This window comes from Nannobrachium achirus, assembly GCF_963921795.1.
Source record: "Nannobrachium achirus genome assembly, chromosome: 11".
Lineage (NCBI taxonomy): Eukaryota > Metazoa > Chordata > Actinopteri > Myctophiformes > Myctophidae > Nannobrachium > Nannobrachium achirus.
In genome coordinates, this window is record NC_137820.1 from 8,204,781 (window position 1) to 8,276,869 (window position 72,089).

The window sequence follows — 72,089 nt, forward strand, 5'->3', positions numbered from 1 at the left end:
CCTCTTAGGGAAATAGCACAGTACCCTAGAATCATACATGGGCCACTGGCGACCCGGGGGCCACATGCTGCACCCAGCCAGGCCCGCTCTCTCCCCACACTGTATTGCCTATTGAAATGTTAAACTATTTGTTCAATTACAGAGGTGGTTCTCAAATATTTTGTGCCAGGGACCCCCAGACCTCAAACCTTTCCAAACCTTTTCGTTATTTCCTTTTTACAAGCTTGCAGCTTGTAGAGCTGCTATTTTTAAATAGCCCAACATATACCGGTACATGGGTAAAGTGGATGTGATGCTCTGTTAAATACTTTTGCTGGGGAACCCTTTGGTGAATGTCCCCCCAGAATAGGGATAATGCAATCTTTTTGCCACTAGTGGGGCAAGAAGAACCTCTGGGCCAAAACTATGATATCCCGTGCCAGGAAGTGGTCCCAGGCTCAGAATCTGAGCTGGGACAATAACGGATGTAGAGCCCTGTGCAAAGCTTCAAAACAGTCAGAATAGAAACCAAACAACAACACTACAACAATCTGCAGCCCATGTTTCGAGGTGAATCCTACCAGACTAGGGATAATGGGGTTTAAGTGGTTAACGTATAAAAGTTATTTTCGATCTGTGCTATGAAATGGAAATAATATTTTTAGTTTTTTTGTCGCATTCCTAAAAAAAAGAAACCTAACGGCTTCCCCATCCAGTGCCATGCATTTGGGTCCCCATCCAGGGCCATCATCCGGGTTACCATGCGGAATCAATGGGGGTAAATTTACTATAATCGCATTTTTGTCTTAGGAATGCGACAACTACAAAAAAAATATTATTGAACTCAAGTCTCTATGGAATGAGTGATCAATAGAAAAAAAGTCATTTTGGGGGTGAACTACTCCTTTAAGGGGAAATATTTACATATTTGAGATACATGTAAGGTACTGTAAAGTAACAGTGTAAATCAGGGGTGCCGTGGATAAAAAAGTTATTTACAGGGGTGCCCTGAGTCAAAAATGTTTGAGAACCACTGGAGTATATTGTACTAACCTAGTCTATACACATTTGATCAATTAAAACATGTGCCACAAACCTTGATATGACGCCCTTTGGGTAGAGGTATCTTTTGATGGCCACAGGGTATTTCCTGTATTCTCCCTTGTAGACCTCTGAGATGTCGGTCGTTATGATGGGCGTTTTGGGATAATCGAAGAGCAGGTCCCCAAGGATGATCTTCCGGATGTCTTTGGGGATGTTCTCAGACTTCTGAACTGGTCACGGCCAAACCATCAATGAGAAGAAAACAGAAATATCAGACATCAGAACATAAAATCCCTTTCTGGAGTAAAAAACATTGAATAAACACAAATAGCACAGTCTAAAAGGGTATTTCTCAATCAGGTGCCGCAGGATACTTTGATAATATTTGGAATTCATCAATATCACTTCAGATTCACCAATTAAATGCCCTATAGGCCTACTTAGTGAAACAGACATGAGTTCTTTTTCCATCTACACCAACTCTCTTCACCAAATATGTTTAACCACTTGGGGTTCAAGTGTCAAACATAAAGTATAAATCTATTTAGAAAAACCTGTCTAAAGTTCTATAGTTTATTCGTTTGCAAACCATGCACTGTATTGGATGGGACTTTAAAGTTGTTTACTTACGCAATTCAATATTTCGTTCCACTTTCTTCGTACCCATGTTCAACACAGCATCCAGTTTCGTACCCATGTTCACTGTCAGAGCATCCATTTTCTCCATCATAGTATCCTGGTTGCTCTTCGTACCCATGTTCACTGTCAGAGCATCCATTTTCTCCATCATAGTATCCTGGTTGCTCACGATATGTTGTAGCACTGTGAAATACATCTGATATTAAAGCCTCAATAAAGCTTTCCTCTGTACAGCTTTTATCATGAGACAAATGTGATGCACTTTTCCACTTAATTATATAATTAGACTTATTTAAAATAGAAAATCTAATAATAAAACTAGACCTATTTCAAACTGAAATCCAGTTTCCACTGACTGGAGTCTAGGTGGGGATTAGGCGTTAAGTGCCTTGTCATGGACAAGAAGTAGTGAAAATGGCAGATCTACAAGCTCACAACTGTGTCTTGTAGATCTATCATTTTCATTAGTTTGGGTCCTGGTCAAATGTCTAATTTATTGAGCTAAAAGGTTTGGGAACCATATGAAGTCTATAGGCCTACAGTATATTTGGTAAATCAGCAATGTTATATAAAAATGCTGGATTTCAGGTTGAGGAGTTTGACATGATACGATCTCCTGTGCAAATTTTAAAAGAAAGTCCTGACTCCTGTACACTTCTGGCTCAAAGAACAATGATAAACTTCTTGCACAAACGTCTCAAACTCACTTTTCTGGATCTCTGCGCAATCCTCCTTCCTGTCCGCCTCGTCCTCCTCCCGTTGAGAAGACGCCTGGAACAGCTTGCGCAGGTTACGATCCATCTCCACCTGCAGGTTCAGCGACAGCGTCTGGAAGACGTCGTTGAGGCGGTTGTTCAAGCTCTCGAACTCTTCCGTGTGGTTGTTGGTTTTCAAGAAGCGCTTGATGAGGTCCTCCCTGTCGGAGGTGTACTTCTCGATGACATCCGTGGCGGACTCAAGTGTGAGCTTGAGCTCCTCGAGGGCCGCGTTGACTTCGGGGGAGACCTGGGGGTCCCCCTTCTGCTGGGTGGCCCTCAGCAGCTGCTCCAGGCCCTGCACACGGTGCTCCACACGCTGCCATCGTTTCTTGTTGGCCTTCACCTCTTTGCAGAGAGCGTAGAGCTTTTTCGCTATGCTCAGGATGGGGCCTATTAAATTCATGACTGGGAGGGAGAAAGAGGGAAAGATGGCAATAGACTGAATGAGAACTTTGCAGGCACAAACAACATTTTTGCCATGTTTAAACATTGTCTTCGTGTAGCCTATGTAGAATATTATCATGTCATTGTTATAGCTTATACCAAGGATCTCAAATAGCTGAACCTGGGGGCCACATTACAAAAATGGCAAGGGTACAGTTGATAAAATGACAACATTAATGATACTTCATAACTTCTGTCTTTCATTGGCACCATGTTATTTCATTGTCGATCTTAAAACTGACACTGTTTTCTGGCAAATTAAACATAGTGGTATTGAATTTGGATGAGATGGTAAAATGAAAGCATTCGTCCATTCTGGGTTAAAGTGCAGGTTCTCTGCATCAGCTTTTCGGCGCTTATGCTGAGGCTCATCTTTGCTGCTGCTCTGAATGAGTGCATGCAGTTTTCCCTTCCTGAAAGATTATTCATGTAATAATAATGTAATTAAGCTAAAGATAAGATAATAACTTCATTCTGCCTAAAAGTTTCATTGATTGGTAGGCCAGTTGAAAGGCCGGAGGTGGCCCGCGGGCCTGAGTTTGATAGATAGATACCTTTATTATCCCAAGGGGGGAAATCAGTCGCCCAGAGACAGCACAGCAGTATAAGGATATTTACAAAGAGAAGTATGGAAAAGAATAAAAAAAGAACAGAGTACAGTAAAGAGCAAGGTACATCAAAGAAAGGGAAATATATATATATATATATATATATATATATATATATATATATATATATATATACATATATATATATACTGTACATAAAGTGTCAAAACTGTCAGAGTATCACTGGCCTACACTATTAAGGATACACATGCCATCTAACTTTTCTAACTCAGCCGTGACAAAGATTGCCACAGAATTGGAGGCACACCAGGTCCAAGGAGCCTCAGGCCACAGGTAACTATGCATGGAACAATATCCTATTAACCCTGTAAAGCATTGTGCTCATGACACATACTTTACTTTATCGCACCACTGTCACACATAACATATTGTGCAGATTTCATCAGTTGTTGTAGCCTACTTAACAAATATTAAGCATGCATACATTACAACTATGTGCACTTCTGCTGTGACTGAAGACAGTCAACAGGGGAAGAGGAGGAAACTACTCATGTATTTCCCATGTAATTAATGCCTTCTATCCCCTACAATACCATGAATACAACTATGCCATTATCAAATGCACATTGTTGCATGTGTACAGTCTGTAAGTAATTACAATAACAAATACCTTCACTTCACTGCACAGAGAGGACTGAGAATGAGCCAACAGTCAGATGCAAACATTGGAAACAGCCACAGGTCACTTCCCCCCATAACCATGTTCTGCATTGTAGCCACTACACTTACATCATTGTCATTCAACATGTACACAACAGGGGTGCCCGCTGGCCTAGTGGTCAAGGCGCATACCACACTATGATGCCTGCTGGCGTCGCCGGTTCGATTCCTGATCTGGATGACCATTGCCCATCTCTCTCCCCATTTCCTGTCAGTCTACTATCCTATCAAATAAAAGCCCAAAAACAAATCTTAAAACAAAAAAAAAAAAAATGTACACAACAACATAACTGTCACAAACATTATCATCGACAGCAGTGGTTCTCAATCTTTTCGGGCCATAACCCCCAAATAATTTTAAAATAGCCAATTTACAAGATCACAACATCTCACGGTTGCGAGGCGTAGTGTGCGGCTATTTTCACAATATATATCAGACTCAAACTAAACGGAAGGCCTCAACTCCTTTCCAACTACAGAATCTACTACATAGAGAGGGCAATTATTTCAACTTAGGAGTTTGGAAATGGTCATCTTCTTGAATGCTTCAGGTATGGCATGGAAAGGGGGCATTTGCATTTCTTTCATCATAGTAAAAACTGCATTCATGGTCTGGAGAGGGTACTTTTTACATACGGATAAAAGGGCAGGGGCTCAAGCCCCCTTTGATGTCTATGTATGCAATGAAATGGTGTATAGAACAATGAAATGGTGAAACCGTTGGTTTAATGCGACAGCTCCTGACACGGGCGGGTCCCCTTTTTTTTGACAAACATACTTTCAAAGGACTCTATTCTGTTGTGCATTACTTTAGCCATTTCACATTCAAGCACTGAAGGCTGGTTTACTTGTGCACCAGTGACGACAAGCTCACAACACATTGCACGCTGCAACGTGTTGTGAGCTATTTTCTTTTTTTTTGTCACATTCCTAGGCCCAAAAATGTGATGACCAGCAGTGGTTCCCTATGGAGACACTAAAATGCCTGCTTTGTTCCCTATGGAAACACAAAGATTTTTGGCTTAGGAACGTGACAAAAACAAAAATATATATCCATGAATTCAAGTCTCCATGGGATGAGTAATCGATGGGAAAAAAAAGTCCTTTTGTGGTTGATCTGTTAAGGGTTATAGGTTTATAGGTCATACTCAGCACAACAAGTCTGTGTTGTCCTACAATGTGTTTTGTTTTTGTTTTCTTCTCTTTCTCTCCTTCTTGGGACTGCACCCCGGGGCCATGCAGTGTAACAACATAAATGAACCTTAGACATCTAGACAAGAAAAACTGGTCCAGTTGTCAGCTGTCTCCCTGCTGCATGTCAAACTATTTCAAAATTCACTTCTTTAAAAAAAAACACACACAAAGGAACTGAAAGCTTATGGTGAAATCAGTGTCATATTTTTCCTCAAGTCACTGTCACTATTAAAGGGCCAAGATCCATGCTCAACCTTATCAGCCTTTCCAGTGCAACCTTAGACGAAATCATCATGTCAAAGTGCCTCTACAGTTGAAGTGAAAGTGAAAAAAAGAAAACTGGATCATAAGTCCATGTGCCTCTAGTAGTAAAGCAGGTCATTTGAACAGTCTACTGTATACAGTAAGTACTACACTTTTCATCCATATGACTATACCAGAAATACTCTGGATATCTATAGTTGAATGCCACACAGACACAGATGTATGACCCACCCCTGACTGAACCATAGTGTTAACGTAACTCTGACAATCACACAAAACTAAATCCTCTCCTCTCTCACTGTTAAATGAACACTGAGAATGGATCATCTGAGTTCATTTGTATTGATACAAACACAGTTTAATACTTACTGCAGTCAGACTCAGCTCTGTAGCAGGCCTACAGTCTGCTCTGTCCTGGTCTGGAGAGAGAACTGTGGACACAATAAACTGGTAGTAAGTAGGAAAGGAAATTATACAGTAGCATTACACGTTAACTTTAGCAACTACGGTTCAGCAACTAAAAGTGATATCAATAAAACACAATAAAGAACATATGAGGAGCTCATTTACCTAGAGTGAGTGTCGATGCAGAACTCCAGCCTGTTGACACACGCAGGACACTGAAGTGAAAGCAAACTACAGCTGGTTTTCTGTGCAATCTCTGCTCCTCCTATTTTCTCTGCTTCCTCTCTCTGTCTGACAAGACTGACATGACATGCCTTTGCTGTTCAGTGGTGGTAAGTAACTGATAACAGTAAGTACATTTACTCAAGTAGGCTACTACTGTACTTAAGTACAATTTTGAGGTAATTTTTACCTTACTAGAGTAGGCAACTTCCAGTTTCAGTACTTTTAATGCTACTCCATTACATCTCTAATACAATTACAAAGGCAAATGTTGTGCTTTACTACGTTTACTTCACTACATTTATTTTAACATTTTAGTAGTTAATTTTACATTTTGATTATTATTACAAAACGTACATTAACCAGGCCTTATATGACTCAGAGGCTTTTGGCTTTCAGCAACAATGCACAGGGAAGGCACATTTGCTCATTCTAACCCCACCCTGTGGTCTTTAATTCAATTCAATTCAATTTTATTAAAGTGTCAAATCATAGCAAGTTATCTCAAGACACTTTACAAAGGCTAAAGAGCCATGAGAGAGAGAGAGGAGAGAGGGAGAAACAAGGGAGAGACAAGGGAAAGACAACAAGGGGCACACGCACACACATACACAGGTCCCGCATGCGTATGTACAAGAACGAACGAACGAACGCACACACACACACACACACAGGCGCTGCATGCGCACGCGTGTGTAGGGGTAGGGGAAGGGGAGGGGAGGGGGAGGTAAGGGTAGGGGGGGTGGGGGGAGGAGAGAGAGAACCCGAGCAGAACCTGTACCTGTGAGGTACCCCCCCCGAGAGAACTCGAGTGGATACCTCACAGGCCCGGGGCCCCCACCCTGAGCAAGCAATTTGCTACAATGGTAACGAAAAACCCCCTCTTAAGGAGGAGGAAACGTCAGGCAGATCCTGACTCTGGGGTGAACAGCCGTGCTGCCTCGACCGAGTCGGGGGGACAGTAAGGAACAAAGAGAGAACAAGAGATAGACACAGAGAGATCCAGGCAGGTCCACAGGTGTGCTTCATGGAGGCCTGGTCCGGGGTCACACTCTTGGTCTGCAGCTGAGTAGTCGGGTTTTAGTAGCAATCCCAGCAGCTGAGTTGTCGGGAACTGGAACTGTGGAGTGGGAGACAGAAAAGAAACTCCGGGGATGATCCCCGGAGTTCGAATTAGTGGCAGGCCTTGTGAGATATGAGTTTGGAGCTGAAGTTATTCTGCCTGGAAAAAGACTGTTGGGGAGCGTTATATAGCCTATTCTGTCAATAGATCAACAGCCGCCTGTATGACCACGTGTCAGTTGTTTACATATTTGGTTATTTTAACAAATGTCCCGTGTGAACGCTTAGGGCACGTTCTCACCCAAAGTCCGCTTAGAAGGTCCGGATCAGGGACCAAATGTTTACATTGTTGCATTTTGAATTTGGTCCGGTTAGCGTTCACACGGGACATTTGTTAAAATAACCAAATATGTAAACAACTGACACGTGGTCATACAGGCGGCTGTTGATCTATTGACAGAATAGGCTATATAACGCTCCCCAACAGTCTTTTTCCAGGCAGAATAACTTCAGCTCCAAACTCATATCTCACAATGGCTTTTTATTTGCACCAATTTGTGGACAAGGTGAAAAACTGTGAAAACATACAAATACATATTTTTAGCCATAAAGAATGTACAAACAATACTCAAACAAACAATGCAATGACCAATTAAACAATAAAAGGCAATGCAAATAAGATGAAAACAAATAACAACTTTACAAAAACAGTGAACCAACAATAAGATACAAAACAATAAACAATAAAAGTGACATACCGTGTGGCCTTCTGCACTGAATACATTTAGGAGTGTTAAGTTATGACGTTCTTCATATTATAATTTTGTAGAGACCCCTTTGGCTCTGTCTTCTGTTAGCAGAGACTCTCACACAGAGAGCTCCTTCTGTTCTGATCAGCTTCTCATTACCTGCACCTTACCAGGTGCACCATATGCCCTGATTGGCATCATGTGACCATTGTCAATGCCATACCATGGCACCAACCAGACACCAGAGGGCCTCAATAACTGTCACCCACACAATACACCAACTTCAGCAAAGAATACAAATCCCAGCAAAAACAATAAAATAATCATCTAGCCCCCCCCCCCCCCCCTTGCTGGGACAGCTACACTGCCCCCAAATTACTAAAAATATTACTGCCTTTTAGGCTGTATAATTTTGTAATTTTCTCATTTTAAATTGAACCAAAGTGTCACATTTAACGAACCAACACAGATACATTTTTTTTTTAAAGTTTTAGATAGCTTTTAATCTGTTTTTTTTCCTATGTTTTGACCCTCTTTTGTGTTCTACCTTGTAATTGAAATGGTTTGTTCGTTTACCCTTTAGCAAAAAGAAAAAGCAAAGTTTTAAACTTTGTTCGTGTCAGACCTTTTGTTCCCAAATTAACTCTGCCCCCATTGACCTTCATCTTAACTTTCCTCTTTCCAATTATCCTTTCCCCTGATGTCACCTTCCTTTTTGCTACCGACAGCCCTCCAGTCCACCGGCTTCGACTGCTCTCTTCGCATTCAATCCGACTTTTTCACCATTTCTCAGACGTTTGAATGCAGAGAATATGCACTGGGTATCCACGGAGGAGTAGGATACTTTGAAGTACGCATGCGCCGATATCTCTCGCCTTGAATATTAGTCCCCTCAGGGGAATCGAACCCAAACCGTGGGTTTGTTGCATCCGTGCTCTACTGACTGAGCTAATGAACGGATGAAGTGACTCCTTTTTTGTGCATTTATCTATGACGTGGATATCTATGACGTGGATAGTGGGGTAGATGTTGATAGTGAGGGACTGAATATTTACTATTCTGTCCATAACGGCACATAACTCGGTAACGCGGCTGAGTGGGATTGGGCGCCGTTCCCACCGTTCGTCGCTAGCGCTCGCCTCGGTGGCGACTCACGGGGGTCATCGGCGCCCAATACCGCGCCGCTCCGTCGGGGTCAGTGGCGTGGAGCATTACACTGGGGAACAGAGCACACTTGGCATCTGGTTCGAGGCTGGGAGTCACCTCAGGTTTTATTTTTGCGCTCCTCTGAGGTTGACCACTAGATGTCGACATTTTACTACTAATATCTCTGCATTGGTGAGTTATTGGATACTGAATATCCAAGTATCCTGGATACTTTCTGCATTGAAGAGTCTGAAAGCACGTGAATATTTCGCATTAAGTGCGTTGATATCATTAGAAGCAGGTGTCCAGTCTCTGTCAGAGCAGGGGAAACATCAGAAATTACCATCACTTTCTTCCTTTGTCCCACTTCAGTGGTGTTCATGGATGCTGAACTCCTTTTCAGCCTTTGGTCATTTTGCTTTCTCCTTGTCATTACTTGACACTCCATCATGGTCTGGCCCATAGGTTTTAGTCTTTCGTTTGTGTTTTTTCTTCTTGGGTTTTTCTCCTTTAGCCTTGGCTTCCATCTGCCCATCCTCCATTGTTTCCTTGTATTTCCTTTGCATGTAAAGTGCATTGAGGACGAATCTTTCTCCCTTTCCTTGCCAGAGATGCTGCTGCCACTCGTTTCTTGCTCCGCTCATCACAGTCTGTTGGGTCAGTCTCTTTCAGGCTGGGTTGATCTTTTGCCTTGTCTTTGCAAAGCACAGGGAAGGAGGAACCAGGGTTGGTGGCTGTGTCCACTTCGAATGAGACCGCTGTCTCCGCTTCCGTCTCTGTGTCTGCCTTACAAGATTTGACAACGGGTAAATCTTGCTCCTGCTCAACCTCTGCTATGGCAGCAGGGGGTTCTGAGGAGGTGGTCTTCCCTTCACGGAGAGACGCGTCCTCTGACTTCATTTTAGATGGCAATGGTGCTGGCTCCAGGGCATGCACGTCCACCACCACAGACTCAGACACACTGGCAATCTCCTGGGAGCAAACGGTTATGGGGGCTCCATATAGAAAAAGCATCACCTTCTCTTTGGCACTGTATTGAGCTTCTGCAGCCTCAAAGTCAAAGTCCCTTTGTGTCTCAAATTTTCCCAACTCCTCTTTTTGGGCTGAAACCTCTCTGGGTACTGCAGGGTTTGCAGCCATTGGATCCAACTCAGTTCCCACCTCAGCTAAACGTTCTCTCAAAAGAGCAACCACCTCATCAGTTGCTGAGACACCGCTTTCAAATTTTCGTATAAATTCCTTACTAGGATTTGTCAGTTCCCATAAGCCAACATATTCCCTTTTAAAGTCAGACTCCCATTTTTTCAGTGCAAGTACACATCCCTCCAGGTCAACTTTTGAGTACCCTTCTTTTAGCTTAGTTCTGGCATAATGAACCTCTGATTTAAAATTATTGTACATTGACAGAAACCCTTTTTCTCTTTTTTGAATTTCCCGCCTTAACAATTTAGTTGGGTGGTTTTCCACTTCTGAATCAACCCCCTTTTCAATTTTAGGTTCAGCTTGTGCCTCTGGTTGCATTACATACTGTGCAAAGTACTCATCAATTTCTGTTGTTACATCTTGAATTGTTTGGATTTCTGGTGCCTCATTGATTTCAATTCCAGGTGGTAATTTTAAGACATCTTGGCTGGCAAGGTATGCATAAATCTCTATTATTCGTTCTTGAATTATTAGTCTTTCTGACTCGTCAGTTTCAGTTTCCAACACTTCCTCTAGAGCCCCGTTTTCACTGAGCAAAACTTCTGGAAGTCTTGTCAAAAATGACGGCAATTTTGAAATTCACGCCATGTGAAAACGGCCACTTATTTTGTATTCCGGGAGTTTTGGAGGCCGAAATTTGACGGGAAAATACCTAGTAATTTTTGGCTAAAGTACCGTTAGAATACAAATTTCCCTTCTGTGAAAACGCATACCGTTATTTTTGACGGTTTTTTGACAAGCAGGTGCGTAAGGAGCCAATGATAACAGTTAAAGCATTGTATTTGGGATTGAAAACGATCAGAATGTGAATGGGATATAGGCCTACAGTCGAAATATAATACAGCTTCACCTTGCATTAGGGATAATTATTTAGGCTATAAAGAGTAGAGTGAGAGTCGCATTGTGACCATGGCTGGCTGCCTGCAAAAGTGCAACGATTTCTTAACGGCAGCTCCTTTTGGAACCTCTTCCTCCGCTATCTGCGGAGGGACTGGAGAGGTTCTGAAAGAAAGAAGCTGTTCTCAACAAAAGGTGCATCATTAGTTTATCGCCGTTGTCATGTGATGATTAGCCTAAAAGTCTTTTGAGCACCGAGCGAGTCCACAGACCACAGCTAATCTAAAGCCCACAGGTGCAACACGTTGCATTAGATGAGATCCTTTCTGAACGGACCTTATGTGTTGTTGTTGCTGAGCATGAAGAATATTTTGTTTTAGTAAATCCATTTGTAGCGTTCAGAGTGAGAGAGAGAAGAGACAGGACAGGCACCGATGCCACCGCAGTGAACGCAACGAACTGGGGAGAGTGTTTCTTTTTTTCTTTTTTTTTTCAGGTCTTTCAGTGCAAGTGTTGCCATGTCTGCTAATTATAAGCGACTCTGGGCTTCATTTCCGTAAAGTTGTTTGTATATGATAGTTGCTGGTTTCGTTTTATTTGTTGTGAGCTTGTAGATCGGTAATTTTCAATTAGCTGATGTGGCGATGCAGGTAGTTTTAAAGTGTTCGTGTGGCGATAATATCACTTTTTGGGGATTATTTTCGTACACCTGGTTGCTTAGTTCTCTCGCAAAGTCTGGCAACACGGACACGGACAACGGACAACACCGCGACAACGGTTTAGTGAAAACGAGGTATTTTATGGCTATGCCAGCATTTTTGCTTATGTGTAAACACCCAAAAAACTAAACTCCCGGCAAGTTGAAAATCATTATGCTAATTATTTTGCAGGAAAAAATCCGGAACTGTAGTGAAAACATGCCTTAAGTAAAGCTTTTCCTCTTGTAGAGCCGCCCCAATTTGCTCAGGGGTAAAACCCTCTTCTAATGCAGCAATTATTTCTGAGGTAAAACCCACATCTTCCATTTTGCTTTAAATTTAAAGTGCCTTGCTCAAAAGAATTACCACAGAATAAAGTGACTTTGCTGTAAAGTGACAGATTTGCTCAGATTATTATTGCACACCAGAATAAAGACTGTGCTCAAGTCAACTTTGTTTAACTCTTAGTAGTCTAGCAGTTAACAAAATACACTGTCAAAAATCTTCTCAAACTCTTAGCCTATTTTAGCAGTTCTTATAAATGAATATTGCAGTGGAATATCTAAATATATTTAAATACATATTCAACCAACAATAAAAACTCAATTTATCTACTCAAATATTCAAACTTCAACAATAAAATGTTCAACTTGTCAAAGTGCCCATTTTTTCTTTTCTACTCACACACCCGTCTGACCTGTGATCACCAAGGATATTCAGACTCTTGTACACTGAACCGTCCACCACCTCTCATGGGAAGCTGAAGACCAAGGAGACGACGCTGCTCTTGTGACTCCACTACTGCAGCGCCAACTTATTGCTCCTCTCTCTAGCTTACAGGCCGTCCTGTTGGTTTGAGTTCAGATGTAGGCCCTACGATGTCACCGGTCACCCTAAACAGGTAGGGCAGGCTGATGTGAGGTATTGGAGACGCTCCTCTCCAATGTTGTGTAGCTTTGGATCGTTGTAGAATTGGATCGAAGTTCCGATGTTCACTGCTGGGTTTGTGAGATGAATGGCCGACGCTCTCCAGGGCAGGCAAGGAGACTACGTCGTGCCGTGACTTCGTTTCGGGGCTCCAAAGCGGTCTTCACCTCAGCAGGGCAGTGAAGGCGGACGTTTTTCACTATAACGCTCCCAAACAGTCTTTTTCCAGGCAGAATAACTTCAGCTCCAAACTCATATCTCACAATGGCTTTTTATTTGCACCAATTTGTGGACAAGGTGAAAAACTGTGAAAACATACAAATACATATTTTTAGCCATAAAGAATGTACAAACAATACTCAAACAAACAATGCAATGACCAATTAAACAATAAAAGGCAATGCAAATAAGATGAAAACAAATAACAATAACTTTACAAAAACAGTGAACCAACAATAAGATACAAAACAATAAACAATAAAAGTGACATACCGTGTGGCCTTCTGCACTGAATACATTTAGGAGTGTTAAGTTATGACGTTCTTCATATTATAATTTTGTAGAGACCCCTTTGGCTCTGTCTTCTGTTAGCAGAGACTCTCACACAGAGAGCTCCTTCTGTTCTGATCAGCTTCTCATTACCTGCACCTTACCAGGTGCACCATATGCCCTGATTGGCATCATGTGACCATTGTCAATGCCATACCATGGCACCAACCAGACACCAGAGGGCCTCAATAACTGTCACCCACACAATACACCAACTTCAGCAAAGAATACAAATCCCAGCAAAAACAATAAAATAATCATCTAGCCCCCCCCCCCCCCCCCCCCTTGCTGGGACAGCTACAGGCTATTACTATGGAAAATTACTTAACTGCCAATTCCAATTAATTTTGTGTTATTAATCACAGCCGCTTCCTATCTTTTTTCACGCATTTCAGGCATTAATTAGCGATGGATGGATGGGTGGAGGAATCTCTCTCTCTCTCTCTTTCTCTCTCTCTCTCTCTCTCTCTCTCTCTCTCTCTCTCTCTCTCAAAACATAGCCTGTATAAAGCCTTCTCCTTGATTCATTTAACAATAAATAGTGCAAGAACGCGTGAACATAATGAGCATCACCGTTTCCACATCAAATCTCTCTCTATCTGTCTGTCTGTCTGTCTCTTTCTTTCTTTCTTTACAAGCAAGTGAAGCAACGGGTCCATAATGATATTTCCTATCCTTATCAGGTTGGAAATGTGAAGCTAAATGAATGAATAACCTAAATAAAAACAATAAAATAATGTATAATCCCAAATGTTGAATCTATATGCGTGTGAGCCATAACTTTATATGCGGTGGCGCATGCTTAAAAAGAACATATTAATGTAGCTTGCAGATCTGTTCTTTTTAACCAGATGATTCATTTAGCCATGAAACATAACAGCCGTACTCGGACAGTGTTGTAAGCTTTTAAATCCGTTATTTTTGTGCACCGCACCCGATGACATGGACATACTGCCGTCCCAGCAACAACGTGAAGAGTTTGACTCGTGCACGCCTGTCCTCAGGGAACAGCGAGAGAGCGAAAATCCTAATGCCTCGAAAGAAAAGCCAAGTTTGACTTTATTCTGTGTTGTGGTCGTTTGGATGGAGGTTGTGCGCGCAGCGCGCCGCCGCGCAGCCTCCTCCTCCTGTGTTATACACAAGATGGTGACCTTACTTTTATTTGTGACTGTATTTGTGTCAAAACAAACAATGATCACCGTGTTCGGAGAGCGACCCCTGGAGTCACCGCACACGATGGGTCACCAGTTTCCATGTAGCTAACAAGACACCGCAGCGCCTGCTCACAGGGAGAGGAGATGATACAATTATTAACGTGTAGCCTACTGCAGGTCATGAAGACATATCAGTGGTCGGGTCATATCAATAATGATTCCCGTAAGAAATTCATGCTTTTAGAACTAATTATTAATCCAGCTTCACAACTGCAATTAACAAAGACCATGGTCCGTTTGGAAGGGGGCCGAGTCCTGCCTTTTCAAGAGGACCATGGTCCGGACCAAACAAAGGGACCATGGTCCCTTTGCACGTTCACACCAGCGGACCAAAGGAGAAAGAGGACCATGGTCCCTTTTAAGCGGACCAAATAACCCTGGTGTGAACACGCCCTTAAGAGTAATGTTAACTTCATAGACACACACAAAACAGAGAAAGTACAAAACTGTGGCACCACCTCTTTAAAGTACAGTACCAAATGCTCATTACTCATTAAGTTTAAAAAAAGAAAAGGAAATGTTGAGTAAATGTACTTACACCACTGCTTTTTAATGTGTTTTTATTATATCATTTCTCTTGTATTTACTTACATTTGATATTGTTTGTTGTGGTTGTAATAGCAGTATTCAAACATTGTCATCAGAGTAGGTTAAGTCAGAGGAGTTTTTATTCTTTGCACAAAGCATTGCTCTATAGCAGACCTGGGCATTGTACGGCCGGGGGCCGTATGTGGCCCTTTGGTTCACTCTGACCGGACCGTGTATGGTTAATGGCAAAGTACAAAATAAAAACATTTCAAATTTTACCTTGTGCATGGACTAAAGCTGCATTGCTTTTATTCTGAAAAATGTATTCACATACATATGAACGCAATGCATACATCAGCATATGTGCGTGATCGTTGTCTCAATAACAAGCAGGTGACAGACTGGTCACAAGTCAAGACGACCTGCCTTACCTTACCCATCAAAAATGGCTAAAGTGTCTAAAAAAAGAAAAGTCGATGTCGAATGCCGGGTTTTCAACAAAAAAATGAAGTATTTATTTACTGAAGTCTGAGGTAAAGTGTGTTTAGTTTGTGTGGAGCACATCTTGCGGGGAGCACTGCCTTTTGGCCCGGCCCCATGGAAAAAATAATTGCCCACCCTTGCTCTACAGCATTATAGCAATTTCAATAATTCTTCCAATTTAATGTAACTTACTTCCATTAAACTCATGTTAACTGATATATTGGTTTGTATCTTATGTATGAGTAACACATTATTGATGGGCAATAAAAAACAATAGATGGGGGCTTAGTCTATTTACAAGTCACTAGTAGCAGCCACCTGAAGGTGACTTTTCAGACTGATTTTGAAGGAGGCTAGGGATTTGCACTCCTTTAAGGCCTGCGGGAGGACGTTCCACATGTTGGTGGTATACTGTAGCTGGAGAACAAATTAGAGCCTTTAGTGTGGTTGAACATGATTAGTGGAGCTGCCTCTGGTGTTGTGATTGTGGACATCCTTGGCATTTTGGAAGTAGTTTGCAGGGGTTTTCAAAGTGGGTGACGGGGCACCCTGGGGTGCCGCGACGGCAGTTCAGGGGTGCCGCGAGATCATTTGATAATATTTTGAATTTATTTGGACGCTTAAAGAAACATTTAGTATCATTTTAAACTTGAAGTACAAAGTTATTTTCAGTCAGTTCTAACTAAAATGGCTATTATCTCAACGTTTTCCTCGCAACATAATCACTAAAATATTGTCACTGTCAGGCAGAAACCTCTGTCGCACAAAACTAGTGAAAACAGCCGATGTGCTTGTAGATCTGCTGTTTTCACTAGTTTAGTACATTTTATAGATACAAAATAAATACAAAACGAACAGTTTTGGACATACAAGGTTTCCACCCGACAACGACGATATGCTATAAATATAAGGTGCTGGGAGTGAAAATTATAATGTAGGGGTGCCTCGGATTAAAAAAATAATTATGGGCTGCCCTGAGACAAAAAAGTTTGGGAACCCCTGGTGTAGTGTATCTTGTACGCCAGGCCCATTGCAAGATCCTGTACTCTGTCAGCTACTGTAAGCCACCCCAAGCTTATGTAGTGATAAGTGGTGATTATATGGGCACATTTCCTAATAATGATGGCTGAATCAGGCAATCTGGTACACTTCCCCTTCTTGAGAACACTCTGAAGAAGGGGAAGTGTACCAGATTGCCTAATTGACTGAGTGTACACATGAATAAATGTACCCATACAGGTCCATTTGGTTCCATTTGTACACTCTTAATCAGAATCATTGGTCACACCTGTGAAGGAAGAGGCCCAATTTCTTCCCAATATGGCTGCTATTTTTAAACTGTTACACTGTATTGTATTGTCGTTGTTGGGACTTGTCTTGTGTGGCCTGCATGGTATGTGGGTCCACACTCACTGGGTCCACAGTCACTGTGACCATGTCTTTGTGTAATAAGGCTGAGAGTGCTCCTGGCACAAGCATTTCATTGTATCTGTGCTTGTATGGATATGTGTGACAATAAACCTGAACCTGAATCTAAACCTGCTGTGTATGGAGACGTCATTTACACATCCTACCTGGTTCGCACCCCCCCCCCCCCCCCCCATTCTGAATTCAAACAAATCAATCAGGAGACCATAAAGGGAGGTCAATGTACTGTAATTTCCCATCTCCTTTGTACATTCAGTATAGTGTTTTGTATTTGTTGATGATATGTATTATTGTGTTAATTTTGTGTTGATGAATTGAATAGGACCGCAATGGAAACAGGTCCCCAGACTTTTTTTCATATCGCGCATAACTGTGTTCCAAACATAAACAAATGATCTCCGCAGTTTGACTCATATGGATGTGAAGAATCAACTGATGGTGAGAAAACGCTAATGTTAGTGTCGCCGAATTAGTTACGTTTTCGCTTGAAACAGACTGTATCAAATACAGTATGAGTGACTGACGATCATAAACCATACATAGCCACCTCCCCTACAATATCACGGAGGAAACCGTTTGTTTATTTTTGGACCACAATGATTATATGAGACGATTTTAAGAGGACTCAATGTTATTCTCCATAGAGAAATGACTTCCGTGAACCGGGGGATGAGCGAGTCACGTCATGACTTCGTTGTTCTATTGCATACATGGGCAACTGGCGGCCCGGGTGCCACATGCGGCCCCCACCGTCACTTAATGCGGCCCGCAGGTTAATATCGTAATACTGATATTTTATTGATTTCAGCTGTTACAATTCCAAACATGAGCTGCTTTAATTCCGTCAGTCTATATTAGAAGCTTAATGACTAGTATAGTACTATTAAAATGTATTGTTTATGTCCAATGTATTTGTATTTAGGTTCATAAACATGAGTATATAACTACTGTAAATGGGTTTGAAATTAAATCAAAAATCAAAATGTTACATTTCAGGATTCCAATTCAAAAATAACAAAAAATTATTCAGAATTCCAATTCAAAAGAAGAAAAAATAGCAGATCTACAAGCTCAAAACGCATCGCAGTGCGATGCGTTTTGAGCTTGTAGATCTTCTATTTTTGCTTCTTTTGTATGAGATATGACAAAGTAGGACGTAGCAATATGCAATGTGGCCCTCTGAAGTGAAGGTGGAAATATAGTGGCCCTCGCCGTCATCAAAGTTGCCCACCTCTGCTCTATTGCCTGTCAAATCATGGGACACTGTCACCCTGGTGGGGATGGTAGAGGTTGGCGTAGAACCATTTTTAACGGCAAAGCTGTCACAGAGCACTCACAACTCACGCAGGCATGATGGCACCATTGTTTAATAACCAGGTTTATTTACACGATGATATCAACAACAGATATACAGAGAACAGTCATATTATCATACAGCATCGCTCCCAAAACAAACTGATACCACTACTTCTCAGCCTAAAAGATATAGTTCAGCCCCAAAAAGACTTTTTCCCCCTATCGATTACTAAAAATTTACAATTTAGGTATTTAGCAAACGCTCTTAATCCAGGTGCGATTTACAATAAGCAAGCACCACATGAATCTCATGGTGATGTTTTTGTTTTTTGTCGCATTCCTAAGACTAATTTTGAGTCTCAGACTCCACCGGTCATCTAATATAATTATTGGCTCTGGAATGCAACAAAAACTAAAACATCTCCATGAATTCAAGGCTTCATCGTGGTGTGTAATTGATGGAAAATATGTTATTTTGGGGGTGGACTATCCCTTTAAGTCCATGACCCACCTAATTCCAACACACTTTGCTAGTTTGCGATGGCTCAGGGTAGAAGACAGTGGATTTGTACAGTGCCCTCGATAAACCTCACGCCTGTCAAACTACATCTCTAAAGTGAGTGACACCCACACAGCCATAACACTGGAGGGAGCGACCATGATCTTGGTACCTCCCACATTTAGAACAGAACAAACACATGGGGACATTTCTCATTCTACTAATCTGCCACCAACATGTGGAATGCCCTGACCCATCCATTAAAAAGGTGGTGCCATAGTTTTGTACTTTTTCTGTTTAGTATTAGGTTATCATTGCCCTAATAAACCCCCTGGTGTGGTTATAATATGCCCTGTCTTCCCTGTGCATTTTTGGTTATTTCCTGAAAGATGAAAGCCTCTGAGTCAAAACGCCCAATTGAAATACACAGATATAATGATATCATAATAGCAGCAATAGAGTGGTATGGCTAACTTCAACTGGGTCACCAGCTCACTACCCACCTGACCATCAGGCATAGGCTACTTAATGAACAGGTGGGTGTGTGCGTCATTTTAACACTTTCTGTGCACTTTTTTGTAAAGAAGTATAATCATAATACCTGATGATTATGTTGTAGGGGGGGAATCACGGCACCCCATCTAGGAGTTGTAACAACTTTCTTGATGTGTCAAAACTGGCAAACAAATACATCAGGAGACCACAAGGGGAGGTCAGTGTAATTTCCCATCTCCTTTGTACGTTCAGTATAATGTTTTGTATTTGTTGATGATATGTATTATTGTGTTAATTTAGTGTTGATGAATTGAATAGGACCGCAATGGAAACAGGTCCCCAGGACTTTGTTTGTGTTATCCTTTTAGCCTTAATGACTTACTGTACCGTGCTGTTTTGACTATTAAAGTATTCGATGAATCAATCAATCAATAATCATGTCCTGAACATAATCAACCCCTGTTCATTGTTCTCCACTAAAAATCATATTATTAAATTGATGGTAAGCCACAACCAAGCATCTATTTTGATGGGCTGCATCCATCGAGAGAAAGGCTTCTTTTTTTTAATAGGAAACGTGTTAATGTCGAAAAAATCTCCCGTTAACAAAAAGGGAATTGTAAACTTACACTAACATTGAGCCTTAATATAGTTTTAAAAATGTAAATCATATGCATGTGAGTTGTGGTCGAACAGTGACAAGACTTTTATGCCCTGAACCGTAACACATGGTACAATATACCGGTATAGATCCATGCATAAACACCGTGCTATTCTTCTGAGAACACCCGTCAGCTTACTCCTCGTTCAAATTCTCCACCAACATGCGCACATTGCGCAGCTTGTCCACCAGCACTGTAGAATAGAGATAAATATCATTTATTTTTGGGGATGTTTAAGGTTATAGGGTTAGAGAGGTAAACAACTGTGTTATTGAGGTGAAGTAATACAGAAGATTTAGATTTAATGCATTTTGCCACTTGCATTTCCGGCCTGGAGTGAGTATAGAGACAGTACAGACTCGTACAGACAATGAGTGCAGACAATGAGTGCAGACAGAGAGTACAGACAGTGAGGATAGACAAGCCGGGATGAGTTCTACCGGGACTGTGTGGTCCAAACATCGTAACCAGACAAGTCTTTTGTTTTCTTCTTCAAAAAACAGAAAAAGAAATAATCATCCAAAATAAAACTATAGGATATTTCTTAATCATTTCAACCAAAATGTTTATAACAATATATGACTAGTGACATAACACTGTCTGTCAGTTATGTGACATTGGAGGATTAAATAGGATTAAATAGGATTAAACCTGATTTAGGCCAAAAATATTTACTGACTTACCCCAGCCACTTTTTTTTGTCTAAGGCACAAAACCATATGACTTAGGCCAAAAATAAAATTGCCAATTGCCTATTTTGGCCAAGTCACACTAGGGCAGAGATGTCAAACTCAAATACCCGGGGGGCCAAAATTTGAAACATTATACAAGTCGAGGGCCGGACTAAATGATTTGACATATTGAACCTGGACCTAACACAGCCAATATTATTTCACTAACATTAACAGGAATGAAGTAAAACATAAAATAATTGTCTTATGGCTCTGTCCGTAATTTCAAGTGAAAACATTTTTCAACAGGCAAACAGCAAAAAGGTAATATTCCTTTAAAAATCAAATATGTCCCTTAATAATTTTAAAAATGAAACTGCATGCATTACAAATGTGCCAATCTCTATGGTGACAATGCACTCGCAGCACATTGTGTGACTTGTAGTATTATGGTGGTGCGTGCAATATAATGAAGGGCCAGTTCTACTTCTAAATATCATCCCGCGGGCCAAATATAATTCATACAAGGGCCTGATTTGGCCCCTGGGCATTGAGTTTGACATATGTGCACTAGGAAGATGGGTCATTATACTTAAAGGAGCAGGAACAGCATTATCCTTTTCAATTAGGAAATAGGCGATATTTAAAAAAAGTTGCGTGCCAGACATTCCGCCACAGACTACTGCTGTTACATATGAGGACCCAGGCAGCAGTCAGTTTTCATGTTGACTAGTGGAATGAAAGTCACCCGCATGAAGAGCGCTACAAGATGGCTATAGGCTAACACTCATCTTAGAAGCCCGATTTGGGGCTTTCGCTTCCATAGGAACACAGTTCAGAGAAATGACCTCTAAAGATGTGAGAATGTATTGGATTCGGCGGCGCGATTCGGCGGCGTTACCCTCTCACGGGCCGTGTAAACAGAGCACGGTCTGGCGGCCTGGATGAATATTTAGACGAAGGCTTCGGCGAGGCCTCCGATTAATTAATTCATTTTATTAAAAAAGTCAGACTAGTTCGGGATCGGCACCCCGGAATACGTCGCGCCGCCGACAGCATAGATGGAGTAAAAATTGGGGGGCTCTAAACTTTGCATCTGGCCATTTTCAATGGAATAAATCGTCGGACCACATAGAATGGCTCGTTGGAAAGCGTAGGACGAGCCAGGACCAACCACGTCTCTACAAGCAGCTCAGGGTAAGTAAAATAGCAAAAAATATATTGTATTGTATTGAAAAAAAGCCCGAACTTGTTTGGGATCGGCACAAGAAGGGTTGTTAACAGGGGTGGCCAGTTTTATGACTCACGATGCGTTACTTATTAGGTAGAAATATAATTTCTCAATATATTACATTAAATTGTGGATGGCAACGGTCTGGCTCTCGACCCCGTTGGAATAGTTTGCCCAGGGAGTGAGTTAGAAGTGTTGAGTTTTCACATTGTACAGGCACACACACCCAGGTCCTCTTTTTTCACATTTTGTCTACTTCAATGTTTCCCAAACAAGTTTGGGGAGTTTGACAATTCTTATGGGCCGTGAGTAAATATAGGCTACCACTTTATTTCTTGATTTTCATTATTATTAATTTCAAAATATTTTCTAAAGAAATCCCCCCAAAATACTCAAATTGTCATTGAAAAATATATTTACATTCAGTATATCGTCATTGTCGGGTGAAAACCTTGTACGTCCAAAACCGTTCGTTTTGCATTTATCATTTTTAAAAGGATTTAAACTAGTGAAAACAGCCGATCTACAAGCACACAACGCCTCGCACCGCAAGGCGTTGTGTGCTTGTAGATCTGCTGTTTTCACTACTTTTGTGTGATGGCCTTGTATGATGAAGCAGGGCTTTAATTTGCGAAAGAACGTACAAATTTGAAACTTGGAGATATGATATATATATATATATATATATATATATATATATATATATATATATATATATATATATATATATATGTATATATATATATATATATATATATATATATATATATATATATATATATATATTATAGATAAACACAGTTACCTCCAGCTGTTGGCCTTTGGAAGGGGTCGAAAGCACGACAGGCGTTGATCAGTTCTCCCAGCATTTTAGGGCAGTCATCAGGAAGTGGTTCCAGCACTCGCTTCTCCTTGCACACTCGCTTAAAGACGTCGAGATCTCTGGTACAATCTGTTATGAGAGAAATTGTTATAATACCGTACATAAAGTGTGCAACAAAAGGCACAGTAAGTGCATTAACCACTGTTTTCAGGACATACACACCAGCGAGAGGTTTCTGGCGGGTTGCGATTTCCCACAGGACCATTCCGAGACTGGGAAAAATAAAATAAAAATACAGTGTGGTTTTGGTTCATTCATTCGTTTCAGTTAATTTATTATCCTCTGAATCTTATTGTTTTTATGCATTTTATTTGTTTGTATATAAAAAAATATATAGACCCTTTTTGTTTACTTCTCTAAAACCTTTTATCTCACGTTTTTGTAACCCTTTTTTTCACCCGGTGTCAATTATTGTCTAATGTAATCCTGGGTGCGATACACTCCCTCTGCAAACCTATTAATGAAGAGGACTGACCTGTAAATCTCACAGATCTTGCAGTATGGATGGTTGATACAACCCAGCTGCTCTGGTGCTCGGTAGCGCAGAGCGCTCTCTGGGGTCTTGCAATTCTTTCTCAAGGACGTCTCAGTTTGGGCCAGCTCCAGACCACCCAGCTAGTCACAAAAAAAGACAGCCAATGAATGATAATACAGTATAACAATTAGCATTAGGAAATACAGAAAAGGGTGTAGGTAGCAGTGAATGATGTCTAGAAAACAAAAGCCATAGGAATATTTAAAGATCACATATTGCATTGAGAACAAAATTAAAAGACCAAATGAATGATTTCATATACGAAATATGCTTTATATTTAAAGCATGCATACCTTAACTCTGTAGCCTTCGTCTACCATGAACTTGTCACTGCTGACGGCCCCATGGACTTTGGATTTTGCTTCTGACTGATGTAGCCTAAGAGGAAACAATACCAGTAGTTAGTTGTCAGTATATTATACTGTATAGACAATCAAAGGAAGAGCATGTTTCTGGTTGAACTTATTCTGAATCTAATTGGTTTGTCTTTCTCTGTCTCTCTCCACTGAGAACTCACCTGTAGATGCCCTGCGCAGCATCCAAGCACATGCGAGCCTTCGTGCTCCAAGACAGTTTTTTGTGGTTGTCCAAAACCTCTCTCAGACTTCCCAACTCGCAGTACTCCATGACGATGAGTCCTGCTGGCAGCGAAAAGGACATCTCATATCATATTGGAGACAGAGTTAATTTTGACAGCAACCTTCGATGTTGTTTCAGTTATAGTCTTTATCACATTTTAGTAATCTGAAATGTTTTAGTTTTATATAGTCTTGTTTTTGTTGACTAAATATCATATGATTTTAGTCGACTAAATCTACAAAATGTATTTTGGCAGGCCTTGAAGGCATCGTAGGCTAATGGCTGAGTTTATACTTGGTTGCATGTTGAGAACAGCAGATCACAACATTGTGAGCTTGTGCTGCAGATCTGCTATTGTCAAAGTGGCACACATGACATAAAATTACTTGTCTTAGATCTACTGGATCCCTATCTAACATTTTAGTCATCATAGCTTAGCTTTTATCAATTTTTTATTTAGTTTTCGACAGTGTAAAAGGTAGTCAGCATTATCATTTTCGTCAAAGTTTTAGTCTACAGAAACATTGATTGGAGACATAGAGAGTAGTAAGATGAAAGCAGACGATGTTGTGGTTTCAATAATGCTTCTAAACAAGCACAATTATACAGAAAAGGACTCACCATCAGCACCCTGGAAACAGACGCCGAACATCCGCAGTATGTATGGTGATTCATAACAAATCATGTCTTTGATCTCCTTTTCGAACACCTTCACCACCTCACTTTTAGGGAAACAAAGCAGTTCATAGATTAACACCCAGCTCTGCTAGGGAAATAACACAGTACCCTAGAGATCATACATGGGCAACATGCTGCACCCAGTCAGGCCCGCTCTCTCCCCAAACTGTACCTGATTGCCTATTGAAATGTTAAACTATTTGTTCAATTACAGAGGTGGTTCTCAAATATTTGTATCAGGGACCCCCAGACCTCAAACCTTTCCAAACCCTTTTCCTTTGTACAAGCTTGCAGCTTGTAGAGCTGCTATTTTTGAATAGCCCAACATATACAGTACATGGGTAAAGTGGTTGTGATGCTCTGTTGACTACTTTTGCTGGGGACCCCCTTGGTGAATGTCCCCCCAGAATAGGGATAATGGGGTTTAAGTGGTTAATGTTAATTAAATGGAAACAGATATAAGTTTTCCTCGTGAAATAAACTGTATCTTAAAGGAGTATTTCACCCCCAAAATTACTTTTTTTTCCTATTGATTACTCATGCCATGGAGATTTCAATAATATTGTTTGGTTTTTGTCGCATTCCTAAGACAAAAAAGAAAAAAAAAACATATACCCTGACGGCTCCCCCATCCAGCGCCATGCATCCGGGTCCCCATATATATATATATATATATATATATATATATATATTTAACTCAAGTCTCTATGGCATGAGTAATAAAAAAAAGAACATTTTGGGGGTGAACTACTCCTTTATTTACATATTTGACATAAATGTAAGGTACTGTAAAGTAACAGTGTAATTCAGGGGTGCCGTGGATGAAAAGGTTATTTACAGGGGTGCCCTGAGACAAAAATGTTTGAGAACCACTGGTCTATATTGTACTAGAGAATAAACATTTGATCAATTAAAACATGTGCCACAAACCTTGACATGGTGGCCTTTTGGCAGAGGTATTTTTTGATGGCCACAGGGTAATTCCTGTATTCTCCCTTGTAGACCTCTGAGATGTCGGTCGTTATGATGGGCGTTTTGGGGAAACCGAAGATCAGGTCCCCAGGGATGATCTGTCGGATGTCTTTGGGGATGTTCTCAGACCTCTGAACTGGTGACGGCCAAACCATCAATGAGAAGAAAACACAAACATCAGACATCAGAACATTAGTTACACTGTCAGTGGAACTAAAACCCTTTCTGTAGTAAAAAACATTGAATAAACACAAATAGCACAGTCTAAAGGGGTGTTTCTCAAAGTGGGTGTCGTTGCACCATAGGATGCCGCAGGATACTTTGATAATATTCATCAATATCACTTCAATATCACCACTTAAATGAAAAAAAAAAAGTTATTTTTTCCATTTACTCCAACTCTCTTCACCAAATAATGTTTAACCACTTGGGGTTCAAGTGTCAAACATAAAGTATAAAGCTATTTTCAAAAACCTGTGTAAAATGGTAAATAGTGCATTTAGATCGTGCTTTTATCCAACATTCACCCATTCTTACACCGGTGGCGGTGGAAACCATGCAAGGCACCAACCTGCTCACCGGGAGCAACTCGGGGTTCAGAGTCTTGACTCTTGTCCAAGGACACTTCGACACGTAGACAGGAGGAGGCGGGATTTGAATAGCCGACCCATGGATCATTGGCCTCCTGAGCTACAGCCTCCCCCTGTCTAAAGAGCTAGTTTATTCGTTTGCAAACTATATTGGATGGGACTTTAAAGTTGTTTACTTACGCAGTTCAATAGTTCGTTCCACTTTCATCGCATCCACGTTCAATGACAGAGCCTCCATTTTCTCCATCATAGTATCCTGGTTGCTCACGATATGTTGTAGCACTGTGAAATACATCTGATATTAAAGCCTCAATAAAGCTCCTCTGTAACAACTTTTATCATGAGACAAATGTGATGCACTTTTCCACTTAATTATATAATTAGACCTATTTGTTTTTAATTATATAATTAGACCTATTTATTTATAGAAATTCTAATAATAAAAACTAGACCTATTTCAAACTGAAATTCATTTTCCACTGACTGGGGTCTAGGTGGGGATTAGGGGTTAAGTGCCTTGTCATGGACAAGAAGTAGTGAAAATGGCAGATCTACAAGCTCACAACTGTGCCCTTGTAGATCTACCATTGTCATTAGTTTGGGTCCTGGGCAAATGTCTAATTTCTTGAGCTAAAAAGTTTGGGAACCATTTGAAGTCTATAGACCTAGGACGTATATTTGGTAAATCAGCAATGTTATATAAAAATGCTGGATTTCAGGTTGAGGAGTTGACATGATACGATCTCCTGTGCAAATTTAAAAAGAAAGTCCTGTAAACTTCTGGCTCAAAGAACAATGATAGACTTCTTGCTTCAAGACTCCTTTCATACAAAAGAAGACAAGATCCCCACCCTCCCCCTCCCCTTCCCATATTCTCACTTTTCTGGATCTCTGCACAATCGTCCTTCCTGTCCGCCTCGTCCTCCTCCCGCTGAGAAGACGCCTGGAACAGCTTGCGCAGGTTACGATCCATCTGCACCTGCAGGTTCAGCGAGAGTATCTGGAAGGCGTCGTTGAGGCGGTCGTTCAAGCTCTCGAACTCGTCCCCGTGGTTGTAGGTGTTCACTAAGCGCTTGATGAGGTCCTCCCTGTCGGAGGTGTACTTCTTGATGACCCCCGTGGCGGACTCGAGCGTGAGCTTGAGCTCCCCAAGGGCCCTGTTGACCTCCTTGGAGACCTGGGGGTCCCCCTTCTGCTTGGTGGCCCTCAGCACCTGCTCCAGGCCCTTCACCCGGTCCATCACTCGCTTGCATCGTTTCTTGTTGGCCTTCACGTCCTGGTAGAGAGCGTAGAGGGTAGTCGCTATGCCCAGGATGGGGTCTATTAAATCCATGACTGGGAGGGAGAAAGTGGGACCGGATGAGAATTTTGCAGGCACAAACAACATTTTCTTCAGTATTGTACAGTATTATCATGTCATAGTTATAGCTTATACCAGGGACTACTCAAATAGCTGAACCTGTGGGCCCACATTACAGAAATGGCAAGGGGCCACTTCTCAGCTGAGCACAGGGAGGACTGAGAATGAGCCAACAGTCAGACGCAATCATTGTAAACAGCCACAGGTCACTTCCCCCATAACCCTGTTCTGCATTGTAGCCACTAGCCACTACTTATATCATTGTCAACATGTATGACTTTCACAAACATTGTCATCGACAGCAGTGGTTCTAAATCATTTCAGGCCGTGACCCCCCAAATATGTTGAAAATAGCCGATCTACAAGATCACAACACCTTGCGGTTGCGAGGCGCTGTGAGCTTGTAGATCGGATATTTTCACAATATTCATCAGAGTCAAGCTAAACATAATACCTCAACTCCTACAATTCCAAGTGCTTATCAGGGTGGGTGTGGGTCCCCAGTTCTTAATTTTAGGCTATCGAGAGTTAAATATCTATAAGGGTCCATTAGGTTACCACCTGGAGGACCACTGGTGGTCCCCAGACCACGGATTGAGAACCACTGGTCTACTCTAACACCAAATGCTACCTGGTTTCCATCATACTACACTTCTGCATTCTTATGGCCCTACAGTGTAGTACGCGGTGATGGTTTATCACTGTGGTGTAGTCTTTTTAAGTCCGAAAACTACAACATTACGTCATTCGCCAAGGTCCTTCCAGGGAGAGTGCTCATGTGCGTCTCGCGGTGACACGCTGCCTAGTTTCTTCTGCTCTGAGCTGTTTCTGTTGTTTTTTTTCGCACTGTTTTTCGACATTGCACTATTAGGTTGTGTTGGTAGTTTCTGAGTATTTGTCTTGTTTAACAATGACAGTGAGATACTTGTTGCACTAACTAGCATTGACTGCTTTGGTCTCTTTTTTGTAAGACACTTTATGTATATATACTTATATTTAATTTGCCCCCTCTATTGATGCACCTTCTCTTTTTTGGTACTGTACTGCTCTTGTTTTTTACTCTTATCTATCTTTTCCTACTTCTCTGTAACTTTGTAATCTATCTATCTATCTATCTATCCATCTATCCATCACAGAGGACCTAGACATCTCTCCTCTGTTTTTACTTGCAGACATCTCCCCATCAAGTGTGCCCCCTGGTTTCAGTGGTACAGAGGCGCGGTGATAGGACTTCAATGTGAGTCCGTGACTATGATGGCCATCATATTTTTAGGTGATAGCTTATCACCTAAAATTTGGGGTGATAGCTCTTCACCTCAGACTCTGAAAATGCCTTTACACATTTGTCAATGCTACATTTGCGCACCCGAATGGTGTAAAGAACAATGAAATGGTGAAACCATTGGTTTATTGCGACAGCTCCTGACACGGGTCCACTTTTTTGGCAAACGTACTTTCTTTCAAAGGACTCTGTTCTGTTGTGCATTACTTTAGCCATTTCACATTCAAGCACTGAAGTCTGTTTTTTTACTTAGTTCTTGTGTACCAATGGCAATGACGACAAGCTCACAACACTTTGCACGCTGCAACGTGTTGTGAGCTATTTTCTTTTTTTTGGTCACATTCCTAGGCCAAATATTTGATGACCAGCACTGGTTCCCTATGGAGACACAAAAGTGCCTGATTTCTTTGCTTTGAGTCTCCTCAAATTATTAGGAATGTGACAAAAACAAAAAGATATCCATACATTCAAGTCTTAAGTAATACAAAATAAAACATTTTGGGTGATCTGTCTCTTTAAGGGTTATAGGTTTTTTTTTCCAGGTCATAATTAGCACAACAAGTCTGTGTTGTCCTAAAGTATGTTTTGTTTTTGTTTTCTTCTCTTTCTCTCCGTCTTGGGACTGCACACCCCGGGGCCAGTGTAACAACCGGCCCTACATAAATACCTACATAAATGAACCTTAGAAATCTAGACGAGAAAAACTGGTCCAGTTGTCAGCTGTCTCCCTGCTAGATGTCAAACTATTTCAAAATTCACTTCTATGTGCCTCTAGTTAAGCAGGTCATTTGAACAGTCTACTGTATACAGTACTACACTTTTCATCCATATGACTATACCAGAAATACTCTGGATATCTATAGTTGAATGCCACACAGACACAGATGTATGACCCACCCCTGACTGAAACATAGTGTTAACGTAACTCTGACAATCACACAAAACTAAATCCTCTCCTCTCTCACTGTTAAATGAACACTGAGAATGGATCATCTGAGTTCATTTGTATTGATACAAACACAGTTTAATACTTACTGCAGTGAGACTCAGCTCTGTAGCAGGCCTACAGTCTGCTCTGTCCTGGAGAGAGAACTGTGAACACAATAAACAGGTATAGGAAAAGGAAATTATACAGTAGCATTACATGTAAACTTTAGCAACTACGGTTCAGCAACTAAAAGTGATATCAATAAAACACATTAAAGAACATATGAGGAGCTCATTTACCTAGAGTGAGTGTGGATGCAGAACTCCAGCCTGTTGACACACGCAGGACACTGAAGTGAAAGCAAACTACAGCTGGTTTTCTGTGCAATCTCTGCTCCTCCTATTTTCTCTGCTTCCTCTCTCTATCTGACAAGACTGACATGACATGCCTCTGCTGTTGTTCAGTGGTGGAAAGTAACTAAGTACATTTACTCAAGTACTACTGTGCTTAAGTACAATTTTGAGGTACTTTCTTATTTGCTGGAGTAGGCTACTTCCAGTTTCAGTACCTTTAATCCTACTCCATTACATCTCAGAGGCAAATGTTGTACTTTACTATACGCCACTACATTTATTTGAACACTTTATTTGGTAGTTACTTTAACATTTTGATTATTATTACAAAACATACACGCATTATACAGCCCTATATCCAGCCCCCCACATTTGAAAATAGCTGATCTACAAGATTGTTTTAATTTTTAAAACTTCTGCATAATGAGTACTTTCTACTGTTGGTACTTTAAGTACATTTTGATGACAATACTTCTGTCAAGTGCATTTTGAATTCCAGACTTTGACTTGCAAGAGAGTATTTCTACATTGCAGTACTGATACTTTTACTTAAGTAAGCAATGTGAGTACTTTTTCTATCATTGTTGCTGTTGGAACCATTGGCTCCATGACTGACACACCCATAAAGCACAGATTGCTAACTTACTATTATGATATGTTCAATTAAATAATGAATTACCATGAGAGGGACTAGCGCAGGTGTTCTGAAATATTTTCTAAAACACTTAAACCCTGTATATGCATTGATAGTGATTCCCCAGGGCCCTAGTACCTTTTTACCCCTCCACACCAAATCTCTTTTCCGTAAGTAGCTGATGACGAGTTCTCAAATTCTGCCTGAAACCGACAGTAGGCCTACCCCCGAAATTTAGGGTAAGGTAGGGCCTAAAATGTATGCTAATTAGTCGTAGCATAGTAAACTGACTCCTCCTGCCTTCTGATTCTGGTTTACGAGGCTAAATTAGTCGGGCTGGGTAGGGCTTCGGGCTGGCCCAGTTAGGGCCCAGTTAGAGCAGGGCCTTACTTTTCAGGCCTGTTGAGTACTCTAAGTCCCATAACACCTGCCTATAATCAACAGCCTATAATCAGACGATATCCGCCGGTGCAAAAACATTTAGCCCTTGGCGGATTTTGGATCTGGCTCAATTGTGAATCCATTTTCTCCTCACCCTGAAGAGTTGGGTGACCAATAGAGTTTGGTGGCCAGAAATACGAGGCTCCGACCTATCTGAGGTCGCAGGATGTGACCCGGGGCCTGTGTATGTTTCCTGTTAACCCATTAAGACCTGAGGACCTGATTCTACATATCTATTCTAAATCCTATGGTTTTTGAAAACCTCAAACCTTTTCATATCAAGGACCCCCAAAATTAGATTTATTTGGCCTCAAAATATGATGTATCAGGGACCCCCCAAGAGCAAATATTTGAATTACAAATGTAATATATATATTCAAAGAATTCCACACATTTTCATGATTTTTCGAAAATAGCAGATCTACCAGCTCAACAGCTAAAGTATAAAATAGTGGTTGAAGTGGTTAAAATCTAGAGTAACACAGATGCAGTCCAGGTGTAACACAGGATAATCAACTGGTAAAGCCCAAAAAAAAACTCAACACAAGTTTATCATTTATTTAACCTTGTGCTTGACTTTGATTCCTCCAGGAAATACTGGCATTGCTACTCTACATATTAGCATGGTACATGGCGACATCAGCTTAGATTAATGATAGTTGCTGATCCATAAACCAACAATCAAAATACGGAACATCCACAATCAAAAGAGAAGTTGAAACACTTCTCTCTGTAAGTGCATGGTCTCTACTGTACCCCTCCACTTTTCAAGGCATTCAATAAGCAATAACTGCAGTTAATCATGGGGAAAAATGTTGTTTATTAGGATCATACCTATTAGCCTTTGCCGTGACAAAAGCTCATCTTGCTGGGGTCTGAGTATTAAAATACATCACGGGCATAATCACATATTTAAGCAGTTTTATTCACATGCTATTGTTGTTCCTCCAAACCCTGCAGTCAGTTGGTGGCTGACACAGTGAGGAATTCCTGGTGTACATTCATTCCTTTGGTCATCTTATCAGGTGTGTACAGGTCTGTCAGTGGGGGGAAGGCCTTTCACCATGCAGCCAGGACACTCCATGAAGTGTGTCCTTAAAGGGTCCATTTGGTCAGAAAAGAAGACATTGTAATGCACCTTTCTGTGTAAACAGACTACACAAGAAAAGAAAATCTCTGAAATTACATATCCTGTGTTTGGTGCCCAAATTGTATTGTCTGTGATGACAGCGAAGGGGGAGGTCACAGAGGGGCTAATGACGTATGACGAGCCAGAGGCTGGTACGTGAGCGCGTGAATGACGGAAAAGTCTAGTTTAAAATTTTGAATATAGATATATATATTTGATTTACCAGACTGTAAACCACAAACTAGATGTTTTTAATCTGTTAAATTCGTAATGCACTCCCCCCTCATTTTGTTGAATTAGATTTTTTTTACTTAACTCATATATATTAGGAATTATAAGACATAATACTTATGGAAAGTGGAAAAGCAGCAGACAAAGGGAGCAGAAAACATTAAAACAGACAATTGAACAAAATGAGGGGGGAGTGCATTGACAATTTAACAGATTAAAAATGACTAGTTTGTGGTTTACAGTCTGGTAAATCAAAAAATATCTATATTCAAAAAAATATGGACTGACTGTTAATCGTCTCAGGTACTCAAATAACTACAGGTTACTGTAGTAGCCTTGAGGGTGACCAGTAGGTGGGATGGATATGTTACAGTATGTTTGGGTAACTCAGGACGTTCATTGTAAGAGCGCTTGTTTTGTCGTTCACCACACACCAATCACCACCAGATGGCGACGACAGCCATTCACTAGTGAAGGCGCTGACGTCACTCGTTTGCGACTCTCTTTCTTTATTTACTAGCCTAGCTCGGCAGTGTTTAGCCATTAGCCATTAGCCATTAGCTCCATTGTAGTCACTTGGACAGGGCGTTTATCGTGGGCTTGCCCAGGCCTTACGGCCTGGGCATAAATATAACGATTGCATTCACCACGGCTTCGTAACTCGCGCGGCCGGCCCTGGCCCACTCTTCGCGGCCACTCGCGCCTGCGGCGCTCGGGGGCGAAGAGCAGGACCAAGGTCCGCTGGCCTTCGCGCCGCTTGCAATGTCGTGGACAATCGAGCGGCTCCGCCTGGAGGACGTTGTTGTGGCGACCGCTTGTTCCGCCCCGTGCCGCACGGCGAGTGCTCCGTTTCTCGACCGTACTGTTTCTCTAACAAACCGTGACAGATACAAAGCTCTCAGGTTTGACCTGACCAACGACTCCAAACAATGAGCACATATGAATGGTTTGAATTGCTTAACTAGAAGCAGTGCTCTTTTGAGCCATAAGTTTTGTTCTACTTCCGGGTGTCTTTCGACTTCCTTCACAGGTGTTACCGATGATACTAATGAAGGGTCTGTTCCATTCTGGTCAAACAGAGTCAGGGTGCTGATATTGTGCATGTTGGCTCACTGGAAACTCTGCTACACCAGTGGTTCCAAATGTCCCCATACAGGTGTGTAACTCAGAGTGTACAAATGGAAGCAAATGGACCTGCAAGGGTCCATTTGCTTACATTTGTTGATTCCATTTGTATAGCGTTATGGGGGTCCTTGAAATGAAAGCACCACTGTACAATAAATCAAACAGAGCCTTAATTAGTATAATCAGTAACACCTGTGAAGGAAGTCGAAAGACACCCGGAAGTAGAACAAAATGGCGTATGTGCATATAGCCTAGGCCAATGTGAAAAGGGTGCAACGTCTTCTCCGGCTTTTCACGGCAATCGGACGCTGCATTAATTCATGTGTTGTGAATTAATGCATGTTCCAAAAATACATTTGCTAATGTCGATCTGCTGGTAGCATGAGATGATTTTAAGATGACCCAACCTTAAGCCACGTTTATTACAATGCTAGATTGTTTTTCCTGCTAATCAATTAGCATAACCTGCTGCATAGAGTTTGTGTGACTGTCTGTGTGTGCACGCGTGGCTTGCGTTTACTGCCGACTGGGGGACAACGTGTAACCTAATATTATTATAGAAGTTGTGTGACCGAACCCTAGAGTGGTGTTTTGATACACGCGACTGAACTATGTAGCTGTACCCCTGTGTCACCCAGCAAGCGCTCAAAATGATGGAATCCTCCTCATGACATTTCAGAGACTCATTGGTTGAGGAGCTTTTTGGATATTTCTTATCTGGAGCTTTCTTCTGCGAGGATTAATCAAGCACAACAAGGAACATTAACATTGTGGACGGACCTGATATCTGAACTGAAAAACCTGCTGAATAGATAATTCTATGGATCGAATGTGTGAATTGTATGTGGACAATGGAGGGGTGGGTTGGGAGGGGGGATTGAAGTTGACTGATTATTTTGTAATTTATGTTGTTGTTATTGTAAAGTGCTACCGTTAAGGCCCTACTTGATATGCCACACAGGAATATTACCCCATGCGTTTGCTCCCACCCAAACTCTAAGCAGCCCCAATTATCACTACACTTCAATTAGTAAAAGAATGCCACAGCAAATTGAACGCACACCAAAAGATCACATTCACTGCACTACAAAATTAGGATAATACTTCTAGTTAAATTACAACAGTAAAACCAAAAAAATGTGTGTTCACCAGAGGGGGGCAGTAGGAGACAGGCTAGGAATCCCACTGGTAATAATCCCACCCCTGCAAGCAGCCCCTCTTGAACTAAGGCTATGTCGTTAGCCTCATAGGATAAATGCCTAAGTCATTTTTTGGCGAAATTGAGATTTCTGCCTACAGGTGCTCTCCTGGGGCTGCTGCATCGCCCTGGATTAGCGCCTATGTCCTCAGCCAATCACAAAGCTCACTATCTTCAAAAATGATGATCTGCCTAAGTCACTTGTGTGATTTGAGCATTTTTACGTTGCCGCCTAAGTCACTTTGTGTGACTTGAGCATTTTTACGTTGCCGCCTAAGTCACTTTGTGTGACTTGAGCATTTTTACATTGCATACACAGCAAAGCTCCCACAGTCAGTTCAACACAAGTGCACAGTTTTAGCTCTTTCCTTTGATTAATCTGGTAAGAATATATTGCTTTGATTTAGTGTAGGCCTAGCTTCAAAGAAAATGGCACAGAAATTGCTAGCTCGCATTACTTATTGCATTACTTATTGCTAGCTAGCTAGCTAGGCTAATGTTAGGCAGCTAATGTTTTGTAATGCTGTTAGACTACTAGGGGCCCTCACAGACTTCTAGGGGCCCACAGACTTCTAGTTGGCCCTCACAGACTACTAGGGGCCCTTAGAGACTTCTAGTAGGCCCTCACAGACTACTAGGGGCCCTCACAGACTACTAGGGGCCCTCACAGACTACTAGGGGCCCTCACAGACTACTAGTTGCCCTCACAGACTACTAGGGGCCCTCATAGACTTCTAGTTGGCCCTCATAGACTTCTAGTGGGCCCTCACAGACTACTAGGGGCCCTCACAGACTACTAGGGGCCCTCACAGACTTCTAGTGGGCCCTCACAGACTACTAGTTGCCCTCAAAGACTACTAAGGGCCCTCACAGACTTCTAGTGGGCCCTCACAGACTACTATTTGCCCTCAAAGACTACTAGGTTCCCTCACAGACTTCTAGTGGGCTCTCACAGACTACTAGGGGCCCTCACAGACTACTAGGGGCCCTCACAGACTACTAGTTGCCCTCACAGACTACTAGGGGCCCTCACAGACTTCTAGTTGGCCCTCACAGACTTCTAGTTGGCCCTCACAGACTACTAGGGGCCCTCACAGACTTCTAGTTGGCCCTCACAGACTACTAGGGGCCCTAGTAGTCTGTGGGCTAGTCTAGTGGGCCCTCACAGACTACTAGTTGCCCTCACAGACTACTACTTATTGCATTACTTATTGCTAGCTAGCTAGCTAGGCTAATGTTAGGCAGCTAATGTTTTGTAATGCTGTTAGACTACTAGGGGCCCTCACAGACTTCTAGGGGCCCACAGACTTCTAGTTGGCCCTCACAGACTACTAGGGGCCCTTAGAGACTTCTAGTAGGCCCTCACAGACTACTAGGGGCCCTCACAGACTACTAGGGGCCCTCACAGACTACTAGTTGCCCTCACAGACTACTAGGGGCCCTCATAGACTTCTAGTTGGCCCTCATAGACTTCTAGTGGGCCCTCACAGACTACTAGGGGCCCTCACAGACTACTAGGGGCCCTCACAGACTTCTAGTGGGCCCTCACAGACTACTAGTTGCCCTCAAAGACTACTAAGGGCCCTCACAGACTTCTAGTGGGCCCTCACAGACTACTATTTGCCCTCAAAGACTACTAGGTTCCCTCACAGACTTCTAGTGGGCTCTCACAGACTACTAGGGGCCCTCACAGACTACTAGGGGCCCTCACATACTACTAGTTGCCCTCACAGACTACTAGGGGCCCTCACAGACTTCTAGTTGGCCCTCACAGACTTCTAGTTGGCCCTCACAGACTACTAGGGGCCCTCACAGACTTCTAGTTGGCCCTCACAGACTACTAGGGGCCCTCACAGACTTCTAGTTGGCCCTCACAGACTACTAGGGGCCCTCACAGACTACTAGGGGCCCACACAGACTTCTAGTGGGCCCTCACAGACTACTAGTTGCCCTCACAGACTACTAGGGGCCCTCACAGACTTCTAGTTGGCCCTCACATACTTCTAGTTGGCCCTCACAGACTACTAGGGGCCCTCACAGACTACTAGGGGCCCTCACAGACTTCTAGTGGGCCCTCACAGACTATTAGTTGCCCTCACAGACTACTAGGGGCCCTCACAGACTTCTAGTTGGCCCTCACAGACTTCTAGTTGGCCCTCACAGACAACTAGGGGCCCTCACAGACTTCTAGTTGGCCCTCACAGACTACTAGGGGCCCTCACAGACTTCTAGTTGGCCCTCACATACTACTAGGGGCCCTCACAAACTACTAGGGGCCCTCACAGACTTCTAGTGGGCCCTCACAGACTACTAGTTGCCCTCACAGACTACTAGGGGCCCTCACAGACTTCTAGTTGGCCCTCACAGACTTTTAGTTGGCCCTCACAGACTATTAGGGGCCCTCACAGACTACTAGGGGCCCTCACAGACTACTAGGGGCCCTCACAGACTTCTAGTGGGCCCTCACAGACTACTAGTTGCCCTCACAGACTACTAGGGGCCCTCACAGACTTCTAGTTGGCCCTCACAGACTTCTAGTTGGCCCTCACAGACTACTAGGGGCCCTCACAGACTACTAGGGGCCCTCACAGACTACTAGGGGCCCTCACAGACTTCTAGTGGGCCCTTACAGACTACTAGTGAGCCCTCACAGACTACTAGTGGGCCCTCACAGACTACTAGTTGCCCTCACAGACTACTAGGGGCCCCACAGACTTCTAGTTGGCCCTCACAGATTTCTAGTGGGCCCTCACAGACTACTAGGGGCCCTCACAGACTACTAGGGGCCCTCACAGACTTCTAGTGGGCCCTCACAGACTACTAGTTGCCCTCACAGACTACTAGGGGCCCCACAGACTTCTAGTTGGCCCTCACAGATTTCTAGTGGGCCCTCACAGACTACTAGGGGCCCTCACAGACTACTAGGGGCCCTCACAGACTTCTAGTGGGCCCTCACAGACTACTAGTTGCCCTCAAAGACTACTAGGGGCCCTCAAAGACTACTAGGATCCCTCACAGACTTCTAGTGGGCTCTCACAGACTACTAGGGGCCCTCACAGACTTCTAGTGGGCCCTCACAGACTACTAGGGGCACTCACAGACTTCTAGTGGGCCCTCACAGACTACTAGGGGCCCTCACAGACTTCTAGTGGGCCCTCACAGACCACTAGGGGCCCTCAGAGACTTCTAGTGGGCCCTCACAGACTACTAGGGGCACTCACAGACAGTGTAAACACAGCACCTGAGTGGTTGAGGTTTGGTTAAAGTTAGGCTGGTGTTAGGCTGGTGTGACCGCATATCTAATCCAAGATGTTCAGGATGTTATCTTGATGTTGTGTTCTTGTTTTCTCCACAACTTTTCTATTTTTGTCATGTTTAGGCAAGCAAAACAATGCCTAGTGTTTGTAAGACATGTATTAAAAAATGCCAAAGTCACAACATTATTTTCTTGAAAATGGCCTAAGTCACTTTTTTTTGTTATGGAATCACTGTCATGTTTATCTTTTTGTAAAAACATTGTGTTAACCCCTCAGGAAGCTATTTTAAAAATCTGCATTAAAAACTCTTACATACTTGCTAGAAAATGTGTTTTTCTTATTATCCAAAAATCATAAAAAATGACTTATGCATTTATCCTATGAGGCTAACGATATGCATAACTTTGTACTAACATGGCAATAGGATAAATCATACAGTGCACAGTTACAATAGCATCTAAAGCACAATGAATAATACTTTAAATAACAAAACCTGTTACTAATCTATCGACGATCTCCACTACTTGCAGATACAATTTTATCATTACCCTCTGCAAGTAGTGGAGAGTGAGTGAGTGAGTGAGTGAGTGAGTGATAGTGAGTGATAGTGAGAGATAGATAGATAGATAGATAGATAGATAGATAGATAGATAATTATTGGAAAGTATTAGACACTTGATATTCGTTGTGTTTTCATCTTTAAGTCCCTAGATAACCTAGAAAGCACTAGTGTCTAGTTCAAACACATTGAGTTTCTTCTGAGTTACCTTATGACAGTAGCAACTGTCAGAATTACACTGCCCCCATATCTAATCATTGGAGAGTATTAAAATATTGAAATTCATTGTGTATTCATCTTTAGGTCCCTAGACCATAATCTAAAAAGCACTAGTGTCAAACGGGGATTGTCTCAGGGGTAGAGAAACCGCAACACGGGGGGAGTTAGAATCCGGGCTCCCACAGAGTTAAGTGAGGGAGAGTCCTTGAGCAAGACTCTGAACCCCTAGTTGCTCCCGGTGAGCACTAGGTATTTGTGTGGGTCTGTCCAAATGTGTTAAAATATAATGTCCCTGTATTTGCCAGAGAATCACTGTTTACTTTATATCCATAATAATAAATGTTTCCCTTAAAAAGCCTGACTATCCACATGTTTCACACAGATTTAATTTCTTTGCTAAATAGTTACTGTATCGATTTTAAATCATTAAATTGCATATCGTATCGCCACGAATATCATCCATGTATCGTGCTGTGTATTGTAAGCTATCACTGTTAAAATGTATCGTTACACTCCCAACTTTTATAGATGTCCACCGAAAGCACACACACATACCCAAAAACAAGCACTTCCTATTAACACAGTATGACATGAGCATAGTCATAATAGTCAGTACCATAGTCATCCATATTTTGTCCTCATCCATAGTAACAGTCATCCATAGTCAGTACCATAGTCATCCATAGTCAGTATTCGTCATCCATACTAAGTACCATAGTCTATAGATGACTATAATACATGACTATAGACATGTACTATAGACATCTCTCGAGTGTCCATACAGTGGACACTAGATAGAATAGAATGAGTTCTCTCTCCTGATTGGATCAAACTAATATCCTGACTTGAAAATTGACTTAATGTTTACTGATGAGAGATCGCGAGACCCCTGCTACTGAATAGCTCTGATTACTATTTTAACGTATTTTAACAAAGAAACATCACTTCGAGTACAACACGAACACAAGCATCCCTAATTCGGAACTGTCATAAATAGGCAAACAAAAAGAGAATGCAGGAAAGTATATACCCCCGAGGGTCAAAGTATATCGCGTTTTTTTAAGTGTCTTGTATGATGAAGAGCTGGGCGAATCCCACAAGTTTGACATCATCGGGACTTTCAGCGTCATCCAAGTCTGACGCCAGTTTGAAGGTCACAGTCGCGTTGTTCTCGGGATCGTCTATGATCCTCTGCAAGGCTTCAGCGACGACGGCCACGTCGTCACCGTCGACCAGGCCTTCAGAGACCAGCTCCTGAGCCACGCCGTCGGCCGAGTCTCTGCCGGCCACGAACTTAAACCTGATGTCGTTGAGCTCCTTTTTTGGATTCCTCATCCTCAGCACGAGGCTGATGGGGGCGTTGGCGCCCGATTCGGCCGGGTCCCGTGGTATAGTAGTATTCTCTTCCCCTGTCCGGTTTTGACCATTCACCATGCTCCCCCGGGCTGGAGCCCATGACGGCTGCAGACCCAGGGTGCCCTCCGCAGGCGGGAAGACCTCCATGTTGACGTTCATGTTGGCTCCGTCGTCCTTCACCCTGGGCGAGCGCAGGGCCGCCACCGCCGCCTTCCCCTCCTCGCTCTCCTCATCCAGCTCGTCGTCGCTGCACTCCCACTGGCCGTCCTCCGTCTTGTGGAGGTGGCCGCTGGAGCCCGGCACGCGGCGCACCGGCCTGGCCCGCTCCGACATGGTGGGCCCCATTCGCAGGAGCCTCTCCTCCACGTACTCGCTGCTCTCCGCCTTCTTGAAGAACTTGTGCTTCAGCAGCTCGGCGGCGGTGGGCCTGCTCTCCGGGCTCTTCTGCAGGCACAGGGCGATCATCTTCCTGAAAGACTTGCCGTACTTCTTGACCATTCTCTTGTCCGCGATGTCCGTCTCCAGGCAGGGGGGCTCGTTCTGCAGGGTCAGCATCAGCACCTTCAGGGGCGGGTACTTGTGATAGGGCGCCGTGCCGGTGGCCAGCTCGATTGCCGTGATGCCGAAACTCCAGATGTCCACCTTGAAGTCATAGCCGCGCAGCTGCTCCATGACCTCCGGGGCCATCCAGCAGGGCGTTCCCACAAACGTCTTCCGGGTGTTCCTGGTGCCGTCCCCGCCGGCCTCCAGGAAGGCGCTCACGCCGAAGTCGGCGATCTGCACCGAGCCGTCGTCCCCGAGGAGGATGTTACCGGCCTTCACGTCCCTGTGGATCTGCCCGTTCCGGTGCAGGTAGTCCAGACCCTCCAGGACCTCCTTGAGGATGCTGGCGATGCAGGCCTCGTCCATCACGCCGTTCTTGTGCTCGCCTCGCCAGACGGTGTGCTTGATGATGTCCAGCACGGAGCCGCCGGTGAGCAGCTTCATCACCAGCCACAGTTCGTTCTTCACCACAAAGGAGGTGTAATAGGAGACGATGTTTCGATGGTGGCACTGGCTCAAAGCCTGGCTCTCCTTCAGGAGCTCGTCCATGCTGCTCTGACACTTCTCCAGGTTGATGCGCTTGATGGCCACCATCTCCTTTTTGGGCTCACAGTACGCAGCTTGGACAACGGCCGTGGCGCCACTCCCTATCACCTCTTTGAGGACATAATCGTCTTTGTTGATCGGCCAGGAATGGGAGTAGCTGTGGTTCTCTGCCATCCTTTCACTGTTTATAACCTGTGTAAACAGGGCGGTTTAATTCGGATTGGTTCTTTTCATGGATAACGTTATATCATCAGCTTGCTGCTGTGTGCCACTGCTCCAGCGACCGGCACACCGGCTATATATGGCCCACAATACCACAGTGATGTCATGCATGCCACGCCCATGGACTACACCTTCACAGTGATGTCATGAATGCAATGGGCCCGGGAGAGCATTTTGGAAGCAAAAGGTGACGAGTGTCCTGACGGCTGTGGTACAGCAGGTTTGGGCCCAAAACAAGACAAAGCGGAGCCCGACCAATGGGTCAGCTTGTGGCATGGAGGTAGTTCATGACGTGGTATGCACAAAAGGGACGCTAATGAGCATTCTCGTGGGACCATGATGTCATCAAACCCATTGACCTAAACCAAGGAACGGACATCGACGTCCTTACTTCCTTCACGGGTGTTACCAATGACACTGATTAAGGCTCTGATTCACCTTCTGGTCAAACAGAGTCAGGGTGCTGATAGTGTGCATGCTGGCTCACTGGAAACACTCTTGCTACACCAGTGGGTCTCAAAGTGTCCTTGAGTGGGTTCCAACTGGCCCTTCATGGGTCTGTTACTCTGAGAGTGTGCAAATGGAACCAAATGGACCTGTACAGGTCTGACGTTGCATTAGCCTGACTCTCCCCATTACTAACCCTATCTCTAACCCTAACCGCATATAGACTTGTAGTCGGAATGATGAGACATTGGACTGACGCGAATCACTGCTGGGAGGCAAAGTGGATCCGAACGTTCGTTGAACGTATTGAAGCCAAGTGGACAGCTTGAGAAGAAACACTACTTCAAACAGTTCCCCGATAGTGAGGAGCCAGAAAGCGGTGTGCTCGCCGGGTGAGCTCCATTGAAATGAATGGGTGGGGACCTTCTGTGCCTCCTCCAGATATAATATAGCTCAGTGACACCACCACTGACGTCATGTCATGAATGTCACTTCACGTCATACACCACTGTAAACTGTAAACACTAAACAAGGCGCTAACTCGTTCTCCTGCTATACCATCAACATGTGGAACGCCCTTCCACAAGCCCTAAAGGAGAGCAAATCCCTAGCCTCCTTCAAAATTGGTATGAAAAGTCACCTTCAGACAGCAGCTACCCGTGACTTGTAAATAGACTAAGCCCCCATGCTCCCCCCCCTTTTCTTTGTATTCTGCCTTTTGTATTTGATGTTATGCTTTTGAAACTGATATTATCCTAGATAAAGTACTATGTTCTATCCGTCTGTCTTTCAATGTTATATGAGATACTTAAAGTGTGGTTCCTGTGGAAATAAGCCTCGGCTTTCTAGGATCTCCTTTTAGTTGACCTTGTACCAGTGATTTGTACTGTCATGAAACTGTACTTTTTTCTATTGCAAACTTCTAATAAATTCTTCAATCAAAAAAAAACTGTTGCGCAGAGTCACAATGTACGTTACATTCACCCATTAAGTTGTGAGCTTGTAGATCGGAGTCGAACCTTACACATTTACTAGTCCAGGATTAACGCCTTACATGGTAGTGGTCGTTGCAAGGATATTACACAGGTGTTACAGATACATGTGTCAGATAGTTAGACAATGCTCCGCATGCCTACAATGGAACAAAGTGGTGTAGGATGGATGATTCCTACACCACCTCTGAACTTGACGTGAGATCTGATCCTACCCTACGCCAATGTCAAAGGCACGTTGCGATCATAAATGCCGACACTTGCCTATAAATTTTGGCGTACGACAACATTTTGATCTGCACCACGTTGATAAACTAGAAAGATGCAATTGGAAATTGCGAGTGTGGTTGCTGACGGTTATTCTACAGTAAGCTAAGTGAAGCTCGAACAACTGATTCCCACTCCAATTGATTCCCTACTGATTCCCACTCCCATTGATTCCCTACTGATTCCCACTCCCATTGATTCCCTATCCCTGCCATTTCCAATGGCAGCAGAAAAGTTACCCTAGAAGAAGTCTATAAAGTTTCCCCAGGACTATAATGTGTTGCACTGTTGGGCAACCACACTAATGAGGGCCATAATGTTTTCATAATAGCGATGATTTTTGAATGTTTTTCTTGCTATAATTGCTATGTCCATGAATGATGAATTGAATACCAAGGACCTCCAATGTAAACAAGACCGTAACGTAAAAGGACTTATTTGGGATGCTTGTTTTAGGCAGGGTGTTTAACTGTACTTGTACTGTACTACATGTTTTATTGTATTGACTATACATGTACTGTTCTCCATTTCTGTCCAATAAAATATTAAATCAATCAATTACCCAGAAGCTAACCAATTGTGAAAATAACCCTTACGCCGAACTACAAGCTCATACCCAGGGGGCAAACCAGCCTTTTTTTAGGAAACCGGCATTTCCCCCGACATAAAAGGTTGTCCACCAGAAATATTATCTATGACCCAGTAGGATCACAACCTATATGGACAACCCGGTCAATTTGTACGACAAAGTTCCAATATGGCCGCCTCAATATTAGCCCCTATTAGTTTTAATGGGGCGTGAATAGGGAAAGATTTTAAACTGAGGGATATTTCCACGAAACGTCACAGGTTGATCAATGGTATACATATGAACATTTTTTGTATTGCAAGTTTCCATGAAATCCAATATGGCCGCCATAACATGGCCTCCATAATATAAGCGCCCAGAAAATAGGTTTGGCTCTAACTTCTGAACCAGATGAGCTAGAAACGCGAACTTGGTGTCTATTTCATGGTGTCTGACCATGGGAGACTCAATGGAATAGCTAATTTTATTATTGGGTGTGTCTGGACCTTTATTGTGCATATTTGCAAGATGGTGGATTCCCAAAATAGAGCTTTAACATAATTTCTACCATGATTGTTGACTGCTTTTGCAAATACAAGCAATATGAATCCATTTGCTAAGATTTATGGCACAGAAGGGACTTATACCTGTATTATTCTTGAGTTTGCATGTTGTCAAAATGGCTGTAAACGAGATATTATATTTCCTGTCCGATTCTACTGTATGTAGTTGTAGCAATGACTTCAGATAAAATCAGAGACCAAAACAATGTATCTTAGAATTTTTTTTTTTTATTAAAACACATGATTAAAACAGGCTGCATTATAATGCAAATAATTGCTAGTCACTATCACTGTCATGTGTACCTATCCTGCTGCATCTTGTCTCCAGTCCTTGGCAACAACACCCCAAGTAGCATGCAATTCCCTTCTTCGCACATGAACAGTTTTTCTGGCAGCCTTTGATACAGCTACATGATATTGCCTTGTCCATTGATATAGGCCAGGCTGGCTCTGTAGATGGACAGGGGACTGCCTTCCCATGGTGGCAGCATGATATAGGCATCTATATCATGCTGCCACCCACCTCCTAGACCTTCCAGAGCTGTGGGTGAGAACAGAGCAGGATGCATATCTTCCTATCCATCACATGGTCTCAGCCCTTGGACTCGCACAGTGTCGTGCCCTGCCATTTATTCACAGCCTGAGTGGCAGAGATACCACCAGCTATCCCTTTTTCACTGGAAAGAAGGCATGGTTCAAGACCAGCATGGGTCTAGATCTCCCTGCACTTCAGGAGTTTGGTGAAAATTCCTCTTATTCCCTCTCAAAGGATGTCAAGAATCAGGCTAGAGACCTCACAATAGCTGTATATGCATCAAAAGCTGACCATTCGGAGGACTTTGACCTGGCAAAGCTGAGAGTGTACAAGTTCCTAAATAACCGATCAACCCTGTTGAAGCTGCTGCCACCTACAGAAAATGCCTTTGGCCTGCACCTGAAAAGAGCTGCTCTTGCAGCCATAATAGATAAAACTGCACACATCGCGAAGCCAGACATCCCTTGCTTCACTGAATATGGATGGTCTCTCAGTGATGGGAAGGCAGTCCCCTGTACATCTACAGAGCCAGCCTGGCCTATATCAATGGACAAGGCAATATCATGTAGCTGTATCAAAGGCTGCCAGAAAAACTGTTCATGTGCCATCCATCCATCCATCCATCTTCAACCGCTTATCCGGAATCGGGTCGCGGGGGTAACAGTTCCAACTGAGACTTCCAGATTTCCTTATCCTGCGCAACTTCCTCCACTCCCTCTGGGAGTATACCGAGGCGTTCCCAGGCCAGTCTGGAGATATAATCCTTCCATCTGGTCTTAGGTCTGCCACGGGGTCTCCTCCCAGTGGGACGTGCATCGAGGACCTTCCTAGGAAGGCGCTCGGGGGGCATCCGTACTAGATGCCCGAACCACCTAAGCTGACTCCTTTCCAAGTGAAAGAGCAGCGGTTCTACTCCAAGTCTCTCTCGGGTGATTGAACTTCATGTGCGAAGAAGGGAATTGCATGCTACTTGGGGTGTCGTTGCCAAGGACTGGAGACAAGATGCAGCAGGATAGGTACACATGACAGTGATAGTGACTAGCAATTATTTGCATTATAATGCAGCCTGTTTTAATCATGTGTTCATTATAATTTCCCTGAAGCTGAAGTTGTTGGAAAGCATGTGCATGTCTATGTGTGAAAGACCCAAAAAGGCAGTTGCATTCATTCATTTCATGGTCTCTGATTTTATCTACAACTACATACAGTAGAATCGGACAGGAAATATAATATCTCGTTTACAGCCATTTTGACAACATGCAAACTCAAGAATAATACAGGTATAAGTCCCTTCTGTGCCATAAATCTTAGCAAATGGATTCATATTGCTTGTATTTGCAAAAGCAGTCAACAATCATGGTAGAAATTATGTTAAAGCTCTATTTTGGGAATCCACCATCTTGCAAATATGCACAATAAAGGTCATGACACACCCAATAATAAAATTAGCTATTCCATTGAGTCTCCCATGGTCAGACACCATGAAATAGACACCAAGTTTGCGTTTCTAGCTCATCTGGTTCAGAAGTTAGAGGCAACACCTATTTTCTGGGTCCTTACATTATGGCGGCCATATTGTGGTGGCCATATTGGATTTCATGGAAACTTGCAATACAAAAAATGTTCATATGTATACCATTGATCAACCTGTGAAGTTTCGTGGAAATATCCCTCAGTTTAAAAATTTTCCCTATTCACCCCCCATTAAAACTAATAGGGGCTAATATTGAGGCGGCCATATTGGAACTTTGTCGTACAAATTGACCGGGTTGTCCATATAGGTGGTGATCCTACTGGGTCATAGATAATATTTCTGGTGGACAACCTTTTATGTCGGGGCAAATGCAGCACACCTTCCTTTGCCCCCTGGGTATCATGTTGTCTGTTGTGAGCTTGTAGGTCGGCCATTTTCACAATATTTACATGATGCCTCAACTCCTACAATTCCAGGTGCTTGTCAAGGAGCATCCGTGCTACTTGTGTACTCACCCAACAATTAATTCCTATAAGATTTGGAGTCAGATATGGGCCTCTAGTTTCATATCCCTTATGACGGGGAGTGAGATGGCTTTATTCGTCTTCTTGGAACAGGCAGCGCAGGTGTTGGCATATCCGTTTGATTGATCAGGTAGATTGGCACGTGACGTACGGTACCTCCCCAGCTCCCCTCAATGACCTGGCCAAGCCTCCTCCTTGCTCCGCTGGGCCTCGCACTCCCGTCATAGGTGCCTTTCTCCGAGGTGCAGGGCCTACCTGGCGGGTGGTGCTTAAGCGAAACACCACCATGTGTAATTGAAACAGGGAATGAACAAGCTAACCTAACGTGGTTGTAGTGCACAAGTACTACACTTGGTCTAAAAGGATAACCCTTAAACATTGTGGTTCTATTAATCAACAGCATAGTCCTTGGGACCCATCCGTAGTACAAGTGGCTAAATACTGTATGTCTTTTTTAGACACAATAAGCCCATTCCTAAGACACACCGCAATTTGTCATGGACATATGTGACGTATGGGGGCTAGTAGTGTTACTTTAAATAGTAATAAAGAAATTGCCGGCTTATTGTGTCTAAAGACATTTAGCCACCTGTACGCATGCCCCCACCCACTGAAATCAAAATCGCTAAAATCGTTAAAACGATAGAAAGCAGTAAATGAAAACATTTTTAACACTTTTAAAATAATAAATATATTAAGGGATATTTACTCATGACCAATTAAAATGGCTCTGCAACCCAAATTTGGTTCCAGACCCACTGTTTGGGGGGGAAATCTCGATATTTCAACGACCCATTAGTCTGATTAAGGGTTAGGTTTAGCCATAGTTTGACTGAGGTTAGGGTTATGGTTAACATTCAACAGGTTAGCATTCACCAGCGTGGGACTAATGGGATGTCGGACTATCGAACGTCGGAATAACGCCACACGCCCGTTTGTGAACCACTGCTGTAACCTGATGAAGCCTGTCCAGGAGAACCATACAACAAACATACAACAAAACATTTTATTTACTTATCAGCTTACAGGTCATATCACACTGTATGCACACTCATGTAATGAGATTATTACAATAGAAAAACTGAATGGCTCTGCAGAAGGCTAAACTGTCTTTAAGAGTGTGATTGCACATTAAGTATCTTTTTTTTTTCACATGTTACAGAAGAATGACTTCAACCCCGGAAGCACAGATGGCCAAGTGAATAAGGCACGTAGGGGTCCATATATAACCCTTTTTTTCTTTTTACATAAGGGTACGGTGACATCAAATTACCTATGAGAGTGGATTCCCGATTCCGCCAATGCATTTCAATGAGAATGGAGCGGTTTCCCGCCAGTAGAGGATTTCTGAAAAAATAAATAAATACATTCTCTTTGAAATGCATTGGCGGAATCGGGAATCCACTCTCATAGGTGTGACTGTACCCTAAACATTACAATGTTCTAATTTTGATCATATAACACCCATTTACTAAATGTCAGTCTCCAGGTTTACTTCAGAATAATGCAATGACACTGATTTACTATGCCAGCACATTAGGGGTCAACTGGCACAGTGATTCTTTAACATTTTATTTTCAAAGGACCCTCACAACTCTGAGAAAGCACCCATTTGTGCGCTCTGAGAGACAGACCTGTGAGGTCATACAAGGCTATACACTACAGTAGCTTTTAGTGTTTCTGGTAATATTATTGTCCACTCATTTGTAATGTATGTCCATGGCAAAAATATAATGTTGACAAATGTCCACCACAAGCCAGCATGGCGATGAGACCCTGCCCAGCATACCACATTATGTAGGAATCCAGGCATTTCAAAAAGAAAAGGCTAGGATAGCTCCCTGTAACTGTGGTTCACCACATTTTAATTGTAATTTTGCGCATATAAAATATATCTTATTTTACATCGATATTGTTCATGTGAACTGGTTTGTTTATGCTTATATTCAATGTAATGATCAAAATTGCTATGATTTATCACTCGTTTTCCACAGCAGCCGGCAGTGGAATAGCTGACAGGAGCAGGGGGGGGAGGGGGGGCAGGCAGGCACAGAGATCGAGATTGGCCGATGAGATTCATCGGATCGTATCCCCGTCCTTCTGGGTCATAGAACGTCCACGCTCCGCCATGTAATGTAGGCTTCGATGCGTGTCTCAGGTGCGATTCCTGAGCCCCGTTTCCTGTCTCTCTTCACTGTACTATTGAAAAAAGGTGGAAAAGGTCTTAAAAAAAAGGTTATAAATTGAGCAGGGGTCATCACAGTGACAAACATATCGTCACTGTCAGGCAGAAACCTTGTATCTCCAAGTTTCAAATTTGTAATTTTTTTTCGCAAAGTAAAGCACTGCTTCATCATACAAGGCCGTCGCACAAAAGTAGTGAAAACAGCTGAGCTACAAGCACAAAACGCCTCGCACCGCGAGGCGTTGTGTGCTTGTAGATCGGCTGTTTTCACTAGTTTAAATCATTTTAAAAATGATAAATACGGGGCGCCCGCTGGCCTGGTGGTCAAGGCGCATACCACATACTAGGTTCGATTCCCGATCCGGACGACCTTTGCCACATGTCATTCCCCATCTCTCTCCCCATTTCCTGCCAGTCTACTATCCTATCAAATAAAGGCATAAAAAGCCCAAAAACAAATCTTAAAAAAAAAAAAAAAAGATAAATGCAAAACAAACAGTTTTGGACATACACGGTTTCCACCCGACAGTGACGATATAATGTTCGTACTTTGATCATGAGTCCCAACTACTCAACGTTGGGGATTTTCTTCTGTGACACTATGGTGGCACATTAGGAGTCCACTGGTCTGCCACAGTGGTTATTTTCAAGGACACCCATAACTCTGAGAGTGTACAAATGGAACCGAATGGACCTGTAGAGTCCAAGTCCATTTGGTTCCGTTTTCGACACTTGTACACTTACAAACTTTCTTCTAGGCCTACTCCACCACAAGCTAGCACGCATGGCGATGAAGAAGAACAAGATGACCCGTCAGAAAGAGCACCAGATGACCCACAGTTTTGTGCTTTTTGTCCCAGACGTATCTTACGGACAGCGTTGCTATGTGTGGTGGTAATCCCCAACTTGCTCAGACGTTTGAAGGCCGCTTGTCTGGCGCCGCCACGGCTCAGCACGCCGTTGATGTGGTACGCAAACGCCGAGAGCTTGGGGTGCCTCCCTCGAAGGGCGATGGCGGCCGCCGCGCACGCGTGGCTGCGCTTCTCCTTGGAGACGGCGCACATCACCGAGAAGGTGAACGGCGCCATCTGCTCCAGGTCCTCCTCGAGGTTGTCCAAGGAGAAACGCTTCAGCTCCTCCGGAGAGGTCTTCCACAGCGCGAAACCCTCGTCCGGGTTGCAGAGACGCTGGCATTCCTTGTCGATCAGGGCCATGATCGACAGCTTGAGCGCCGCCATCAGGCGCCTGTGACGAACGATCTTTCTGGCTGCCGTGGTGAAGTTGCCCGTCACCAAGTTGTTGATCACTCCACTGATGGCGGAGTCACACCTGAATGAATAAATGAACGAACGAATTAAACTTTTTATTTTCATATCTGGCTGCCTCAAACACAGCTCATGCCTTAGGGCAGAGGTTCTCAACCTTTTCAGGCCATGACCCCCCAAAATAATCATATTTGGTCTTGGGTGAAAAATAGACAATCAACCAATCTACAACTAGCCAATCTACAAGCTCACAACGCCTCACGGTGCCAGGCATGGTGGGCTTGTAGATCGGCTATTTTCACAATCTATGGCCTCTTTCTTAGATTATTTGACAATTTGGCAAAGGTCCTTAAAATGTAAGGATGACAGTAATGTGGCAATTTAACTGTCACTTATCTGGGGACCCCCTCAAAATCATGATGGGACCCACTGGTTGAGAACCGCTACCTTAGGGGATTATTCAGACACATTTTGAACCGCAAAAAAATTCTTTGACAAACAGGCTGTCAAAGATTAATATCCAGGGTCTAGCTTTTCTCCTCCGATGCTGTGGGCATTTCTAGCGGCTGTGTCCTGCTGTCTAGTCGTTCTAAGTACCTGGAGCGACTGTGGAGCTGTTGACTGTTCCGCATGAGTGACTTCTCCCCACAACACAAGGGTGTGTGTGTGTGTGTGTGTGTGTGTGTGTGTGTGTGTGTGTGTGTGTGTGTGTGTGTGTGTGTGTGTGTGTGTGTGGTGTGTGTGTGGTCGTGACATAAAATAGCCGTGCTACAAGCTCACAATGTGAATGCTTTCGCGGATTGAATGGGTTACGGAACACGTTATTTCTAGTGCTAACATGCTGACACCAAAATAATATACAACATACCTGTATGTCGTAGCCTTACTGGGGAACTTGATGAGCACCTGGAACAATACAATAAAATAAAGACAGATTATTTCCAGTAGGATCTGGGACGGAAGATTTCACCCACAGCAAAACTATGCCTGTTGACAAGACAATGTTGGTACGGTATTTAACATTGTAGAAGAGATTCACTGTGAAATCTACATTTACATGCTTATATTATCAACTATGATACATTGTAATTGTGTGTGTGTGTGTGTGTGTGTGTGTGTGTGTGTGTGTGTGTGTGTGTGTGTGTGTGTACGTGCAATATTCCACTGCATATGATAGGCAAATATTGTACTTTTCCTTCACTACAATAATTTGGCATCATTTGCCTTTAGTGACTAGTTACTTTCAGATTATTAGGGAGTTTAAGCAAAGACAGTTTTCAGGACGGCTCCGCTAGGGGGAAGTACAGCTGCTATGACGCAATCGCCGTAGCAGTCAAAATCGTAAAGCAAACAGCCGTCGGTGGCGCGTTCCTACCCCTTGGGTTGGGTTTAATCAGGTTTATTTAGGTTTTTTTTCGCCGCGTTTCACCGCCCACAGTTTTTGCGCCACACACTCGCGCCATATGTCAAATCGACCGGCTTCATCGGGAATCGTGTGCTATGATTTTGCTAAGAGGAAAGTTGTATAGTTTAATTGATATTAATTTATTAGTGAATTAATTTTCCCCATTGACTTATAATGGGAATCGCAAAAACTCACATTCAATTATTTTTCTCTCGCAAACCATAGGGGCTACAGTTTCAAAACTTGGAGAGGAGGTTCATAATGCATACAAGGATTAACTGAAAAATAATTACATCATTCGGCATCATGGTGGCGCTATAACAGCTCACGTTTTGGCTTATAACTCTTGAACCGTAGGTCCCTGGATCCCTGGATTCCTTGGGTCATGACGCATCTCCCCATATAGGCCACGCCTATTTGCGTCAGGATAGATTTTCCACCATTTTGAATTTTCTTCAAAACACACTTTTTGCTCCTTTTCCTACATATTTTCTCCAAATGTCACAAAAATCGGTACACATGATCTATGGACCCATGCGATAAACATATTCAAGCGATATTTCGATACTCCATAGCTTCGTTTCGTAACAGGCTTCCAAAGTTAGCCGGAGGGAGCCGTTTAGCAAAAAATAGCCATAAATCACAAACGAAACAAACAAACATGGCGCCACAAACGCGCAAATACGTAACCGTTTCGTGCCAAAACACATTTTTCAGGGGGAACGACCCTCTCAGAACGAGAAACAAACGATCTCGGGAGCGACGTGACAACATAATCGCCTTGCAAAACTTGTGGGAGGAGCCTATTTCTTAAAAACAAGAAACCATATCCTTACATCAGGAACACATGATCCAACCGGCACCTTTTCGAATCGAGCGTCACACGACCCCGACAGTATCCGTCCCGACGTTGTCTCCCTCGGACCCCTGCGTTTTGCTCAGGGTCCCGGCGGCGCATCCCCGCGACTCGCGCCGGGGCAGGGCGGGCAACGACACTCGCAATTTTACGAATTGCACATTTTCTAGTTTATCTATCACTAGCCCTTACCCGTTCAAAGATATGAGCTCCGAAATGATGTGCAGTGTGTGGGTTATGGGGTGCACTGTGCACACAGTATATGAGGGATGGAAAGTAACTTTAACTGGTGCTTGCATGATAATATGTAGGAGCAAATTATATGTTTGATGATACTAGGCAGTCAGTGCAAGTTCTCCTTAAAAACTTGGGCACCTTTCTACTCCAACATACTTAAGACAGAAAATGAAAATAAAAACATCAATGTGTTCTTACTGCGGCTTACTGCGGCGACGTGTGCTATTACTTTTTACAGCAATCGGCTAAATGGTGGCGCTGTAGGAAGCCTTCGAAAGTGTAAACTTTGAACAGGTATAGCTCATGCTCTGTTTGACGTACAGCCATGAAACCTATGCGTTTCCTCATGCTGAACAACTTTGACCCTCTGACTTTTGACCTTTAGATCTCCCACCATTTTAAATTATATGAAAAACAGTAAAAATCTATCTCTTCCTGGGATTTTTGCGTTACGCGCACAAAACTCTTTTCACATGAACTTTGGACCCATACGGTCAAACTGTCTGGTCGGATTTCTTTTAAAGTGAAACATAATTTTTTTAATAATTCAATGAATATTGCAGTTTTATGCAAATTATTCTTCTGCCTCTAAATCATACATGCAAAGTCATACGTTCATGGCATTTGGCAAAGATGTAGAGGGTTAGTCCAAATATCACTGAAATCAATCTTATTCCAATCGCCCAAAGGGGGGCGCTATACGAAGCGTTTGAAAATTCAAACTTTAAACAGGCATAAGTCATGCCTTGTTTCGTTTGGAGACATGCAAGTTGCTTACACGCGTGCCTTGACTCAAGCGGAAGACATCTGTGTCTTTGTTAAGTAAGCTCGGCCCTTAGATTTTCCGCAATTTTGAGCAGTTTGTAAACCACTTAAACCCATTTCCTGGGATTTCTGCGTCACGTGCACTGAACTTTTTTTACATAAATTTTGGACCGATATCTAAAGATCTGTCTGATCGCATTTATTTTAAATTGAAACATTCTTTTTTAATAATTCAATGAATATTGCAGTTTTATGCAAATTATTCTTCTGCCTCTAAAATATACAAAGTCCCATTTTCATGACAAAATGGTGTAGAGGGTTAGTTCAAATATCACTGAAAACAATCTTACCACAAATGTCCAAAGGGGGGCGCTATATAATTTTGAGCAGTTTGAAAAACACTTAAACCCGTTTTTAGAGCAATTTGCATGAAACATTCTACACGCAATCTAAGGACCTTTATCTAACATACGTAAACAGATTCTCACATTGGCCTGTTATAGCGCCACCAGCGGGTCAACTTTTGCATAACACATTTTTGGAACAAAATGCCTCAAATCATGCATGCAGCGTCCGATTGATTCAGTAACGTCAAAGAGAGCACTACCTGCCATCTTGACATTTTGTACTTTTATAGCCATTGTTTTTTGGCTTGAAGCGAGCCCACAAGTTTCTAGTTATGCATGTAATTGATTCATACCTCTGTTATGCCTTTACGAGCTGACATGGCATGACCAAGCCTCATGTTTTTCGGTGGCATCTCGTCGTCGTCGTCGTCATCATCATCATCACGTTGCTTCCTCTTCCCTCCTCCTCCACTCCAACCTTCGTCACCAGAGTCTTCTTCCAGTTCAAGTTCAACTTCAGCTTTTTAATAATAAAAAAGGAAAAGACATTTGCTGGTGGGTTCCCAATTTCAGCCAATCAGGAGAGATTTTCCATTCAAAGGCTTCATTTGTATGGTGTTCAATACTGTCTGCTCATTTCTTTACTGTATTCTGTATCCTGTGTGTGAGTTCTCTCTCCTGATTGGATAAGAATTGATATCCCAACTTGAAAATGTTTCAAACATCTTTATCCCCCTAACATGTATATAATCTGTTTACACCGTACATGGGCAACTGGCGGCCCGGGGGCCACATGCGGCCCCCACCTTCACTTAATACGGCCCGCAGGTTCATATTGGAATACTGATAGGCCTATATTATTGATTTCGGCTGTTACAATTCCATTTACTTCAGTCTATATTAGTAGCTTAATGACATAGCACTAGTCTTTTTTATGTCCAATATATTTGTAAGTTCACAAAGTTAACATAAGAACATATAAATGTATTTGAAATTAAATACAATTTGTACTTTTCAGGATTCCAATAAAAAAAATAGCAAAAAACTATTCCAGATTCCAATAAAAATAAAAAAAAGCAAAAATAGCTCAAAGCTTGTAGATCTGCTATTTTAGCTATTTTTGACTGTATATGCATTGTGGCCCTCTGGAGTGAATGTGAAAATATAGTGGGCCTTAAATTCATCAAAGTAGCCCACCCCTGGTTTACACCATGCTGTACCCCCATTTTCAGTTTTATTATTATATTTATTTTGACACTTGTTTTGGCAATGTAAACCTGTTTTCTCAAGCCAATAAAGTTCATTTGAAATGAAATTTTGAATTGAGTACAAAGAGCATGGAACCACGAATGGAGTACGAATACCAGGACCAGGAATTTCTCTGCCCTGCGAGGGCAAAATAAGCAAAACTACTTTGCTACTCACCTAAACAACGGTAGTTTTGCGTTGTTGAAGGTCTATTCTCCGTGGTGGGAAACCTCTCAGCACCCCACCCATTCTGTAAAATACATTATTTTTTGTCATGAAATAAAATGCATCCAACTCAACCGCCGCACTTGAGTATTCTTATTTCCGGGTTGTGTCTGTGGCAGCCAAGTTGGATGCATTTTTGTCAGGTGAATGGGTCAGACATTGAGAGAGAATGAATAACAAAAGGACAAAAGTTAAGTGTTAACGACCACCCTTGCCCTTGCCTGGTTAATAAACCAGACTGCACTCAACACCACCCCCTGGCCCTTCACATTAAATAAGCTTTTTCCACTCGCCCGATGAAAGGGCTAGCCAATCAGGGCGGTAGGCTTGGGGCACGTGGTTTGGGGAATTGATGTAAAAAGCAAGGGACTGTAGTTCTTCTCTCACATTCACAACATGGACTTGGATGCAGCAATAGCTTCCGTGGTTAACGATTTGGAAAATATATCTTTGTTTTCTAAAAGAAGAACAAACAATTGCGTTTGCCATCCTCCCAACTGGGTTTGGTAAAAGTTTAAATTATCAAATAGCCCCGCTCGTTGCAAAGAAGTTGGGACTGTATGGAAACCCAGTCGTTGTTGTGGTTTCTCCATTGGACGCTTTAATGTAAGAACAGATCAGAGAAGCCACCAGCCTCGGACTCACTGCCGTTTGGATCGGAAAGAGCAACGACGACAATATCCTCAGTGGACGGGGACAACTGATCTTTGGTAGCCCGGAGTCTTGGCTGCTGAATAAAAAGTGGAGAGCCATGTTGTCTTCAGATGTGTTCAAGGACAATTTAATGGGGATTTGCGTCGATGAAGTTCATCTAACATACAGATGGTAAGAGTTAATAATTAAATATTTTCATGGCTAACGTCTGTGTATTGTGTAGAACTATAAGCAAACAACGATAGTCGTAACTGTGGTCTGTGGATGCATTTAGCAGGGATAATAACCAAGGCCAACAAATGTTCGCCTCATATCATCTTCGATGCTGCGACGTTTTTTTTTTTTTTTTTTTTTTTTTTTTTTTTTCAAAAAACATTCTGAATGAGCAGTCATTCTGGGAGAGCTTTTCCAAGTTGGGAGACTTAAGATGACTTGTCAAAGAGGTTCAGTAGCCTATACATTTAAAATATTTAATATAAATATATATATATAGAGAGAGTTTACTGTAAATGGCAGACAGCTCATGGCAATGATTTCTGCTCTTAAATATTGTCTATAATAATTGTTATGCAACATCAAGGTTGCTAAAAAAATAAAAAATAAAAAATAAAAACAGCGGCACATGGACAAAAGGTCTACTCAGGTACTTGATGCACAGGTAGAGGTGTTGTCAACTGCATTTATAATGTCTTTGTTTACCAGACTGAGTCACCTACCAGACATCCATTCACACACAACTAGCTTGATTAACATAATATGGCTTCCCATTGTTACATGTGTAAATAGCCGGGGAGCCACTGTGCCAAAATGAGAGAAGACCTTTGATGTCATGACATACTCCAAATTTTAGTTTTTCCTATTCATTTGGTCATTAAGGTACACAGAATGAGAGGCCTGCTCTGCCGGAAACACTGCGAAAAAAAGTTTCCCATTGACTTCACTATACTGGAAAAAAACACACCAAAAAAAGTAGCATGTGAGGGGTCAAACTAGGGGTTCTTGATGATTCTGAATCCATTGCAAGCATTTGTTTTGCATGAAAAACATTCCTTGGGCTAGATTTCAGCCTCTCAAACCTGTGAAAAGTGATGAGTCATCACTTTTCACTGTTATTTTGGTCCGTTTTCTAGCCCAAGGAATGTTTTTCATGCAAAACAAATGCTTGCAATGGATTCAGAATCATCAAGAACCCCTAGTTTGACCCCTCACATGCTACTTAAAGCATATTTTTTTGGTGTGTTTCTTTCCTGTATATTGAAGTCGATGGAGTGTATATACAAATGGCCATAACTTTTTTTCGCAGAGTTTCCGGCAGAGCAGGCCTCTCATTCTGTGTACCTTAATGACCAAATGAATAGAAAAAACAAAAATAAAAAGTATGTCATGACGTCACAGGTAAAACCCTATTCTTTGAGCTTTTGGGCCTGTGGCTCCCCGGCTAAAACTGGTATACCTGATTTGTTATTCAGGCATGTTGCAGACATGGAGCATGGAGTTATGTCGCGGATATAAACACACAGGCACTGTGGGAGTTAGCCTGTTGAAAAGAGATTGTTGTGTACAGAGATTTATTTTAGCTTCCATACATGTATACTACATGTATCATATTCTAAATGTCTTTTTGCCCCCCAGAGGCAGTGTTCTATTTCATAATACATATTGTCACACAAGGTTATTAAGAACAAGACGGCTTACATAGGTGTGGTTAATGAATTTAAACAATTTGGGTGTTATTATTGTCATTTTTTATAGATAATACTAAAATCTGTGTCTAAATGATGTTGTGTTACAATAGAGGCTAACATAATGCATTCATTTGTATTTACAGGAACACCTGTATTGGCAATAACTGCATCAGCGGATATCGACTCCAGAGCCAGGGTGAAGTACAGCTGCACATGGACAACGTCAATACAAAAACTGTGACGGTCAGCCCTAATTGAACAAACGTCAGAATCGGAGTGGTGTCAGTCCCTGACGAAACGATGGAGTGCCTGGATTGGGTTGTGAAGGAGGTTAAGAACAAGGGACTATCCATGTCTCACATCCTCATTTACTGTCGACAAATCAAGACACTTGCTAGAGTTTTTAATTATTTCTTAGGTGAGCTTGATGAGGATGCATGGGTTGATAGGGACCATGAACATAGGTCTGAAAACCTACTGATAGGAATGTTTCACAGCCACACACATGCAGAGGACAAAAGCAGACTGCTGTCATCTCTCAGTGGAGAGGGGAGTTGCAGAGTCATTGCTCTGCTCTTGGTTTGGGTTTGGGTTTAAATGTTCGTACAGTATCTCATGTCATCATGTATGGGGTACCAGATGATGTTGAATCGATTGTTCAGCAAGCAGGCAGGGCTGGCAGAGATGGCTCACAGTCACATGCTGCAGTGTATGTTGTTAAACAGCATAGACAGAAAGATGAGGGAGTAAAGCAGTTCCTAGATTATGATAAATGCAAAAATGCTGCTGTCGAGACTAGAGGCCCTGTACCGTAACTTTGAAGAACAGACAACAAGGGTTGAACCAAAACATTTATGTTGCACCTATTGTCACATTTTATGTAAGTGCACCACTGAAGGTTGTGGAGAATCTACGCCTAATTATGAGTTGTTGCAAGATGAGGTTTCTGCTAGATGCAGGGAGGTACGGCCAGAAGATAAATTGTTGGTCAGGGAGAAGCTTGGGCTATACAGGACTGTTTTGATACCTGAAAATGCACATCTATTCACCTCACAGAAAGGTTGCACAGGATTTGGCACATAACTCATGGATACTGTTTTTAAACACAGTCACAAGATATTTGACCTGGCATATATTAAGCGCAATATCCCAGTATTCTTTGAGTGCTATGCACATCAAATTCTAAAAGTGATAGGTGAGGTTTTTCAGGACAGTCACTTCGATACCATTGACTCTCCTCGTTATAACCCACCATTATATGTACTGCAGGTCACTTTGATGAGGCAGATGTGCAAACACCAGCAGTCAGCAGCTCAGAATCTGATGGGTCTTTAGTGTCTGCAATGTCAGGGTTGTCTCTTCCACTGACTGAAAATGTTGTGCACATTTATTTTTATTTTTTGCCAGACATAGGTTGCATCTCAATAACTAATGCCCTGCTTTGTTTTAAAAGGTTATCTAGCTGATTATTTCCAAGCCTAATAGGAGCTGTGGAGCTAAATGTGTTGTAAGATTGTAGGTTTAAAATGTATTAATTTGTACCTCTTAGATATATAACAAGAGCCTGTGAATTTCTATTTTCAGTTCTTCAACTGATAGTCAATATGACCATGCAATTGCTAGATATGTTTCGCATAATAAATGAATGATAACATGCTAAAGAAATTGTTTCACTTGTATTGCCTTAAGTTTGGTAAGAAATAAAGAGAACATGTTTACTGATTTTCTTCATTTCTACAATTCACATATTACTGAATTCATTATATTTCTAGACATCGGCTTTGATGGTGTGTCATATCATTGGTTATTGAAAATGTATTATAATTGTTCTAACTTTGGTCAATTCAAAATGAATTTGGGTCCCCAAATGAATTTGGGTCCCCATCCGGAATCAATTGGGGTACATTTATTGTAATCAAATTATTGTTTTAGGAATGTGAAAAATACCAAAAAGTATTATTGAACTCAAGTCTCCATAGCATGAGTAATCAATGGGGATTTCCAATACTTTTACTTCTACTCCACTACATCGCATATCCAAATATTGTACCTTTACTCATAAAAATGATTTTGAAAACTCTTGTTAATTGTTACACTTGTAGGAATAAATTATTATATTATAAAACATACATTAATCCAGGTTAGCCCTATTTTATACTTGGGCTATTTGAAAATAGCCAGTCTACAAGCTCATAACACGTTGCATTGCGATGCATAGTGATCTTGTAGATCTGCTATTTTCCAACATTTTGTACTTTTACTTTTGGTACTTCAGGTACATTTTGATGCCATTACTTTCATACTTTAGTAACGTAGTATTTCTATAATACAGTATTGATACTTTTACTTAAGTAAAATATGTGAGTACTTCTTCCACCACTGAGGATAAACATAGGATGAATCTAGGGTTCCAATACCTCCCATAGGCAGCCAATGCATCAAAACAGTTTTTTTGCTATATGATTGTAATAAACAACTTAAAATTCACCTATATTGGGGCTCTATGGAAAGCTCGGAGTATCCTCTTTCTATCTGCAAAGAGTTGCTTTCATAAAACTCCACCGTAGCAGACATGGTTTCTTTTCAAAGTGTTGAACTTCGGAAGCGCTCGTCTTCTATTACGCAGCGTCCCGCTGCCTCCTGCATTATGTGACATTTAGAACCAGCTGGTACACAGGACCGCTGAGTGACTTCCCACAAGCGCTTCCAAGAACTGAATTTCTTGATAGAAAGTAGCTCCTAACATGTCTACGGTGGATTTCTATGAAACAAACACTTTGTAGATAGAAAAGGCTTTCCATACAGCCCCAATATTGGTGAGTTTTGACGCTGTTTAATACAATCAGATAGCAAAAAACTGTTTTGATGCATTGGCTGCCTATGGGAGGTATTGCAACCCTAGATTCATCCGATTAAAATACAATCTAGTGTTGCAATTTGCGGCTAGGATAAACATATCGCCACTGTCCAGCAGAAACCTTGTATCGTAACAAAAACTCTGTCTCATCATATAAGACTGACGCACAAAAATAGTGAAAATAGCAGATCTAAAAGCACACTATGTGCTTGTACACCAGCTATTTTCACAGGAATCAATACTTTCACCGGACAACAATGACGATATTCACAACAACAAACAATCTTACCTCAGTAATATAGGTTGGTGGACGAGCAGGATTTGTCAACGATGCAGCCGACGTTGGTCTGCTCGAACCGGGATCATCGAGCAATGCTTCTTGGTTAGAAGAACCATGGCCAGATGCTGCTGCTGCTGCTGCTGCTGCTACACCCAACGCTGCTTGGTTAAATCCAGGTCCATTTTCGTCCTCTTCCCATTTTCTGAAAGCCGGTAATACGGTTTCCAAACGCTTTACTAAGGTTTCACACTTAACACAGGAGCGACATGATTTGCTCCGACAGTCAGTCAAAGTCAAGCCTATATTGCGGAGTCGCTCGAAAATATTTGTGTCCCTCCGATTTCTTTTTCTCTCAAAAATTTGTGCAGAATGTCTAATTTTTCCCGTTTCAGTTCTCACTCTTTCCTTGCAAAAACGACAAAAATCGTTCACGCCCATTTCTCTCTCCGTCTATATCAAGTCTTTAACAACAACAGACTGAGTATGAGTAGGCTGCTAGCGCTGTAGTTCAAGGCAGACAATTATTCTTTCGAGCCGAGCGCGTGCGTAGCAGGCTCATGAGGAGCAGGCTAGATTCTGTTTACAAATCACTCACTACTAGTACCGGCGCGCGAGTTTAGAAACTCTAGGCTTGCTAAGGGAAACCACGCCCCGCACTCATTTTTGAAGCTTGTGATTTGCTGAACCGGAGGTTGGGAGCGCTCCGTCGTAGTCACTTGGACCGCGCGAGGTGCACCAAAACCCAATTATCATTGCGTTTATCGTGCGCTTGCCCAGGCCGTAACGATTGCATTCACCACGGCTTCGTAACTCGCGCGGCGCTCCGCCGGCCGCGCGGCCCTGGCCCGCTCTTCGCGGGCACTCGCGCCTGCGGCGCTCGGGCGCGAAGAGCAGGACCAAGGTCCGCTGGCCTTCGCGCCGCTTGCAATGTCGTGGACAATAACTGAAAACGAGCGCTCCTTCCCTTAGCAAGCCTAGAGTTTCTAAACTCGCTACCGGCGGTTATGTAGCAGGAAGCGCTGCTCTGATTGGTTTTTATTCTAACCAATAGTGGCCGGGGGCGCCTGATTATGGATCCCACTGCAGAAGATGGACACCAGCGTTAGTTTAATGAAGTTAGAGTTAGGGTTAGGGTTGAGGTTAAGGTTAGAGTTAGGTTTAGGTTTTGGTTCAACTCTGCCGGGGTCCAAGTAACTTATACACCTATACATACACAAATGGGCAAACACGTTTACACTGTATGTCAGTCAGCAATATTTTTTTTACACTGCACACAAAGAGCCTTCTCCTGTCCAGCACCCCAGTCTGAAAATGGGACTTTTTGTATGTCTGGCAGCACTGCACGGCCAGCAAATATATTTTTACACCTCTCTGGCTTAGCGGAGAGTGTGGTATGGCAGAGGATTTTTGGGGCCGATACTGATCACCGATCAACTGGAATCAGTATATCTGCCGATACCGATATTCCCCATCACAATTGTGTAAAATCCATAAATTCTTCTATTTATTGTGTTACTGTAGCAGCATTTATATTTAATGATTCTCCTTACTAAACATTGACATTGTATATTAAGTATAAACATTAGGAGATTGCAGGCTGAGGTCCTTTAGTATCCAATTCAACTTGTAGGAGTTGAAGCTGAGGTTACATTCAGTCCCACAGATAAATATTGTGAAAAGAGCTGATCTAGCTTGTAGATCGGCAAAGCCGATACCGATCAAAGCCGATAGAGGCATTATCGACCGATCGCGATCACTCACCGATCAATCGGCACATCTCTAATTACAGTGTTCTACAATGTTTGATCATATAAGACCCAATTGCTAAATGTCAGTCTCCAGGTTTACTTCAAAATAATGTATGACACTGATTTACTATGGCAGCATTAGGGGTCCACTGGCAAAGTGGAACAACCTTTTATTTTCAAAGGACCCTCACAACTCTGAGAAAGCACCCATTTGTGCTCTCTGAGACAGACCTGTGAGGTCATACAAGGCTATACACTACAGTAGCTTTTAGTGTTTCTGGTAATATTATTGTCCACTCATTTGTAATGTATGTCCATGGCAAAAATATAATGTCGACAAAAATGTCCACCACAAGCCAGCATGGCGATGACCCCAGGCATTTCAAAAGAAGAAAAGGCTGGGATAGCGCCCCTGTAACTGTGGTTCACATCATTTTAATTGTAATTTTGTGCATATAAAATATATCTAGCCGTTCAGATATCTTATTATACATCAATATTGTTAATGTGAACTGGTTTGTTTATGCTTCGCTATGATTTATCACTCGTTTTCCACTGCGACTCACTTCCTTGTCCAGCACAAGGTAAATAGGAGGTATGGATATCACGTGACAACGGGGATGCGCCATGTTCAGCCATGAAGCTCACCATGGGTGCCAGAACTCGCACCGGAACTGCGATAAAATACATGTCAGTGAAGCGACCGCAGTTTTCCCAATGACCCTGAGCGCAACAGTGGGGGCCGATGGGCAATAGGCTTCCCTCACACTCCCGCGCCCCCACCGTTGCGCTCAGGGTCGTTGGGAAGACCGCGGTCGCGTCAGTGAATGGAGCCTGCTTGATCAGCTCTTGAAAAAACCTGGAACAAAAACTATTTATGAACAACTGAGACCTTTGTCATATAATCTGTTCAGAATATAAAATAAGACATATCAAAGGTATTTTTACAATCACTTGCTTTTCGATGTGCACAGTACATAATGAAATAATAATAATCATTTCTGTCTCCGAAGTATCGCGAGACTTGGTTCCCAGACAGGAAACGGAGGATAGTCTTGCGACACAGAGATCGGGATTGGACGATGAGATTCATCGGCTCGTATCCCCATCCTTCTGGCTCATAGAACGTCCGCGCTCGGCCAGCTTATGTAGGCTTCGATGCGTGTCTCAGGTGCGATTCCTGAGCCCTGTTTGTTGTCTCTCTTCACTGTACTATTGAAAAAAGGTGGAAAAGGTCTTAAAAAAAAAGTTATAAATTGAGCAGGGGTCATCACAGTGACGAACATATCGTCACTGTCGGGCAGAAACCTCGTATCTCCAAGTTTCAAATTTGTAAATTTTTTCGCAAAGTAAAGCACTGCTTCATCATACAAGGCCGTCGCACAAAAGTAGTGAAAACAGCTGATCTACAAGCACACAACGCCTCGCGGTGCAAGGCGTTGTGTGCTTGTAGATCGGCTGTTTTCACTAGTTTAAATCATTTTAAAAATGATAAATACAAAACAAACGGTTTTGGACATACAAGGTTTCCACCCGACAACGACGATATAATGTTCTTACTTTGATCATGAGTCCCCAACTACTCAACGTTGGGGTCCGGGGATGCATACCAAACTGGGGGTCTCCAGGTTTTTTCTTCTGTGACACTATGGTGGCACATTTAGGAGTCCACTGGTCTGGCACAGTGGTTATTTTCAAGGACACCCATAACTCTGAGAGTGTACAAATGGAACCGAATGGACCTGTAGAGTAGGGTGACCATATTTTCAGCCGCTCAAACCGGGACGGGAACCACTGTGCCTAAAACCGGGACCCTAAGCAATGCGCATGTTACCGTGCACGCGCACATACACGCAGTGAGTGATTGACAAACAGCCTCATCAGCGTTGAATTCAAACACGCAATTGGTTCATGTTTACTGATTGGTTAGGTGAGCATGTTTTCATGAAAAGAACATGATACATGTCTATGCAACCACTGAAAACAGCTACTACTATTATTAATTCTGGCGAAAACCGGGACAATTTTGTAGTGAATGTTGAAAACCGGGACATATTAGTGTTTTAGAGATATTTGTCAGGTAACCGGGACACGCAGCTTGAAAACGGGACTGTCCTGGCCAAACCGGGACGTCTGGTCACCCTACTGTAGAGTCCATTTGGTTCCATTTGGACACTTGTACACTTACAAACCTTCTTCTAGGCCTACTCCACCACAAGCTAGCACGCATGGCGATGAAGACCCGTCAGAAAGAGCACCAGAAGAACCACAGTTTTGTGTTTTTTGTCCCAGGCGTATCTTACGGACAGCGTTGTAATGTGTGGTGGTAATCCCCAACTTGCTCAGACGATTGAAGGCCGCTTTTCGGGCGCCGCCACGGCTCAGCACGCCGTTGATGTGGTACGCAAACGCCGAGAGGTGGGGGTGCCTCCCTCGAAGGGCGATGGCGGCCGCCGCGCACGCGTGGCTGCGCTTCTCCTTGGAGACGGCGCACATCACCGAGAAGGTGAACGGCGCCATCTGCTCCAGGTCCTCCTCGAGGTTGTCCAAGGAGAAACGCTTCAGCTCCTCCGGAGAGGTCTTCCACAGCGCGAAACCCTCGTCCGGGTTGCAGAGACGCTGGCATTCCTTGTCGATCAGGGCCACGATCGACAGCTTGAGCGCCGCCATCAGGCGCCTGTGACGAACGATGTTTCTGGCTGCCGTGGTGAAGTTGCCCGTCACCAAGTTGTTGATCACACCACTGATGTCGGAGTCACACCTGAATGAATTAATGAATTGAACGGTTTATTTTCATATCTGGCTGCCTCAAACACAGCTCATGCCTTAGGGCAGAGGTTCTCAACCTTTTCAGGCCATGACCCCCCAAAATAATCATATTTGATCTTGGGTCTTGCCTTAATTAGATTATTTGACAATTTAACTGTCACTTTACTGTCACCTGGCCTGGGGAGTGGGACCCCCCCCCCCCCCCTGGGGGAGTGGGACCCCCCCCCCCCCCCCCCACACACACACACACACACACACAGGTTGAGAAAGGCTGCCTTAGGGGATTATTCAGACACAGTGTGTGAAAATAGCCGTGCTACAACAAGCTCACAGTGTGAACGGTTTGTTACAGAACACATTATTTCTAGTGCTAACATGCTGACACCAAAATAATAAACAATATACCTGTATGTCGTAGCCTTACTGGGGAACTTGATGAGCACCTGGAAGAATACAATAAAATAAAGACAGATTATTTCCAGTAGGATCTGGGACGGAAGATTTCACCCACAGCAAAACTATGCCTATGTTGACAAGACAATGTTGGTACGGTATTTAACTTTGTACAAGAGATTCACTGTGAAATCTACATTTACATGCTTATATTATCAACTATGACGCATTGTAATTGCATGTGTACGTGCAATATTCCACTGCATATGATAGGCAAATATTGTACTTTTCCCTCACTACAATAATTTGGCATCATTTGCCTTTAGTGACTAGTTACTTGCAGATTATTAGGGAGTAAGCAAAGGCGGTTTTCAGGACAGCTCCGCTAGGCTGACGTACAGCTGCTATGACGCAATCGCCGTAGCAGTCAAAATCGTAAAGCAAACAGCCGTCGGTGACGGGTTTCCACCCCTTTTACTGAACTCTGGTTCCCATGGTGACGCGTCTATGCAGCAGACGTCGTAGAGGCTATGTAAAGGTAGTTTCTGCTGTAATTAGCCCTATTCACGGCCCGCCCACCTACTTCCGTTTCTCAGTTTTCCCCGGGTGCTGACTTCAATTTAGAAGGGGAAACTATACTGGACTTAAAGCCAACAAATCGTTATTTCTAACGGTAAAGTAAATTATAATGCTTTGTGCCGTTTACTATCTTGTGTTCTTGATCATGCTAGCCGTATTTTATACTTTACTATTCGGAAATTGCATTAAATTTGCGATTTCTGTGCTAACTCTATAGGCTATAGTAGAATTTACCCCTTCAAAACGGGACTTCAGCACCCGGGGGATGCTGAGTGGGCGGGTCGTGAATAGGGCTAATAGGAAGAAGGGCTGTGACGGCAAGCAGGTTTCTCTATCGAGCACTGATCCATTTCCGGCAGGGCTGCCAACTTTCAGGTAAACGTAAGAGTGAGATTTTTCTTTTTTTGCGAGGAGGGGGGGGGGGGGGGGCTTTAGTGCCGCAAAAAAAATATATAAAAAACTATAGATTTATATGTTCAACAAATGTTACAATAATTTTTGTTATTATAATTTTATCGACCCTTGGAGTCACTATTACACCAACCAGGTACAGTATGTTGCACTGAGTGGGTGTTACTAATTCTCCAAATCTAACCCTCAATAATGAATATGTAATTTTGAGGCAGAAACGTAGTTAATAGCCTATACTGTGGATCATTTTGGTGGGGGGTCTGGGGGTCCTCCCCCAGAAACATTTTAAAAGAGTAGATGTTATTTCCTATATTCTGTTGCATTTTACAGGGAGTTTGATACTTTTATCAGGCTTTACTAGGATGAGAAAATTATGGATAAATGTTTACATTAAGCTGCAAGTAACACGTATTTTGCTTGAAGATCTGTTCTTTTTGCACACGCATCCATCCAAAAGTCCCTCCTCATTTAAACTGCCTGCTAGTAAGCAATGATCATTTTGGACATGTTGAATTAATATGTTGTAGATCCTCCTGTCGCCTGTCGATCTTACTGTAGAAAATGATGTGCGCAGGAACGTGCACGCAGCGTTCCTCACACCAGAGACGCTCACGCCGCGCATAATCTTTACTTCAGAATCAGATACAGTATTTAAGCCCTTTAATTGCTCAAAATAAAAGTGGATATCTCAGTGACACTTGAGTTGACGCAGTTTTCCGCTTTGTGACGGCTGGTGATATGATGGCGTGAGAAATACGATGTGTGGCGTGAGAGCGTGAGAAGAGGGTCATTTGCGTGAGTCTCACGCTCATTGCGTGAGGGTTGGCAGCTCTGATTTCCGGCTACTGGAGCGGACTGCCATAGCCGTCCTTGCTTAAAGTCCTTAGTAGCTACCATGAAATAATATAGTAAAACCATTACATTTTATAATTTAGCTGTATATCATCTGTCGGTTGAAAACGTTATGGATTCAAATTTAAAAACAGCAAAAGCAGCAGATCTACAAGCTCAAAACGTGGCGCCGCATTTCAAGTTTGTGGATCTGCTACTTTTGATGCTTTTGTAGTATGATCAAGTAGGGTGGAGGAAGGGAGGTATTTTGATGATCAACAACAGTGGTTCCATATGAAGACACAAAGAGGAGACTCTTTGGCCCCATTTACACTGGCAGCCTAACTCCAGGGCTCCACTGGCGGCGTCGCGTTGCTCTGCGTCTTGACGGCGTCATCGACGCAGACACCCTGCCGTCCGACTGGCTCCACTGAACGTGAATGTGTTGATATTTCAATCAAAGATCATAGTATATTCGCATTATCAACTGTAGTGTTATATATGCCTAATTATAATAATTTATGCTGTGTAAAGTGCTGGGAAAAAGTAGCAGATCAACAAGCTCACAACACGTCGCGTGCATGAATCTGTCATCATACTGTTTTGTAACTGTCTGTGAGCTTGTAGATTGGCTATTTTCGGTGCACCAGCAACGCAGCCACGATAATAGCCTAAAAATCTGTCTTTAGTGTTCAGACTCATGCTGCAGTCACTCACTGCTGGCCTGTTTTTAGGAGGAAGAAATGAGAAAGTTGTTTCCTAGCCTGTTGTGATTAGCCTATAGGCCTACATAATTTTATCAAGTGGGAAGACCACTGTAATTACATAAAAAATATGCTAGGAATTTTGGGACATCTAGTCACCCTTGTGAATTACGTGAATCAATGGATATCCAACAGCAGAAAGGCACGTATATACATTTAAATATGCAATGCAATTACATTTAATCATATACATGACTGGACGTTGTGGACGCCGTCAAAAAATTGAACCGGGGCAATTTTTTAGTTTGGACGCCGGCACCGGAGCGTCCGACGTTGACGTTACCGTCCTCAGTGGAGCACCCTTCATTGATTAAAACGGGAGCGTTCCCAACGTTGACGTTGACGCGACGCTCGGCGCGCCCGGTGGAGCCGGGGGGGTAATACAGCCTGAATCAGATCTGTGTCACATCCAGATTGGAATCTGATTTGTTTAAAAGTTCACATGTTCACATGGAACAAACCAGATTCCAATCTGGATGTGACACAGATCTGATTCAGGCTGGATTTGGCTGCCAGTGTAATAGTCCACGGGCCATACGAGATGTCGGTATCGGAAAGGTGGCAAAGGTTACCATTCATTTTTGAAAAGCTCTACATCTGTAGATTATATTTTGGTATGATAACCCTTTCTGAGACACAGCTAAATTGGTGTTAACAGCTGCTAAAGTCGGGTCCCATTAACTTAATATACAGGAGGAAAAAAAGCAAAAAAATAATCTGCTTTAAGTAGCATTATGAGGGGTCAAACTAGGGTTTTTTCATGATTCTGAATCCATTGCAAGCATCTGTTTTGCATGAAAAACATTCCTTGGGCTAAAAACGGCCCAACTTAATGCAGATTATTGTTTTGCTTTTTTTTTCTAGCGGCTGATAACACCAATTTAGCTGTGTCTCAGAAAGGGTTATCATACCAAAATATAATCTACAGATATAGAGCTTTTCAAAAATGCATGGTAACCTTTGCCACCTTTCCGATACCGACATCTCGTATGGCCCATGGACTATAAATGGGGCCTTTTGTGTCTCCACAGGGAAGCACTGCTGGTCATCAAATTATTGGCTTAGGAATGTCAACCAAAACTAAAGAATATCCATGAACTCAAGTCTCCATAGGGTGAGACAGACAGACAAAGCGAAACAATAGCTGCGACTTTCAACTTTCTTTTAATCTGATTAAAATACACCCGATTGAAGGTTTTGGATCAAGTGTTTCCATGTGGTGAGATCAATCCGATCTGGTGTTTGATCGGTTGTTAAAAGGTGTAGACCACCCCTCTGCACCCAATTAGAATTTAAATCGGGTTGGGTTTAATCAGGTTTATTTAGCTATTATACATGGAGAATTTGTATCAGATTTATTTTAAATCTTGTTTTAACCTGATTAAAGTGTCCATGTAAATGCAGCACCGTTCCAAAAATAAATAAATCGTTCAATATAGTATAACTGAAGCATTATTATGCACGTAATTGATTCATACCTCTGTTATGCCTTTACGAGCTGACATGGCATGATCAAGCCTCATGTTTTTCGGTGGCATCTCGTCGTCATCGTCATCATCATCATCACGTTGCTTCCTCTTCCCTCCTCCTCCACTCGAACCTTCGTCACCAGAGTCTTCTTCCAGTTCAAGTTCAACTTCAGCTTTTTAATTATAAAAAAGGAAAAGACATTTGCTGGTGGGTTCCCAATTTCAGCCAATCAGGAGAGAGTATCCATTCATCGGCTTAATTTTTATGGTGTTCCTTCCGGTTCCAATATTTCTTTCAATTTCTTTACTGTATTCTGTATCCTGTGTGTGTATAGCAGGACCAGGAATTTCAGAGGGCTCAACTTCAGTCCAAATAAACAAAACTACTTCGCTACTCACCCAAACAACGGTAGTTTTGCGTTGTTGAAGGTCTATTCTCCGTGGTGGGAAACCTCTCAGCACCCCACCCACTCTGTAAAATACATAATTTTTTGTCATGAAATAAAATGCATCCAACTCGACCGCCACACTTGAGTATTCTTATTTCCGGGTTGTGTCTGCGGAGGTTAAGTTTGATGCATTTTATTTCATGGGTCAAATTATCATATAGATTGTCAGGTGAATGTGTTCGCGCTCACACATGTGCGTCACGCATCATCATCTTATCGTCTGAGAATGGCCACTGGGGGCGCTGTACTAATGCATTGTCAATGGAAGGTTGTTTGGTTTTTTGTTGTTGCCGTGTCTCTAGCTCAACCGCAGCCTGTACGCTCTTGAAGAGACACGGCAACGACTAAACACCAAACAACCTTGCATTGAGAATGCATTAGTACGGCGCCCCCAGTGGCCATTCTCAGACGATAAGATGATGATGCGTGACGCAGATGTCTGTACGGCGCCTCAGACATCGAGAGAGAATGAATAACAAAGGGACTGTAAAGTGTTAACGACCACCCTTGCCCCCCTCCGCTCCATAGTTTGGGCAGTCCATTGTCTGCACAAAGCTGCTAGGAGAGCGTCACAGAAAAAGTGAAGCCAAGAAAGAGCCACTTGTCCAACAGACATGTACATTTTTAATGAACTCGTCCAGAAGGATTTCTTACTTGTCCCGGATAACAGGACAAGCCTTAATGTTAAGCCCCTTGGAAGCCTGATAGAGGACTCAATACTAGAGCAATCACTAGAGGGGATTGCGAAGTACCGTACCGGGTAACCGCTTTTGGAAAAAACACCCTTTCAGTGCAGGGATGTTCAATCTGGAATGACCTACCTCTAACAATAAGAGACTGTTTGTCATTTCCATCCTTCAAGTTCAATCTAAAAAAATGGTTAGTTGACAATCAAACCTGTGACCATGTATAGTTCTAAGAGTACAGCTCATGCCATGTACGTATATTTTTAACTATCCTTTTTTAATGTAGGGTACTGTTAGTAATATGTGTTGTTTTGTTGTTTTTTTTCGTGGTTCAGGAAAAATAGTATTTGTATGTATGTTCTTAGGCGCCCTCTCCTAATGTAGGGTTACTGTTTGTTGGTATGTATTGTTTTGTCTTCATGTGGGGACTACGGATGAAATTTAGCATTCTTGCTAATTCCGGCTTATTTACATTGCATTCATGTAGTGTTCATTAATATGCATTGTCCCGTCTAAATAAACAAATAAAGTAAAGTAAAGTAAAGTAATATCAGAGCAATTTGCGTTTGCAATGGCAAGAGTCGTCTGTTAGACGCTAGTGGCTAGACCACTGTTATTAGACTATACAAATGATAATGGAATACTGGTATGTTTGTTTAGTATCGTTTAATGACACTTAATACAATCTTACCTCCGTTATTGTTGTTGTTGTTGTTGTTGTAATACCTGCCAACCCTCCTGTTTTTGGAAGAAGTCTCTGGAAGGAGGTAATTGGGGTATGAGTACTGGTCGGGTTTGGACATAGCTTGTTCTCCCTCTGCGTTTCCAATGGTGTCACTCGGGAACTTTTTTCTGAAAGAGGAGGGCAGGATCCGTGGCTACACGGCAGTGGTGGAAAAAATAGTCAGATGTTTCACTTAAGTATCAATACTGCAATATAGAAATACTCTGGAAGGCTGCACCCACACAAAAGTAGGCCTACCTATGAGAGTGGATTCCCCATTTCGCCAATGCATTTAATTGAGAATGGAGCGATTTTTGCAGAAATCCTCTACTGAAATGAAACCGCTCTACT

General features: G+C 42.7%; 3 protein-coding genes across 3 annotated transcripts in view; all 3 read right to left on the bottom strand.

Moving 5' to 3' along the window:
* The window catches only part of LOC308293699 (mixed lineage kinase domain-like protein), a gene marked incomplete at both ends in the record, with an annotated part of 7,786 nt that extends 4,963 nt beyond the window's left edge, over positions 1-2,823 (bottom strand). Inside the window, 3 exons of the mRNA XM_080736294.1 lie at positions 1,076-1,253; positions 1,654-1,845; positions 2,370-2,823. Coding sequence (XP_080592420.1) covers positions 1,076-1,253; positions 1,654-1,845; positions 2,370-2,823 — 824 coding nt within the window. The remainder of the gene's footprint in view (positions 1-1,075; positions 1,254-1,653; positions 1,846-2,369) is intronic.
* Positions 2,824-19,879: 17,056 nt separating this feature from the next.
* On the bottom strand, positions 19,880-29,886 carry LOC308293701 (mixed lineage kinase domain-like protein). The gene is made up of 11 exons (XM_080736297.1): positions 29,831-29,886; positions 27,033-27,488; positions 26,334-26,435; positions 25,522-25,699; positions 24,535-24,635; positions 23,852-23,975; positions 23,628-23,712; positions 23,275-23,414; positions 22,962-23,011; positions 22,722-22,868; positions 19,880-20,207 (listed from the first exon to the last, which is right to left on the bottom strand). Exons 2-11 carry the CDS (start codon positions 27,484-27,486, stop codon positions 20,149-20,151), a joined length of 1,440 nt encoding a protein of 479 aa, XP_080592423.1. The 5' UTR covers positions 27,487-27,488; positions 29,831-29,886; the 3' UTR covers positions 19,880-20,148.
* Positions 29,887-39,928: 10,042 nt separating this feature from the next.
* On the bottom strand, positions 39,929-41,488 carry LOC308293702 (serine/threonine-protein kinase OSR1-like; the record flags this gene model as incomplete). Its single annotated transcript, XM_080736298.1, has 1 exon — positions 39,929-41,488. One exon carries the CDS (start codon positions 41,486-41,488, stop codon positions 39,929-39,931), a length of 1,560 nt encoding a protein of 519 aa, XP_080592424.1.
* Between the last annotated feature and the right edge of the window lie 30,601 nt (positions 41,489-72,089).

Bases quoted from the DNA above. Each gene is read 5' to 3' on its own strand.
- LOC308293701 (XM_080736297.1), bottom strand. From the start codon at position 27,486: ATGGATTTAATAGACCCCATCCTGGGCATAGCGACTACCCTCTACGCT. The intron at 23,012-23,274 runs GTCAGTCCTCTT...TATTTTTCCCAG, and splicing joins AAGATCTGTGAGATTTACAG to TCTCGGAATGGTCCTGTGGG. The intron at 20,208-22,721 runs GTAACTGTGTTT...TCTATTCTACAG, and splicing joins CCAAAGGCCAACAGCTGGAG to TGCTGGTGGACAAGCTGCGC.